A 72089-nucleotide genomic window follows, 5' to 3' on the forward strand; every position below is an offset into this window, starting at 1 on the left:
AGAATATGTTATTTTGCTGACCTTCCACAGTCAGTTCATAGAAAAGGGCAATGGTCATGGGAAGCACACAAAAGATAAGAGGCTATTCTCCATTACTCACATATAAAGATATATAGGAGAGAGAAATAAACCAGCTGGGGTGAGTTGGAGACTATGCAGGAATTAACCAGACATGAAAATTTTGCCAAGACAAATAGGTCAAAGGATATTTATAGCAGGTGGGTGAAAAATCCGTTAAAAACTGTTCCTTTTATGAAAGTATCTACTTCGTCTAAAACACACACAAACACATATACTCCAAACATCTTTAGCAAACGCCATTCCACACAGAACTACTTTATATGAGTCATTAGGAAAGGGCTTAGTTGCATATCTATCTGGTCAGTATGGAGAGTAACAGAAGCAGAAACTTATAGAAAGAGATCACAATAAAATCACAAGCCTCTTGGAATTATAGATATCTTGACATAGGTTTAACCCTCCACTGACTGTGGAATTGAGGGATTCTATCTGATCTTACCTGGATTTTCAGTCAAGAGACCCTCCTTATGCTTAGACTATATAATAACGGTAACCATAGAGTGCTTAACTGTGAAAGGGACCAGACTAGGCACTTTACATATGTGATGATACTGATTCTCTATCAACTCTGATAGAAACACAAATTCATTGTTTCCATATCTCAGATGGGATACATGAGGATCAAAAAGTGTAAATAAATTGTTGAAAATCAAACGTTTCTTAACATCGTTCTGGAGACTGAAATCTGTCCTGTCTGACAATTACGGTTTTTACTCTTTTTTTCTTTAAATTTTTTATTGTTATGTTAATCACCATACATTACATCATTAGTTTTTGATGTAGTGTTCCATGATTCATCGTTTGTGCATAACACCCAGTGCTCCACGCAGAACGTGCCCTCTTTAATACCCATCACCAGGCTAACCCATCCCCCCACCCCCCTCCCCTCTAGAATCCTCAGTTTGTTTCTCAGAGTCCATCATCTCTCATGGTTCGTCTCCCCCTCTGATTTACTCCCCTTCATTCTTCCCCTCCTGCTATCTTCTCCTTCTTCTTTTTTTTTCTTAACATATATTGCATTATTTGTTTCAGAGGTACAGATCTGTGATTCAACATTCTTGCACAATTCACAGCGCTCACCATACCACATACCCTCCCCAATGTCTATCACCCAGCCACCCCATCCCTCCCACCCCCCCCACACTCCAGCAACCCTCAGTTTGTTTCCTGAGATTAAGAATTCCTCATATCAGTGAGGTCATGTGATACATGTCTTTCTCTGATTGACTTATTTCACTCAGCACAACACCCTCCAGTTCTATCCACGTTGTTGCAAATGGCAACATCCCATTCCTTTTGATGGCTGCATAATAGTCCATTGTATATATATATCACTTCTTCTTTATCCATTCATCTGTCGATGGACATCTTGGCTCTTTCCACAGTTTGGCTATTGTGGACATTGCTGCTATAAACATTGGGGTGCACGTACCCCTTTGGATCCCTACATTTGTATCTTTGGGGTAAATACCCAGTAGTGCAATTGCTGGATCGTATGGTAGCTCTATTTTCAACTGTTTGAGGAACCTCCATACTGTTTTCCAGAGTGATTGCACTAGCTTGCACTCCCACCAACAGTGTAGGACGGTTCCCCTTTCTCCGCATCCCCGCCAACATCTGTCGTTTCCTGACTTGTTAATTTTAGCCATTCTGACGGGTGTGAGGTGGTATCTCACTGAGGTTTTGATTTGGATTTCCCTGATGCCGAGCGATGTTGAGCACTTTTTCATGTGCCTGTTGGCCATTTGGATGTCTTCTTCAGAAAAATGTCTGTTCATGTCTTCTGCCCATTTCTTGATTGGATTATTTGTTCTTTGGGTGGTGAGTTTGATAAGTTCTTTATAGATTTTGGATACTAGTCCTTTATCTGATATGTCATTTGCAAATATCTTCTCCCATCCTGTCGGCTGTCTTTTGGTTTTGTTGACTGTTTCTTTTACTCTGCAAAAGCTTTTTATCTTGATGAAATCCCAATAGTTCATTTTTGCCCTTGCTTCCCTTGCCTTTGGCGATGTTTCTAGGAAGAAGTTGCCACGGTTGAGGTCGAAGAGGTTGCTGCCTGTGATCTCCTCTAAGATTCTGATGGACTCCCGTCTCACATTGAGGTCTTTCAACCATTTCGAGTCTATTTTTGTGTGTGGTGTAAGGAAATGGTCCAGTTTCATTCTTCTGCATGTGGCTGTCCAATTTTCCCAACACCATTTGTTGAAGAGACTGTCTTTTTGCCATTGGACATTCTTTCCTGCTTTGTCGAAGATGAGTTGACCATAGAGTTGAGGGTCCATTTCTGGGCTCTCGATTCTGTTCCATTGATCTATGTATCTGTTTTTGTGCCAGTACCATACTGTCTTGATGATGACAGCTTTGTAATAGAGCTGGAAGTCCGGAATTTTGATGCCGCCAGCTTTGCTTTTCTTTTTCAACATTCCTCTATCTATTTGGGGTCTTTTCTGGTTCCATACAAATTTTAGGATTTGTTCCATTTCGCTGAAAAAAGTGGATGGTATTTTGATGGGGATTGCATTGAATGTGTAGATTGCTCTAGGTAGCATTGACATCTTCACAATGTTGGTTCTTCCAATCCATGAGCATGGAATGTTTTTCCATTTCTTTGTGTCTTCTTCAATTTCTTTCCTGAGTATTTTATAGTTTTCTGAGTACAGATCCTTTGCCTCTTTGGTTAAATTTATTCCTAGGTATCTTATGGTTTCGGGTGCAATTGTGAATGGGATCGACTCCTTGATTTGTCTCTCTTCTGTCTTGTTGTTGGTGTATAGGAATGCCACTGATTTCTGTGCATTGATTTTATAGCCTGCTACTTGACTGAATTCCTGTATGAGTTCTAGCAGTTTTGGGGTGGAGTCTTTTGGGTTTTCCACATAAAGTATCATATCATCTGCAAAGAGTGAGAGTTTGACTTCCTCTTTGCCGATTTGGATGCCTTTGATTTCTTTTTGTTGTCTGATTGCCGTGGCTAGGACTTCTAATACTATGTTGAATAGCAGTGGTGAGAGTGGACATCCCTGCCGCGTTCCTGACCTTAGGGGAAAAGCTCTCAGCTTTTCCCCATTGAGAATGATATTCACTGTAGGTTTTGCGTAGATGGCTTTTATGATATTGAGGTATGTACCCTCTATCCCTATACTCTGAAGGTTTTGATCAAGAAAGGATGCTGTACTTTGTCAAATGCTTTTTCTGCATCTATTGAGAGGATCATATGATTCTTGTTCTTTCTTTTGTTAATGTATTGTATCACGTTGATTGATTTGCGGATGTTGAACCAGCCTTGCAGCCCAGGGATAAATCCCACTTGGTCTTGGTGAATAATCCTTTTAATGTACTGTTGGATCCTATTGGCTACTATTTTGGTGAGAATTTTTGCATCCATGTTCATCAAGGATATTGGTCTGTAATTCTCCTTTTTGATGGGATCTTTGTCTGGTGTTGGGATCAAGGTAATGGTGGCCTCATAAAATGAATTTGGAAGTTTTCCTTCCATTTCTATTTTTTGTAACAGTTTCAGGAGAATAGGTATTAATTCCTCTTTAAATGTCTGATAGAATTCCCCTGGGAAGCCATCTGGCCCTGGGCTTTTGTTTCTTGGGAGATTTTTGATGACTGCTTCAATTTCCTTAGTGGTTATAGGTCTGTTCAGGTTTTCTATTTCTTCCTGGTTCAGTTTTGGTAGTTGATACATCTCTAGGAATGCACCCCTTTCTTCCAGGTTATCTAATTTGCTGGCATAGAGTTGCTCATAATATGTTCTTAGAATTGTTTGTATTTCTTTGGTGTTGGTTTTGATCTCTCCTCTTTCATTCATGATTTTGTGGATTTGGGTCAGTTCTCTTTTCTTTTTGATCATTCTGGCCAGGGGTTTATCACTCTTGTTAATTCTTTCAAAGAACCAGCTCCTAGTTTCGTTGGTCTGTTCTACTGTTCTTTTGGTTTCTATTTCATTGATTTCTGCTCTGATCTTTATTATTTCTCCTCTCCTGCTGGGTTTAGGCTTTATTTGCTGTTCTTTCTCTAGCTCCTTTAGGTGTAGGGTTAGGTTGTGTATTTGAGACCTTTCTTGTTTCTTGAGAAAGGCTTGTATTGCTATATACTTTCCTCTTAGGACTGTCTTTGCTGCATCCCAAAGATTTTGAACATGGTTTTTACTCTTAACCCCTATCTTGCCTCCCAAAGAGTACATAAATTTCTCTGACTTATTAATTCTGCCTTCTGCAATTTCTGAAAAAAAATCAATTCTAGGTCAATGAGCTGGAGCCCCTGTTTGGCATTCTTGGAAACAGGAACCCAGAGACAGAGATGACCAAGAGGATGTATACCTCTTAAAAATGTGCAGAAATCTCCAGGATAACTTAAACTTCTCCAGATTGTGGAATTTAGCCACACTAACTTAGACCTCAGGAGGAAGGGAGTCCTTCAGATCCGTGCCTTTAACCATGACCTTATCCCTTACTCTAAGGGTCCAATATGACTGTGAGGAAAACTTTCTCAAACATAGTAATTTTGTCTTAAGTACTTTCAAAAAAGGATCCATACTAAGAAGAGAGGGCTTGTATGGAATTACAGAAGGTAGTTAGGAAATGCCATGCTTCTGAGCACTGCTGAGGAGTAAAGAAGAGGAAATGATGGTTGGTAGTGATGGTTTCATGGGTATATACACATGTCCAAACTCATCAGATTGTGTACATTAAATCTGTGCAGTTTGGGGATATCAATGATACCACAATAAAACTGGGTTTTTATAAATGAGAGGAAGTTTTTAATATTTGAATGCCAAATAAACACCAAGAACTATTGTAGGCACTTTATGCATGTCAATTCTTTCCACCTGAGGGCAAGGAAAAGCTTTGAGGAAGATCTTATTGCCCATGATGTACAGAAGAGAAAATGGGAGAGCAGAGAGGTGAACTGACTTGCCTAAGAACATGCAGCTACTTAATGGCCAGAGCCACCATTTTAAGTTGGCCCAACTCAAAAGCCACATTCTCTTAACTAAACTAGGCTATACCCATTACACCCAACACAGTCAATGCTGTCTGCAAACCTAATGCTCTGTTGATTCAGTCCTCCTCAGAAAAGGTGACAGTTAACCTGAGGGTTGAACGAGGAGACAGAGCCAGCTGCAGAGAACTTGGAGGGAAGGAATGTCATGTGCAAATATCCTGACACGGAAAACCTTGAAATGTTCGAGGAACTGAAAAATAGCCAGCGTGACTGGATTGTAATAAGAGCGTTAGAATGGAGTTGCCTTTTAAAGTCCTGGTAAAGAACTTGCATTTTATTCCAAAGTGTAATGAAAGTTATTTGCTGTGGAAACATGACCTGGTTTACATTGCAGTGCGAATGGTTGAGTTCCTTTCCTGAGAATTGTTGAAAATACTCCATTTTTATACTTTGTTCTCATTGTTTTCCTTCTTTTGGTAGCTAATCTAGGCTGTTGAGATTTTGTTGTTTTTCTTTCTACCTTATTAATGTCTTCCTCAATTGGAGAGCATATATCCAACATTTAAGTCTATTAATTGTTACTCTTAAGTATCAAAGGAATTATATGGTTATTCTGCTTGCAGAGACCAGATAATACAGAACTAGACAATAAATCCAGGGGCGGGAGGACAGTGTAAGCCTTCCCATGACATTTGCAGCAGCAGTTTGTTATCAAATTCATCCTTACAAAAGCCCTATCTTCTTATCTTTGACCCAGGGAAGCCAAATCAGCCTCAGAGGGGTCGTGAATCCCCAGATGTTAAGTGGACCAGGAAATTTTCAGTGCTCTCCTCTTGGTAGGAGATGTTGCCATGCAGCCCAGACCGCCAACCCTCCGGAGAGGCTGTGACTGCAAACTTTTCAATTCTCTCCTTCAGGGACTAATTAACCACTTGGGGTAGTCCCTTGAATGCCAGTGACATGAATTCCATGAGCAAATATGTGTCTCCTCCTGAAAGAGTGTTGAGTGGACCTGTGCCCAAATGCTTCCAGTACCAGTCACTCTGGGACCTCAGCCATTGTGACAGACAACACAGAGCCCTCAGGGCTCAGCAGAGCCTCCTCCTTGGGACACCCACCCACTCTCCAATCAGATAGCCACATAAAGCCATTTTTTTTAATTATGTATTAGAAAATGCAGAATCAGAACTATAAATACACATTGAACACTACATCTGAAACTAATTATATTGGCTAACTGAATTTGAATTATAAAAAAATTCCTTTAAAAAAAGAGAACTATAAATACAGAGAACAAACTGGTGGTTGCCAGAGGGGATGGATTGGGGTATGGGGAAAAATGGGTAAAGGGCAGTGGGAGATCCAGGCTTCTGGCCATGGAAATAAAAGGCAGAGCATAAGGAATATAGTCTGTGATATTTTAATAGTGTTGTGTGGTGACAGATGGTATCTATGCTTGTGGTGAGCACAGGATACATATAGAGTTATTCAATCACTATGTTGTACACCTGAAACTAATGTAAAATTGCATGTCAACTATACTCAAAAATTTTAATTAAACTGATTTTTTTAAATTATGTATCAGAAAACCATTGAGAAACAAGTGAAAAACTCGATTTAAAATAAACCAGCCCCACCCTTAAAAAGGAGTATGACTTCCTACTCTTTTATTTAAATTAAATTAACATATAGTATATTATTAGTTTCAGGGATAGAATTTAGTGATTCATCAGTTGCATATAATACCCAGCGCTCATTATATCCAGTGCCCTCCTTAATGCCCATCACCCAGTTACCCTATCCCTCCACCCACCTCCCCTCTAGCAACCCTCAGTTTGTTTCCTATAGTTAAGAGTCTCTTATGGTTTGCCTCCCTGTCTGTTTTCATTTTATTTTTTCCTTCCCTTTCCCTATGTTCATCTGTTTTGTTTCTTAAATTCCACATATGAGTGAAACCATGCTATTTGTCTTTCTCTCACTGACTTATTTCACTTAGCATAATACCCTCTAGTTCCATCCATGTTGTTGCAAATGGCAATATTTCATTTTTTTGATGGCTGAGTCATATTCCAGTGTGTGTGTGTGTGTGTGTGTGTGTGTGTGTGTGTACCACCTCTTCTTTATCCATTCATCTTTTGATGGACATTGGGGTCTTTCCATAGTTTGGCTATTGTGGACATTGCTGCTATAAACATTGGGGTGCAGGTGCCCCTTCAAATCACTATGTTTGTATCCATTAGATAAATACCTAGTAGTGCAATTGCTGGGTCATTGAGTAGTTCTATTTTTAATTTTCTGAGGAAGCTCCATACTGTTTTCCAAAGTGGTCACACAAGTTTGCATTCCCAAGAAAAGCATAAGAGGGATCCCTTTTCTCTGCATCCTTGCCAACATCTGTTTTCTGAATTGTTAATTTTAGCTCTTCTTTTTTCTAATTCAATTAGCCAACATATAGTACATCATTAGTTTTTGATATAATGTTCAATGATTTATTAGTTGCGTATAAGACCCAGTACTCATCATATCATGTGCCCTCCTTAATCCCCATCACCCAGTTACCCCATGCCCCCATCCATCTCCCTATCCGCAACCCTCAGTTTGTTTACGGGAGTCAAGAGTCTCTCATGGTTTTTCTCCCTCTCTGATTTCTTCCTGTTCAGTTTTCCCTCCCTTCCCCTATTGTCTTCTGCACTATTTCTTATGTTCCACATATGAGTGAAACCATATGATAATTGCCTTTCTCTGCTTGACTTATTTTACTTAGCACAGTAGCCTCCAGTTCTCTTCATGTCAATGCAAATGGTAGGTATTCATCCTTTCTGATGACTGAGTAATATTCCATTTACATATGAACCACAACTTCTTTATCCATTCATCTGTTGAAGGACATCTCGGCTCCTTCCACAGTTTGGCTGTTGTGGACATTGCTGCTGTGAACACTGGGTGCATGTGCCCCTTCTTTTCACTACATCTGTATCTTTGGGGCTATTCTAACTGGTGTGAGGTGGTATCTCATTGTGGTTTCAATTTGTATTTCCCTGATGATGAGTGATGTTGAGCATTTTTTCATGTATCTGTTAGCCATCTGTATATCTTCTTTGGAGAAATGTCTGTTCATGTCTTCTGCCCATTTATTGACTGGCTTATTTGTTTCTTGGGTGTTGAGTTTGATTAAGTTCTTTATAGATTTTGGATACTAGCCTATTATCTGATATGTCATTTGCAAATATCTTCTCCCACTCCATGGGTTGCCTTTTAGTTTTGTTGATTGTTTCCTTTGCTGTACAAGAGCTTTTTATCCTAATGAAGTGCCAATAGTTCATTTTTGCTTTTGTTTCCCTTGCCTCTGGAGACGTGTTTAGCAAGAAGTTGCTTCGGCCGAGGTCAAAGATGTTGCTGTCTGTTTTCTCCTCTAGAATTTTGATGGATTCCCGTCTCACATTTAGATCTTTCATCCATTTTGAATTTATTTTTGTGTATGGTGTAAGAGAATGGTCCAGTTTCCTTCTTCTGCATGTGGCTGCCCAATTATCCCAACACCATTTGTTGAAATTAATGTTGTTAATTTGAATTTTACTGCATGTTATAGTTTTGCTTATATTTAATTTGTAAACTTTGTTTAGTTTTTCCACCTTAACAATTTTGCCTTGGATCATTGCTGGTCAGTGTTCATAGGTTGGTTAGAATAGAGGAACATATCTACTCACCTCAGTGATCAGGCCACTGTTATGGAAGAACAGAAAGTGAGCTAGTTATTTGTGTGCTGGGTACAGTGATATATTAAAACTCCAGGTTCATTGCAGCATTATTCACAATTGCCAAGATATGGAAACAACCTAAATGTCTATCAGTGGATGAATGGATACAGAGAATACAGGTACATGGTATATGTATATATACAATGGAATATTATTCAGCCATATAAAACAAGGAAATCCTGCCTTTAGCAAAACATGGATGAAACTTGAGGGTATTATTCGAAGTGAAATAAGTCAGACAGAGAAAGATAAATACTGTATGATCTCAGTTATACGTAGAAGCTAAAAAAATCAAACTCACAGAGACAGAGAGTAGATTGGTATTTCCAGAGTCTGGGGTAATGGGGGAAATAAAATGTTGGACAAAGAGTACAAACTTCCATTTATATGATGAGTAAGTTCTGAGGATCTAATGCTATGTGATTATCCTTAACAATACTGTATTGTATACTTGAAATTTGCTAAGAAAACAGATCTTAAGTGTTCTCATCACAAAATAAAAATGACAACTCTGTAATGGATGTGTTAACTAATCTTATTGTGGTAACCATCTTGCAATATATACATATATCAAATTACCACAAGAATGTACACCTCAATAAAGCTGGGGGTGGGAAATAAATTAACAGGTACTGTTGCAGGTCATACACTCCAGGACGCAAACTCTGAGTTGGAGATTTGAGTTCAGGAGGTTTCTTTGGGATTACTCTTTGATTAACGCTGGGAAGAGAAAGGACTGCAGGACTGGGTGGAGGGACTGGTTGAATTATGATGCAGTCTCAAAGGAAGTCTCCACTGACCCAGAAACATTCTGAAGTTGGGATGACCTTCAGAGCTGTCCCAAGTTGAGGTAAGAGGGCCAGATCTCTATACCTCTGCTTCAGTCAGTCATTGCATGTAGCTTACCCTAGATAAATGCATGATCCAGGACTAGACAGGTTTCTCCAGCTGAGGCAACCTCCAAAAGGGGCTTACAGGAAAAGACTGTCAGCAGCCTCCCCACAACTGGAACAATAAGCCCTTCATTCGTAAAGGGGGATGTGGAAAGAGCATGACAATATCTAACACATGTACCTAACATTAATAATTGCTAGTAATTGATACATTACTAATTAGCAACTAGTAACTGCTAATAAATGTTAGTTACTATTGTTTCCATCATCATCATGGTCACCATCATCATCACCAATATCATTATCCTTAGGCTCTTTTCTTTGTTCCCTCAAGACACTGAGGATTGCATTTCTCATATGACAAAATCATATATATTGATTTCCATCTTCAATATTAGGTCTATCGTGCTGCTATCATGTGTATTTCAATCAGTTAGGTCATAACAGGTACATATTAAGAAAAATCATTGAGCATCTACTGAATACCAGTCCTTGTCCTAGACATTGGTGACCCAACAATAGAGAAGATAATATATATTTCTTCCCTCATGTGTCTCCTAGACCAGCTGATACAGAAGTAATTATAAGTGTAAGGAATGTTTTAAAAAGAATTAAGGAATTATCTGGGGGGGGGGGGGAATGTCTAAATCAGCAAGGTTTTCCTTTTACCATGTGATCTCTAATGCTCAGAACCCAATTAGGTAGACTTTATTAGTCCTATTTAAAAGATGAATATATTGAGGGGCACCTGGGTGGCTCAGTCAGTTAAGCATCTGACTCTTGACCTCAGCTCAGGTCTTGATCTCAGGGTCATGAGTTCAAGCTCCCCAAGAAGAATATATTGAGACTCAAATAAGAAAAAGTGACTGGGCTGATGTCACTGAGCTTGTGATGTATAGACCAGGGAGTCAAAGACAGATGTGCTACCTCCAAACTCACGACCTCTCCAAGAGACCAGGGAAAGGAAAATACAAGTTGCTGGACCATACTTAAAGCTCCAAGGCATGTTCAGGTTTAGAAACGGAGTAATTTAATTCAAAGTGTCCTTTTTAACATCATCAGAAGAAATACTATTGCAGTACTTTTGCAAAACTGAAAGCTGCTCTGCTCATTTATAATTTTTGGAGAAAGAAATATCCAGAAAAGTAGAAAAACATTTTAAGCCAAAGACTTCCTCTTGGATTTAGATACACAGTCATCAATGAACCCAAAAAATGCACTTTATGAACAATCATTATCTTCTTTCCTAGTCATGTTTTACAGCTTTCTATGGTTATCTAAAACCAATTTTTACTTTAGGTGTCTGACAGAAAACTATTTTTTTAAAGATTTTATTTATTTATTTGACAAAGAGAGACACAATGAGAGAGCGAACACAAGCAGGAGGAGTGGGAGAGGGAGAGGCAGGCTTCCTGCTGAGCAGGGAGCCTGATGCAGGACTTGAACCCAGGACTCTGGGATCATGACCCAAGCCGAAGGCAGACGCCTAACAAATGAGCCACCCAGGCGCCCCACGATAGAAAACAATTTAAGAGCAAAAAGAATAATGTTATTTTTTAAGATAAATAATGTTATTATTTAAAAGCAAAAATAATGTTATTTTTAACATTAGCTGGAATGAAAATGAAACAAAACAAACCTGAATTTACAAGCATATTTAAGTTTAATTTACATTAAGACCTTGTTTTCAATATGGTTAGGTGGTTAGCAAAAGATCTTTGGTTTTTATTTTTTCTTATTGTAGACTAAGATATTTTGCAGTCTAACACCTGAAAAAAGGTTCTTTTAGATTGCAATGATAAGTTTTATTTTCTCCCTCCCTTTGATTAGAGTTGATTATCTCTTTACAGAAAAATTCTTCTGATTTTATTTTTTCATTCTCAAAGAGGAGCCTTAGATAAGTATGATTCCACATTTTACCTTTGATATTTTATTTTGTCTTAATATGACTTGCAATCATTAAGAATTTTTGTGCACTTTTTCCACCTTCTCTTTAAGGGTGCACCTGGGTTGCTCAGTCGGTTTTAAGCATCTGCCTTCGGCTCAGGTCATGAACACAGGGTCCTGGGATCAAGCCCAGAGAGCAGGGAGCCTGCTTCTCCCTCTCCCTCTGCTACTCCCCGTGCTTGTGCTCTCTTGCTCACTCACTCTATCAAAGAAATAAATAAAATCTTTTAAAAAAATCCAATAGATAAGAGTATTGTCCCAGCATTTATATCTTCTTGGGGTATTGACTCTTTTATCATTATATAATGTCCTTCTTTAACTCTTGTAACAACTTTTTTACTTAGTCTGTTTTGTCTGATATTAACACAGCTCTCTCTTGATTACTACTTTCATAGAATATCTTTTCCATTCTTTTACTTTTGTTTGTGTCTTTGTTTTTTTTAATTTTATTTTATTATGTTATGTTAGTCACCATACAATACATCATTAGTTTTTTTTTTTTCTCCATTGCGGCGCTTTTTCTCTTAGAAGAGGTTTCAGCACAGGTTTTCTAGTTCTCACTTCCAGCATTAGTTTATGATGTAGTGATCCACGATTCATGGTTTGCATATAACACCCAGTGCTCCATGCAGTACCCTCCTTAACATGCATCACTGGGCCAACCCAGGCCCCCACTCCCTCCCCTCTAAAACCCTCAGTTTGTTTCTCAGAGTCCATAGTCTCTCGTGGTTCATCTCTCAGTCCGATTTCCCCCCCTTCATTTTTCCCTTCCTTCTCCTAATGTCCTCCCTGCTATTCCTTATGTTCCACAAATAAGTGAAACCATATGATAATTGACTTTCTCTGCTTGACTTTATTCACTTAGCATAATCTCCAGTCTCATCCATGTTGATGTAAAAGTTGGGTATTCAACCTTTCTGATGGCTGAGTAATACGCCCACTCTCGCCACTATTGTTCAACATAGTACTAGAAGTCCTAGCAACAGCAATCAGACAACAAAAAGAAAGAAAAGGTATTCAAATTGGCAAAGAAGAAGTCAAACTCTCTCTCTTCACAGATGACATGATACTTTGTGTGGAAAATCCAAAAGATTCCACTGACAAATTACTAGAACTCGTACAGAAATTCAGTAATGTGGCAAGATACAAAATCAATGCACAGAAATTAGTTCTTTCTTATACACTAACAACGCAACTGTAGAAAGAGAAATTAGAGAAATGATTCCATTTACAATAGCACCAAAAACCGTAAGTTACCTCAGAATAAACCTAACCAAAGAAGTAAAGGATCTATACTCTAGGAACTACAAAACACTCATAAAAGAAACTGAAGAAGAAACAAAACGATGGAAAAACATTCCATGTTCATGGACCGGAAGAATAAACATTGTTAAAATGTCTGTACTACCCAGAGCAATCTATATCTTCAACGCCATACCAATCAAAATTCCAATGATGTTTTTCAAAGTGCTGAAACAAACAATCCTAAAATTTGTATGGAATCAGAAAAGACCCTGAATCACCAAGGAAATGTTGAAAAAGAAAAACAAAGCTGGGGGCATCACGTTGCCTGATTTCAAGCTATATTACAAAGCAGTGATCACCAAGACAGCATGGTACTGGAACAAAAACAAACATATAGACCAATGGAACAGAACAGAGAGCCCAGATACGGACCCTCAACTCTACGGTCAAATAATCTTTGACAAAGTAAGAAAAAATATGCAATGGAAAAAAGACAGTCTCTTCAATAAATGGTGCTGGGAAAATTGGACAGCCACATGCAGAAGAATGAAACTCGACCATTCTCTAACACCATTCACAAAGATAAACTCAAAGTGGATGAAAGACCTCAATGCAACACAGGAATCCATCAAAATCCTAGAGGAGAACATAGGCAGTAACCTCTCTGACATCGGCCACAAAAACTTCTTTCAAGATACATCTCCAAAGACTAGTGAAACAAAAGCAAAAATGAACTTTTGGGACTTCCTTAAGATAAAAAGCTTCTGCACAGCAAAGGCAACAGTCAACAAAACAAAGAGGCAACCCACAGAATGGGAGAGGATATTTGCAAATGACACTACAGATAAAGGGCTGGTATCCAAGATCGATAAAGAACTTCTCAAACTCAATACCCAAAAAACAAATAATCAAGTCAAAAAATGGGTAGAAGACATGAACAGACACTTCTCCGAAGAAGACATACAAATAGCTAACAGACACATGAAAAAATGTTCATCATCATTAGCCATCAGGGAAAGTCAAATCAAAACCACATTGAGATACCCACCTTACACCAGTCAGAATGTCAAAAATTGACAAGGCAAGAAATAATAAATGTTGGAGAGGTTGTGGAGAAAGGGGAACCCTCTTACACTGTTGGTGGGAATGCAAGTTGGTACAGCCACTTTGGAAAACAGTGTGGAAGTGCCTCAAAAAAAATTAAAAATAGAGCTACCCTATGACCCAGCAATTGCACTACTCGGTATTTACCCCAAAGACACAGATGTAGTGAAAAGAAGGGCCATATGCACCCATTGTTCATAGGAGCAATGTCTGCAATAACCAAACTGTGGAAAGAGCTGAGATGCCCTTCAACAGATGACTGGATAAAGAAGATGTGGCCCATATATACAATGGATTATTACTCCACCATCAGAAAGGATGAATACCCAACTTTTACATCAACATGGATGGGACTGGAGGAGATTATGCTAAGTGAAATAAGTCAAGCAGAGAAAGTCAATTATCATATGGTTTCACTTATTTGTGGAACATAAGGAATAGCAGGGAGGACATCAGGAGAAGGAAGGGAAAAATGAAGGGGGGGAATCAGAGGGTGAGACGAACCATGAGACTATGGACTCTGAGTAACAAACAGACGGTTTTAGAAGGAAGGGGGGGTGGGAGGATGCGGTAGCCCAGTGATGGGTATTAAGAAGGGCACGTAGGAGGTGGAGCAAGATGGCGGAGGAGTAGGAGACCTAGATTTCGTCTGGTCTCAGGAATTCAGCTGAATAGGGATCAAACCATTCTGAACACCTACGAACTCAACAGGAGATCGAAGAGGAGAGTAGCAACAACTCTCTGAGCAGAGAAGCGACCACTTTCTGGAAGGTAGGACGTGCGGAGAAGTGAATCCAAGGCGATATTCGGGAGGATAGATGGCAGGGGAGGGGGACTCCATCAGCCGCTTCTGGCAAGTGATAGAGCCGCGGAGCACAAAATCGGAACTTTGAGAAGTCGGTTCCGCTGAGGGACGTCGCTGCAGTGGCTAAGAGGGGGTGGAATCCTCCCGGGACAGTGTGGTCTCAGGACCCTTGGGGTCACAGAAAGACCGGGGGTGCCTGAGTGCGGCAGAGCTCCTAGGTATCGGAGCGGGGAAGCTGGCTGCAGAGACGGAGCCGAGGCGCGGGCTCTCAGCTCGGGGTGGCCATAAACTGTGATCCGCAGCCCAGGCGGGCCACTACTCCTCCAGCAGGGACCCAACAAGCGGCAGAGCCAGGGAGACTCCCCTTCCTCCCCCGGGGAGGAGCGGCGCGGGAGCGCACGGCAGGGATCTGCTGGGTTTGGAGACTCCACACGGGGTCGGGTGCCAGAGATAGCAACACTCAGTCACAGGCTGGGTGAGCACGGAGTGCAGCCGGAGACCAGGGAGACGGGAGTGACTGCTTTTCTCTGGGGGCACACTGAGGAGCGGGGCCCCGAGTTCTCGGCTCCTCCGGGTGGAGATTGGGAGGCCACCATTTTTGCCCTGGTCCTCCAAAGCTGTACCGAGAGCTTGCAGGGAACAAAAGCTCCTGAGAGCAAACCCAAGCAGCTTCCTTAGCCCGGTCAGACAAGGGCGGGCAATTCAGCCTCTGGCAAAGACATTTGGAAACCACAGCAACAGGCCCCTCCCCCAGAAGATCAGCACGAACAGCCAGCAAGCCAAGACCAAGTTTACCGATCAAGGAGAACGGGAGAACTCCAGCGCTAGGGGAATACTGCACATAGAATTCATAGCTTTTTTTTACCATGATTCATTAGTTCATCAAAGTTAATTTTTGTTAACCGGTTTTTTTTTATTTTTCTTTTTCCCTTTTTCAACCAACATCTTATCAATCCCTTTTTTAAAAAAATTTTTTTTTATTTTTCATTTTTAGAGTCATATTTTATCCCTTCATAGTAGTTACCCTTATTTTTGGCATATATATATAAATGTTCTCTCTTTAAAATTTTGAGATACAGTTTCTTCTAACAGATCAAAATATACCCTAAATCACTAGTGTATGGCTTTGTTCTAGTCTCCTGCCTAATCACGTTCTCTCCCTTTTTCCTTTTTTTTTCTTAAATCTTCTTTCTTTTTTCAAACAACTTCTTATCTTTCAAGTCCTTTTATAAAATCTTTTATAATTTTCATCTTTACAGTCATCTTCCATCCCTTCATTGTATCAACCCTTATTTTGTACATATATGTCTTTCTTCCTTTAAAATTTTAGGAGGCACTTTTTTCTAACAGACCAAAATACTCCCAAAATCTAGTGTGTGGCACTAATCTCTGCACTAGCCTGATCATATTTGATCATATTCTGCTTTTTTTGTATTGTTCTTTTTTTGTTGTTATCTTTTTTCTTTTTTTATTCTCTTTTTTTTTCTCTTTCTTTTTTCTTTCTTTCCCTTTCTTTTCCCCTGGTTTCAGGTCTTTTCTAATTTGTATACAATATATTTGCTGGGGATATTCTAAACCTGTTAGCATTTTGTTCTCTCATTCATCTATTCTCCTCTGGACAAAATGACAAGATGAAAAAAATCACCTCAGCAAAAAGAACAAGAGGTAGTACCGTCAGCCAGGGAACTACTCAATACGGACATTAGTACGATGTCGTACCTAGAGTTCAGAATCATGACTACTAGCTGGGCTTGAAAAAAGCGTTGAAGTTATTAGAGAAACCCTTTCTGGAGAAATAAAAGAACTAAAATCTAACCAAGTCGAAATCAAAAAGGCTATTGATGAGGTGCAATCAAAAATGGGGGCACTAAATGCTAGGATAAATGAGGCAGAAGAGAGAATCAGCGATATAGAAGACCAAATGAAGGAAAATAAAGAGGCTGAGAAAAAGAGAGAGAAACAGCTACAGGATCACGAGGGCAGAATTCGAGAGATAAGTGATACGATAAGACGAAACAACATTAGAATAATTGGGATCCCAGAAGAAGAAGAGAGAGAGAGAGGGGCAGAAGGTATATTGGAGCAAATAATAGCAGAGAACTTCCCTAATGTGGGGAAGGAGATAGGCATCAAAATCCAGGAGGCACAGAGAACCCCTCTCAAAATCAATAATAACAGGTCGACACCCCGACATCTAATAGTAAAACTTATGAATCTCAGAGACAAAGAGAAAATGCTGAAAGCAGCTCGGGAGAAGAGATATGTAAGCTACAATGGTAGAAACATGAGATTGGCAACAGACCTATCCACAGAGACCTGGCAGGCCAGAAAGGACTGGCAAGATATCTTCAGAGCACTAAACGAGAAAAATATGCAGCCAAGAATACTATTCCAGCTAGGCTGTCATTGAAAATAGAAGGAGAGATAAAAAGCTTCCAGAACAAACAAAAACTAAAGGAATTTGCAAACACGAAACCAGCCCTCCAAGAAATATTGAAAGGGGTCCTCTAAGCAAAGAGAGAGCCTAAAAGCAGCATAGATCAGAAAGGAACACAGACAACATACAGTTAACAGTCACCTTACAGGCAATACAATGGCACTAAATTCATACCTTTCAATAGTTACCCTGAATGTAAATGGGCTCAATGCCCCAACCAAAAGACACAGGCTAGCAGATTGGATTAAAAAACAAGAACCATCAATATGCTGTCTGCAAGAGACTCATTTTAGACCCAAAGACACCCCCAGATTGAAAGTGAGGGGGTGGAAAACCAATTACCATGCTAATGGACACCAAAAGAAAGCTGGGGTGGCAATCCTTTTATCAGACAAACTAGATTTTAAACCAAAGACTGTAATAAGAGATGAGGAAGGACACTATATCCTACTTAAAGGGTCTATCCAACAAGAAGATCTAACAATTGTAAATATCTATGCCCCGAACATGGGAGCAGCATGTATATGCTGCCATATATAAGGCAATTAATAACAAAAGCAAAGAAACACATTGACAACAATACAATAATAGTGGGGGACTTTAACACCCCCCTGACTGAAATGGACAGATCATCTAAACAAAAGATCAAGAAGGAAATAAAGACTTTAAATGACACACTGGACCAAATGGCCTTCACAGACATATTCAGAACATTCCATCCCAAAGCAACGGAATACACATTCTTCTCTAGTGCCCATGGAATATTCTCCAGAATTGATCACATCCTAGGTCACAAATCAGGTCTCAACCGGTAACAAAAGATTGGGATCATTCCCTGCATATTTTCAGACCAGGATGCTTTGAAACTAGAACTCAATCACAAGAGGAAAGTCGGAAAGAACTCAAATACATGGAGGCTGAAGAGCATCCTACTAAAGAATGAATGGGTCAACCAGGAAATTAAAGAAGAATTAAAAAAATTCAAGGAAACCAAGGAAAATGAAAACACAGCTGTTCAAAATCTTTGGCATACAGCAAAGGCAGTCCTAAGAGGAAAGTATATAGCAATACAAGCCTTTCTCAAGAAACAAGAAAGGTCTCAAATACACAACCTAACCCTACACCCAAAGGAGCTGGAGAAAGAACAGCAAATAAAGCCTAAACCCAGCAGGAGAAGAGAAATAATAAAGATCAGAGCAGAAATCAATGAACTAGAAACCAAAAGAACAGTAGAACAGATCAACAAAACTAGGAGCTGGTTCTTTGAAAGAATTAACAAGATTGATAAACCCCTGGCCAGACTGATCAAAAAGAAAAGAGAAATGACCCAAATCCACAAAATCATGAATGAAAGAGGAGAGATCACAACCAACACCAAAGAAATACAAACAATTCTAAGAACATATTATGAGCAACTCTATGCCAGCAAATTAGATAACCTGGAAGAAAGGGGTGCATTCCTAGAGATGTATCAACTACCAAAATTGAACCAGGAAGAAATAGAAAACCTGAACAGACCTCTAACCACTAAGGAAATTGAAGCAGTCATCAAAAATCTCCCAAGAAACAAAAGCCCAGGGCCAGATGGCTTCCCAGGGGAATTCTATCAGACATTTAAAGAAGAATTAATACCTATTCTCCTGAAACTGTTCCAAAAAATAGAAATGGAAGGAAAACTTCCGAACTCATTTTATGAGGCCAGCATTACCTTGATCCCAAAACCAGACAAAGACCCCATCAAAAAGCAGAATTACAGACCAATATCCTTGATGAACATGGATGCAAAAATTCTCACCAAAATACTAGCCAATAGGATCCAACAGTACATTAAAAGGATTATTCACCAAGACCAAGTGGGATTTATCCCTGGGCTGCAAGGCTGGTTCAACATCCGCAAATCAACGTGATACAATACATTAACAAAAGAAAGAACAAGAATCATATGATCCTCTCAGTAGATGCAGAAAAAGCATTTGACAAAGTACAGCATCCTTTCTTGATCAAAACTCTTCAGAGTATAGGGTTAGAGGGTACATACCTCAGTATCATAAAAGCCATCTATGAAAAACCCACAGCCAATATCATTCTCAATGGGGAAAGGCTGAGAGCTTTTCCCCTAAGATCAGGAACGCGGCAGGGATGTCCACTCTCACCACTGCTATTCAACATAGTATTAGAAGTCCAAGCCATGGCAATCAGACAACAAAAAGAAATCAAAGGCATCCAAATCGGCAAAGAGGAAGTCAAACTCTCACTCTTTGCAGATGATATGATACTGTATGTGGAAAACCCAAAAGACTCCACCCCAAAACTGCTAGAACTCATACAGGAATTCAGTGAAGTGGCAGGATATAAAATCAATGCACAGAAATCAGTGGCATTCCTATACACCGACAACAAGACAGAAGAGAGACAAATCAAGGAGTCGATCCCATTTACAATTGCGCCCAAAACCATTAGATACCTAGGAATAAATTTAACCAAAGAGGCAAAGGATCTGTACTCAGAAAACTATAAAATACTCAGGAAAGAAATTGAAGAAGACACAAAGAAATGGAAAAACGTTCCATGCTCATGGATTGGGAGAATCAACATTGTGAAGATGTCAATGCTACCTAGAGCAATCTACACATTCAATGCAATCCCCATCAAAATACCATCCGCTTTTTTCAAAGAAATGGAACAAATAATCCTAAAATTAATATGGAACCAGAAGAGACCCCGAATAGCCAGAGGAATCTTGAAAAGGAAAAGCAAAGCTGGCGGCATCACAATTCCGGACTTCCAGCTCTATTACAAAGCTGTCATCATCAAGACAGTATAGTACTGGCACAAAAACAGACACATCGATCAATGGAACAGAATCGAGAGCCCAGAAATGGACCCTCAACTCTATGGTCAACTCATCTTTGACAAAGCAGGAAAGAATGTCCAATGGCAAAAAGACAGTCTCTTCAACAAATGGTGTTGGGAAAATTAGACAGCCACATGCAGAAGAATGAAACTGGACCATTTCCTTACACCACACACAAAAATAGACTCCAAATGGTTGAAAGACCTAAACGTGAGACAGGAGTCCATCAAAATCCTAAAGGAGAACACAGGTAGCTACCTCTTCGACCTCAGCCGCAGCAACTTCTTCCTAGAAACATCGCCAAAGGCACGGGAAGCCACGGCAAAAATGAACTATTGGGATTTCATCAAGATAAAAAGCTTTTGCACAGCAAAAGAAACAGTCCACAAAACCAAAAGACAACCGACAGAATGGGAGAAAATATTTGCAAATGACAGATCAGATAAAGGGCTAGTATCCAAAAGCTATAAAGAACTTATCAAACTCAACACCCAAAGAACAAATAATCCAATCCAGAAATGGGCAGAAGACATGAACAGACATTTTTCCAAAGAAGACATCGAAATGGCCAACAGGCACATGAAAAAGTGCTCAACATCGCTCGGCATCAGGGAAATCCAAATCAAAACCTCAATGAGATACCACCTCACACCCATCAGAATGGCTAAAATTAACAAGTCAGGGAACGACAGATGTTGGCAGGGATGTGGAGAAAGGGGAACCCTCCTACACTGTTGGTGGGAATGCAAGCTGGTGCAAGCACTCTGGAAAACAGTATGGAGGTTCCTCAAACAGTTGAAAATAGAGCTACCATTCGATCCAGCAATTGCACTACTGGGTATTTACCACAAAGATACAAATGTAGGGATCCGAAGGGGTACGTGCACCCCAATGTTTATAGCAGCAATGTCCACAATAGCCAAACTGTGGAAAGAGCCAAGATGTCCATCGACAGATGAATGGATAAAGAAGAAGTGGTATATATACACAATGGAATATTATGCAGCCATCAAAAGGAATGAGATCTTGCCATTTGCAACGACGTGGATGGAACTGGAGGGTCTTATGCTGAGTGAAATAAGTCAATCAGAGAAAGACATGTATCATATGACCTCACTGATATGAGGAATTCTTAATCTCAGGAAACAAACTGAGTGTTACTGGAGTGGTTGGGGGTGGGAGGGATGGGGTGGCTGGGTGATAGACATTGGGGAGCGTATGTGCTACGGTGAGCGCTGTGAATTGTGCAAGACTGAGGAATCACGGATCTGTACTTCTGAAACAAATAACGCAACATATTTTAAGAAAAAAGAAAAAGAAGGAGGTAACAGGAGAGGAAGAATGAAGGGGAGTAAGTCAGAGGGGGAGACGAACCATGAGAGATGATGGACTCTGAAAAACACACTGAGGGTTCTAGAGGGGAGGAGGGTAGCGGGATGTGTTAGCCTGGTGATGGGTATTAAGGAGGGTACATTCTGCATGGAGCACTGGGTGTTATGAACAAACAATGAATCATCGAACACTACATCAAAAACTAATGATGTAATATATGGTGATTAACATAACAATAAAAAAAGAAGGCACGTACTGCATGGAGCACTGGGTGTTATAAGAAAACAGTGAATCGTGCACCACTACATCAAAAACTAATCATGTATTGTATGGTGACTAACATAACATAATAAAATTAAATCAAATTTAAAAAATAGCAATGCATTTAGAATGTTATCTTTAATGGCAACAGTAATTAGTTAAAAGGCACATTATTTTGATGAAAGTTAAACCTACTTCCTCCATGGTAGTTGGGTTTCTTCTTCTCTAGAATAGCAAAATATTTTCTTTAGAATTAAAACCAACTAATTATTCCTTCTAATTATAATAGAGTTTCAGGGGAAAGAGTGACTAGCAGAATGAGTGTGAATTACAATAACCTGGTGGTTGTCATTCAGTAGGTCTCCTCTTTGATACAAATAGCATAATTAAAATGAATATTTTATGTTTTTATATTCTAATATCATAAGAATAAGTACTGACATTTCATGATGGGAAAGAACTGAGTAAGAAATAGATGAAATAACTGGAGGAATAATAATTACTGTCTTCTAACATTTGAAAATATATTGCTTAGGTAGTTAGCTTTGTCCATGGTTAGGTCAATTTCATAAATATTTCCTGAGTACCCTCTGCAGTAAAGGCTGGGTGTTAAGTGCTGTGGGAACCTAGTCTGTAAGATACAAAGGGAAAAATAATACTTCTTTTCCTCAGTGCTATATATCTCCAGTGAATAACAAAGTTCAGCTCATGGAAAATGCATAATAAACATTTATAAACTGGGACAAACATAGATTAAGGGAACATTATTCTTGACTTCCTTGATTCCGAATTATTGTATTTAACTGAATCTAAAATACCACTTGTAAGATACATTATTTTAATGTACCGTTGAGAAAAAGAAATGCCACCAATTATTTGCGAGATGCCATAGATTTAGATGCATCCCAATATGAGATGTTAAAATGTAAAAAAAAAAAGAAAAAAAAAGGAAATGGGTCATATAATCCATAAAATATGGTAGCTGGATCATGAACAATTTAGCTCACAGTGTCTAGAAACAGGCCTAGATTTGAATCAGGGCATCAAGGAATAGTAGACTTTATGCTGAAAGTCTCTGCTTTCAAGTTTAATCTGGCAAAGAATAAAATAGGGCAAAATTTTGAATCCATTAGTCATCTGACAGCTGTTTCTTAACATAAAATATATACAATGGAATATTACTCAGCCATCAAAAAGAATGAAATCTTGCCATTTGCAATGATATAGATGGAACCAGAGGGTATTATGCTAAGCGAAATAAGTCAGTCAGAGAAAGATAGGTATCATATGGTTTCATTCATATATGGAATTTAAGAAGCAAAAGAGATGAACATAGGGGAAGGGAAGGAAAAATAAAATAAGATGAATATTGAGAGGGAGGCAAACCATAAGAGCCGCTGAACTCTAGGAAACAAACTAAGGGTTCCTGGAGGAGAAGGGGGTAGGGGAAGGGATAACTGGGTGATGGGCATTAAGGAAGGCACTTGATGTAATGAGCGCTGGGTGTTATATGCAACTGATGAATCACTGAACTCTACTTCTGAAACCAATTTTAAAAATGTTTTTAATTTTGTCAAAGCAAAACAGAGAGGCTTTTTTGTGCAGTGGATTGACTGCATGGTTTGGCTTCAAACAGCCCTTGGTTCAAGTTATATTTTACCAGTTACCTTATTTTTCTAATTCACTATAAAATGAAGGTAATAAGTATACATGTTATGAGGTTGTTTTGTGGTTTACATGAGAAAAGCCTATAAATTACTAAGTACATAAATATAAGTTACCTTCCTTTAACTGGATAATTATATGAAAATGAACATGATTTGTGTTTAATGGAAATTTGGATACTAAGGGAATAGAGAAGTCAGATATTTCATTTCAATCAGATAATCAAGAAATGCTCCCTGTAGGGGGGCTGCATTTGGACCTAGAGACCCAGGAGAAGGGAGATCAAAGATTGAGGTAGTTGAATTGTAAGAGGTGATAATAAACCAGTTAAGTGACAGGAAATGGGCAATATGTGTCTGGCATGTTGGGACTCTGATGTATAAATTCTGTGTGCTTCATGAATTAAGAACAGTAAAAGATCTAAAACTGGTGGCTTTCCTGAGTGGTGGTTACAAAGGATCATAATCAAATATCTGAGCAGCAGACTTGAGAACTGGCTAACAAGGGAAGGGTGACCTAAAGTTGGGTTAAAAGATATTTATGACATTCCCATTATTTACAGGACACAGCTACGAAACTAGCAGTTGTACTTAAACTTGAGAGAAGCAAAGAAGCCCCTGACCCAACCACACATAGTGGGCAGCCTTGGCAGGCAACAGAGCCCAGAGGGCCAGGCTCACACACTAGAGTGCCTACAACAGTCACAGCCAGACCTTGCAGTCAGCTGCAGCAAAGGCCTGCCCCACCTACCATGTACCACAGTAATCATGGCCAGTCCTCTTAGCCACACAAACCAGGAGCCAGCACCATTCACCAGCATGCCTGTAAACATTGCAGCCAAGCCTTACAGACTGCTGTGCCAGGGGATAGCCCCCCACACCAGCAAAACACCAGCAAATACACACCAATCATGACCCAACCACAACAGGAGGATGCATGCATCCTTCATAGGGGATACCCTGAAGGGACCTGGCTCAGGTGACCAAGAGTGTTTGTGCTACTGGGCCCCACAAGACACCTTCTACATAAGGACCGACTCCATTAGGACCAGGAGACATAACTGACATATCTAACGCATAGAAACAAACACAGAGTTAGGCACAATGATGACATAGAGGAATCTGTTCCAAATAGAAGAACAAAAAACCCACAGAAAAAGAACTGAACAAAAGAGATAAGAAATCTACTAGATAAAGAGTTCAAAGCAATGGTAATAATGATGCTTATCAAACTCAGGAGGAAAATGGATGAACACTGTGAGAAATTCAACAGAGAGAAAGAAAACATAAAAAATAACAAATAAAAGCTGAAGAACACAATAATTGAAATGAAAAATACACTAGGAAAAAAATCATAGCAGATTAGATGATGGAGAAGAATGGATCAGCAATCTGGAAGACAGAGCAGTGGAAATCATAGTTGGAACAACAAAAAGAAAAACAATATTAAAAATAATAGTTTAAGGGACCTCTGAGACAACATGAAGCATACTGACATTCATATTATAGGGGTCCCAGAAGGAGAAAAAAGAAAGAAAGGGACAGAAAACCACTTGAAGAAATAATGGCTAAAAACATTCCTAACCTGGTGAAGACATAAGAGTCCAGGGAGCACAGAGAATCACAAATAAGATGAACCCAAAGAGACCAGCACCAAAACTGATTATACTCAAACTGTCAATAGTTAAAGATGAAACAGAAAGAGAAAAAAAAAAAAAACCTAGTTATGTACAAAATAATCCCCATAATAATACGAATGCAGAAAAGAGAATATGCTCATGCACTGTTGGGGGAAATGCAAAAAGGTAAAACCACTATGAAACACAGCTTAGAGATTCCTCCCAAAATTAAAAATAAAACTACCATAAGATTCAGCATTTCTATGTCTGAGTATTTATTAGAAGACAATAAAAACACTAATTTGAAAAAGATATAAGCACCTTTGCAGCATTATTTATAATAGTCAAGATACAGAAGCAACCTAACTCTCCATCAATAGATGAATAAAGAAGATAGATACACAATGAAATATTATTCACCCAGTAAAAAGACTGAAATCTTGCCATTTGCAACAACATGGATAAACCTCGAGGACTGTGCTAAGTGAAATAAGTCAGACACAGACACACAAATACTGTATCATTTCACTTACACATGGAATCTAAAAAACAAAACAAACAACAAAATACAAACAGGATCATAGATACAGAGAACAATCAGGTAGTTCCCAGAGGGGATTAGGGTGGGCAGGGAGGGGGAAAGGCTGAAACAGGAGAAAAAGATTAAAAGGCTCAAACTTCCAGTTATAAAATAAATAATTAAAGGGGATGAAAGTTACAGAATAGGGAATATAGTTAACAATATTGTAACAACTTTGTATGGTGACAGATGGTAGCTAGATTTATCCTGGTGATCACTTTGGAATGCATATAAATGTTCAAAAACCATGTCCATTATATTAACAGTTCACTATATTAGCACTGAAATTAATATATTATTGTATGTCAATATTTTGATAACAAATAAATCAAAATAAACTTGAGGAGGAGAGAGCAGAAGATATTCATGATGTTGGGGTGCTCTGAGATAGTTGTCCTTAAGACAAATGGAGGCACTAAGGGGAAGTCCAAATCAAAGTTTCATAGGTTTAAGAAAGAAACTAGACCCAGATGTCCCTGCCTGGTACTCTATCCTCAGTGCTACATGGGACATACCAAGGTAAGCCCTCAGAGAGGTTGCAAGAGCCAAGGACAGAAAATTATTATCTATTATGGACACCTACACCAGGCTAAGCACATGTTACACTATACCCAGACTGTTGAAGACAGGTATGTGGGGGCACTTGGGGAGGGAGAACCTATGTAATTCCTCTGGATCCTTGGAGACAATCCTGCACAAAGTTAATGTGTGTTTTTCTTCTTATTCTCTCCCCCACCAAACACCAGAGATTTAGTGACACAGCATCAATGGATACTCCCATGAGGGAAGCAAGGGCTGTAAGTATCTATATCTTGGGAAGAATGGTAAGAATCCATGCAAAGGAGCATTCAGATTTAAGAAGCATTAGATTTTCTACAATCAGACACATTTTCTGTATGTGGTCTCTTGGCACAGTTTGTCTTCTTTTTCATTAATCATTCCAGGGAGCTGAATAGATGAGGCAAGACTTTGATGTCCTTCCCAGGTAAGAAGTGAACTTTGAGAATGCCTGATCAGAAGGTGTGAATATCTGACCTCAGACAGATAATTAATCATCACTGGACACTAAGAGAGCTAACTTATCTTTGAGCTAAATATTGAGATTTATATATATATATTCATTCTACAGTTAGAATCTTTCTTTACCCAGTCTACTTCTGAGTCACATTCCCCTGACCTCAGGATATGAAATATCAGCCAAAGAACAAGAAAATTCACTCTCTCTCTCACTTTAGCTTCTCAATCTTTCTTTGCCCTAGAACTATTTACATTCAATTCAACGGTTTTGTATGCCTTCCGTACTTCCACTGCAAATGATGTGGAAAGAAGCACCTTGATTTAAAAGAATGGTTCTTTTTATTTTTTTATTGTTATGTTAATCACCAAACATTACATGATTAGTTTTGGATGTAGTGTTCCATGATTCAACGTTTGTGCATAACACCCAGTGCTCCACGCAGAATGTGCCCTCTTTAATACCCATCACCAGGCTAACCCATCCCCCCACGCCCCTCCCCTCTAGAACCCTCAGTTTGTTTTTCAGAGTCCATCGTTTCTCATGGTTCGTCTCCCCCTCCGATTCCCTCCCCTTCATTCTTCCCCTCCTGCTATCTTCTTCTTTTTTTTTCCTTAATATATATTGCATTATTTGTTTCAGAGGTACAGATCTGTGATTCAACAGTCTTGCACAATTCACAGCACTCGCCATAGCACATACCCTCCCCAATGTCTATCACCCAGCCACCCCATCCCTCTCACCCCCCACCACCACTCCAGCAACCCTCAGTTTGTTTCCTGAGATTAAGAATTCCTCATATCAGTGAGGTCATATGATACATGTCTTTCTCTGATTGACTTATTTCACTCAGCACAACACCCTCCAGTTCCATCCACGTCATTGCAAATGGCAAGATCTCACTCCTCTTGATGGCTGCATAATATTCCATTGTGTATATATACCACTTCTTCTTTATCCATTCATCTGTCGATGGACATCTTGGCTCTTTCCACAGTTTGGCTATTGTGGACATTGCTGCTATAAACATTGGGGTGCACGTACCCCTTCGGATCCCTACATTTGTGTCTTTGTGGTAAATACCCAGTAGTGCAATTGCTGGATCGTATGGTAGCTCTATTTTCAACTGTTTGAGGAACCCCCATACTGTTTTCCAGAGGGGTTGCATCAGCTTGCATTCCCACTAACAGTGTAGGAGGGTTCCCCTTTCTCCGCATCCCCGTCAACATCTGTCGTTTCCTGACTTGTTAATTTTAGCCATTCTGACGGGTGTGAAGTGGTATATTATTGAGGTTTTGATTTGGATTTCCCTGATGCTGAGTGATGCTGAGCACCCTTTCATGTGTCTGTTGGCCATTTGGATGTCTTCTTTGGAAAAATGTCTGTTCATGTCTTCTGCCCATTTATAAAAGAATGGTTCTTTTTTAAATTCTTTATTTAAATTCAATTTAGTTAACATACACTGTATTATTAGATTCAAGGGTAGAATTTAGTGATTCATTAGGTGCATACCATACCCAGTGCTCATTACATCAAGTGCCCTCCTTAATACCCATCTCCCAATTATCCCTTCCCCCACCCACTTCCTCTCCAGCAACACTGTTTGCTTCCTAGAGTTCAGCATCTCTTATGGTTTGCCTCCCTCTCTATTTTCATCTTATTTTTATTTTTTTTAAAGATTTTATTTATTTATTTGGGAGAGAGAGAATGAGAGATAGAGAGCACGAGAGGGAAGAGGGTCAGAGGGAGAAGCAGACTCCCCGCTGAGCAGGGAGCCCAATGCGGGACTCGATCCCAGGACTCCAGGATCATGACCTGAGCCGAAGGCAGTCGCTTAAACAACTGAGCCACCCAGGCGCCCTCATCTTATTTTTAAAAGGATGGTTCTTCATCAACCCCAAACTAGGTGAAATAGCTATTTCATGATTATCTAGATGTGCATTTGCCAAGGATAATCTTTATGAGAAGCTAACCTGAACCTGATTCATAGACTGCATCTGTGGTTCCTGTGATTATCAGCCACAGACCAAGGAGAAGGAAAAGGGAATCAAGCCTTCTATAGGCCTCCTCCTCCTTCTCCCTCTCACCTTCAAACTGTTTTCTTTTTTTTTAAGATTTATTTATTTATTTATTTATTTATTTATTTATTTATTTATTTATTTATTTGAGAGAGAGAGAGCACACGGTGCAGAGAGGCAGAGGGAGAAGAAGAGAGAGTCTTTAGCAACTCCAGGCTGAGTGTGGAGCCCAATGTGGAGCTGGATGTCATGACCCCAAGATCATGACCTGAGCCAAAACTAAGAGTGAGACTCAACCAACTGTGTAATCCAGGTGCCCCCCACCTTCAATCTGTTTTCTATAGATTTCTATCACAAAGATTCTAAAAGAACAAGTGCAAATACACCTTTGGCTCTGATTTGTTCATATTCAGGAAGAAAAACATTAGAGTAAAAGCCCTTTTACAACTGCTTGTTCTCATTGTAAGAACCAGATGGAAAGATGCATGTCCTAGATGACATAAGAACATTAACTGACAGGACCTGTAGGTGCATACAAGTCCATGGGCATGTCCAACCTGACAAGACTCTCTGAATTCATCCTCAAAGGACTGTCCTCTCACCCTGAGGACCAGAAGCCACTCTTTGTCCTCTTTCTTATCATGTACCTGGTCATCTTGGTGGGGAATCTGCTCATCATCTTGGCTATCCACTCTGATCCTAAACTCCAAAACCCCATGTATTTCTTCCTGAGCATCTTGTCCTTTGCTGATATCTGCTACACAACAGTCGTAGTCCCCAAGATGTTAGTGAACTTCTTATCAGAGGCAAAGACCATCTCCTATGCTCAATGTCTGGCACAGATGTATTTCTTCCTGGTCTCTGGAAACATAGACAGTTATCTCCTGGCAGCTATGGCCATTGACCGCTATGTAGCCATTTGTAACCCTTTCCATTATGTCACTGTGATGAACCACAGATGCTGTATGCTGCTAGTGGCCTTCTCCATAGCCTTCTCCTGCCTCCACTCCCTCCTACACGCCCTCCTGGTGAATCGACTCACCTTCTGTGCATCAAACGTTATCCAACATTTTTTCTGTGATGTCAACCCTGTTCTAAAACTGGCCTGTTCTTCCACTTCTGTCAACGAAATCGTGGCCAGGACAGAAGGGATGGCTTCTGTGATGGCCCCGTGTATCTGCATTGTCATCTCTTACCTAAGAATCCTCATTGCTGTCTTCAATATTCACTCAGTGGCTGGAAAATGCAAAGCCTTCTCCACCTGCAGCTCCCATCTCACAGTGGTGACTCTGTTTTACGGGAGTATTGGCTATGTCTATTTCCACCCTTTGTCCAGCTATACCGTCAGAGACCGAGTAGCAACAATCATCTACACTGTACTGACATCTATGTTGAATCCATTTATCTACAGTTTGAGAAACAAAGACATGAAACAGAGCTTAGAGAAACTGGTAAGCAGGATTAAGGCTCAAATGGATATGCTTTCTACTACACAAGCCAACAAAATCCGTGGATCCTGATATCAAAGTGTGGGCGTGGGTACTCATGTACACTCACCTGCACACTCACAGGTGCACACACATGCACACACACACATCAGCATGTGAGAAACATTTTTTTGGAAAAATATACTCTTTGCTCAATTGTAGCTGCACCCCGTAGTTTTCCAACCTGTGGTCTCTGTCATACCATGGTTGACAGTACCTTCCATGTCTTGGTACCTATGCTACAATGTAGATCACCTCAATATCTCTCTATTCCAGAAAATCACATTCCCTTTATTCCTTCCATATTTATATGGAGCCTCCCATATTTCCTTCATTTATAAATTCATCCAAGTTTGGTCACTTGATTACAAAAGAATTTTTGTACATTTATGTAGAAATCTATATATGTGCAAAAATGTTTTGCATTGGGGTGCCTGGGTGGCTCAGTCATTAAGCATTTGCCTTCAGCTCAGGTCATGATCCCAGGGTCCTGGGATCAAGCCCCACATTGGGCTCCCTGCTCAGCAGGGAGCCTGCTCATCCCTCTCCCACTCCCCCTGCTTGTGTTCCTGCTCTCCCTATCTCTCTGTCACATAAACAAAATCTTTAATAAAAAAATGTTTTGCGTTTATAACCACTCTGTTCTAGCTGAAATAGAAGATTTTTTTGCAAGTGGTTTGGTGAATGTGTGTGTGTGTGTTACCTCCTTATTGGACTAGGAGCTTCCCAACTCCAGAGTCTGTGTTTTCTGATCATGCCATGACATAACTAGGGTCTCTTTTATTAATTCTGCCAACAGCTGGATATCCTGGGCTCTGGAGTCATTAGATTCACAAAACCTAACATCAATCACATAACTGACTATTAGTAAGCCAGCTCTATGCCTCTGTAGTGTTCTGTTCTCTACTCTTCCTGCCTTTCATAAGCTCAGGTTGCATTCATCAAACAACGCTTCCTGAAACTCCTTGCCTATGTGCTCCTCTCTCTAAAGATGCCTATATTTCCATGTGTTTTCTATTTGTTACTTTTTTCAGAGTGAAGGAAAATTTGTTCTATGTAATCAGAAATGCTTCCTATGGCCACTGAAGACAGAGTCAAAAAATCAATGGATGTATGTATTATATGTTGGTTAACGGAACATAATAAAAAAAAGAAAAGAAAAATCAATGGATATAAACTATTAGTAAGAAGCTTTTGGTTTACAAAGCCTCATAAAAAAGAGGTTCTTTTTTTAAAAAAATAATGATGTACTATATGTTGACTAACTGAACATAATAAATAAATATAAATACATGTGGTTTTTGATGTAGTGTTCAACAATTCATTAGTTGTGTATTTTTATTTATAATTGAGCTCCATTCATTTCCCACCTTTCATGGATATCATTGCTCCTTCCAAGTCCCATTTCTAAACTCTCAGGACTTACACAACTTCCCCCTGATGTCTTCAAAGACCCAACAGGATTTTTCTTGTTTGTTTTTTGTTTTGTTTTGTTTAGATTAGTCTGTACTTTGGTACTATGCTGATTCAGTTGCTGACATCTGACCTTTTCCCATTCATTTGTCACCATGGGTGGTGACTAGGCCACGCTTATGAGACTGATGACTGGCCCACATGTCTTCTTATGCTCTGTAATGATGATCCAATGGTGATATCAACCTTGGCCAACATGAAGGGTTCTTGCCACAGCCCTTTAATGTTGGTCTAGTCTCGCCACCAACCTGGCTTCTGTTTCTCTCACTCATCTATTTGATTTTTTAATTTACATTCAATTAATTAACATATAGTGTATTTTTAGTTTCAGAGGTAGAATTCAGTGATTCATCAGTTGTATATAAAACCAGTGCTCATTACATCATGTGCCCTCCTTAATGACCATCACTCATCTATTTGAATGAGCCACTCTAGGCCCTTAAAAAACATTTAAATAACTTCCAGGAAAATACTTAGGGCAATATCCGGTCCTCTGATGTCTACAAATACAATGCCACCATTTTCTATTGCTCTTTTTAATCTCAAGAGCAAAAGGAGCACCACTATAGTCCTCATATTGCGCAGGGCACATGTCCAATCTACTGTCAGATTCACAGACTTAAAGGACCCTGCAAGAGACTCTCTACTCTTATCTAAATGTGTCCCATTGCTTTGATTTCTCCTTCATTTCTTCCCTGGGATATATGTGGATTCCAAGTGATGACTCTTAAGAGCTAAGAATCTGGTGTTTAACACGTTGGGGTTTTAGATGGAATTGTGTTTCCCCATGATTTCATAAGTTGACATCCTAACCCCCTCATCTCAGAATGTGACTTATTTGGGGATAGGGTCTTTAAAGAGGTAATTAAGTTAAAATGTCTTTCAGGTGGTCCCCAATCCGAGATGACTGGTGTCCTTATAGGAAGAGAAGATTAAAACACAAACATACACAGACGTGAGATCTTGTGAAGATACTGCAAAGCCAAAAAGAATGTCCTCAGAAGAAACCAACCCTACAAGTACCTTGCCCTCAGACTTCCAGCTTCCAGAATTGTGAGAAAATAAATTTCCATTGCTTAAGTCACCCAATCAATGGCACTTTATTATGGCAGCCCCAGAAAACTAATACAGTATATTTGATAATTCTGCTGCAAAGAACTGAAAAGTACTGGGGCATCTGGGCGACTCAGTTGGTTAAGCATCCAACTCTTGGTTTCAGCTCAGGTCATGATCTCAGGATTGTGGGATTTAGCCCCATATCAGGCTCCTTGCTCAGCATGGGGTCTGCTTACGATTCTCTTCTTTTCCCTCTGCCCATCCCCCTGCTTGCACTCTCTCTCTCTGAAAGAAATAAATTCTTTAAAAAAAAAAGTGAAAAGTAAGCAGGGCTTAATCCCCAAATTTTTAATTCACAATATCTGCTTGCCATAAATCTTCCATTTTGGCAATGAAATCTGTTTTTAAAACCTGAATGTCTCTGATTCATCAATTATCTCCTATATCTATCTTTTATATATCTAATATAAAACTGGGAACTTACCATAACCTCTAGCTCACCTAGAAATTAAGACCCAGATCTCAACTAGTGAGAGATGGGGGTGATGAAGTCAACATTACAACAAAAAGACAAGGGAACACTGATTAAACCAAAGTCTCAAGTAGGTAAAGAATTACTATGACCACGGGACCTTTGAAGATGTCCCTGCCACTGGTCTCATGAGTTATGTGGGAAATCTGAGGCGGTCTTACCTTCCTGTTAAGCTCTGAAAGGGAAGAACCTGTGACAGCTCCTTACCCCGCCTTCTTCTAACACAGGTGAGGTCGAAGCTGAACAGCCAGTTTCTCTCTAGTACGATTTTACTTGACCTGGTTTGAATTTTACTAAACTGTTTTTCCATTTATTTTTTTCTTATTATTTTATTTTATTTTATTGTGTTAATCACCATACATTACACCATTAGTTTTCCATTTATTTCTATCATAAATAACTAGAAGCCAACTCTCAACTCTAGAGAACTGATGGTTACCAGAGGAGAGGTGGGTGGGGTCATGGTTTCAACAGGTGATAGGGATTAAAGAGTGCACTTGTGATGAGGACCAGGTGTTGTATGGAAGTGTTGAATCACTATATTGTATACCTGAAACTAATATTACACTGTATGTTAACTAACTGGAATTTCAATAAAAACTCTCAAAAAAGAAAAAAATTAGTCCACCACCTTAATTTATAAGAAAAACAAAGAAAGATAAGGACTTAGATGCACTGCTAGGTCCACAAAAAAAGGAGCCCAGTACAACCAAGACTGAAAAAGATAAAGAAATAGCAAATCATTCTTCAAACAGTTTAACTACTGTACTGGTATCTTGATGTCATACAAAGGGAATATAAGTGCTATGTATGAGTATCTGCTTAGGGTTCCTCTCTCTATAGGAGATTTCAGACAAGATCATTTTGCTCAAAGGAAAAACTGTAGGTGTTTCAGGGGCCCCAAGGTTTCCCCAATACATTCTTGATGAGTTTGAAAGGAAGAAGTCATGAGATGAGATGAGGCTGAGGACTGTGAAGCTGAAGTGCCCATTGGAATTCTTCCATACTAGGCTGGCCAAAGTGCACCTAGAAACAGGACTTCCACTGGGAAGTTAATCTGTTGTGCCAGAATAGCAACTAAGGTCCAAAGCCAAGGATGAAGGCTCTAATTCCTACATTCTAAAGAATGTTCTGGCACTGGTAGTCTAACCCCCACCCATCAGAGCTTTTGGAAAGCAACTAGCACAAGCTCTACTACCACCAACTACCACTCAAGCCTCCTACTCCCATTTTACCATTTTTCCTTGGGCAGCATTTTCATTAATAACCTCACAGAAAGAGGCAGCTGAGTCTTAGAGGGGGACACAAATTTTCTTGAGTTCCCTGGCCATAATGCCTTCATAATTTCCATCATCTTGTGAGCTAACATTGACCTTTTATCATACATTTTTAATAAACTGAAAAATGTCAGCCAATGTACACCAAGTTACCATGGTAATCTGAAGATAACTAGCATAAATCAATCACCTATAATTCTGACTGATGGAAATTAATGACCTCATTTTAAAGAAGAGGAAACTGAAGTTCAAAGAGGTGAAGTGACTTGCCCAAAGTCACCAGCAACTAAGTGGTAAACAGAATTCAAACTCAGAATTGACTAACTCTGCATCCCAAGTGCCTACCCAAACACCATGGGTAGAAATGGGAGCTATCTGTGACCCCACCTTAACTTGTGTGAGGATATCCTCAAGAACAGCCACAACTTTCCCCAGAATCCTTTCTTGGCTCTTATTCCAGAAGAGTTCTGACCCCGATGACTAATGTTCTGACCAGGACATCAACACTTTTTATTCTCCATGTACAGCATGCTTCTCTGACTACACAATGAAATGGGTGTCCCTGGGTAGTCTGTTTCTTTGACTAGGGACAGTGTTGTGATCAGTTGTGGACATGGTTACATTGAGAATGATTTGATGTACTGAGAGGCTCCAGGCTTAATTCCCAAGTAACCATTCAAAAGAAGACAAACCTTTACCCCAGAACTCGATTTAATTGGGCTATAAAAGGAGCTATCCTCAGTGGTTAATTAGCATCAAAGTAAAGGATCCTAGAGGCTCACCAGCAAGATCTCCCCAGAGCCTCATTAAGAAAGCTGAGATTGTATCTCATCCCTCTGAGGGAGCTTCTACCATGAGAGTTGTTCAGAAACTTTTCTGGCACAATGTCATTAGTGAGTTCTCCTGCTTTCCCCTGGGCTCCCATCAAGGGGCCACATTCTGCTCTGATTCTAGAAAGGTGATTGAGGATGCCATAATTCTAAGGCTTTGCTTCCTCCCACCTGAGCCCATTTATGCAAGGGCAGCATTGGAGGGAGCTACTGAGTAACCAATTTTAGAGGAAAACAATGTTTAAACCAATTCTAGCCAGAACCTTTTCCCTTATATGCTTTGAAGAGCATTATCCTTGAGGAATAGAAATCAACTCCCCCATTCCTTTTGGTCTCCTAATTAAAGACCTTTGCAATAGCGTCTATTTTATCTAAAGCAGTGGTTCTCAGCCTCCTCTGCACATGTAGCATCACCTGGGGAGCTTACAAAAAGATCCTGATGCCCAGGACCACACCCCAGACCAATTAAATCAGTCTCTAACATGTAACCCAGGTATCAGTAGTTTTAAAGCTCCCAGGTAATTCCAATGAACAGCCAAGGTTGTGAACCACTGATCTCTTTGGGGGACCGCAGTTGGCTTGTGAAATTTGGTAGTGCCATTGTGATTTTAAGGTTTAGCAAATTAATAGCCTTCTTCCCCTGTCTCCTAGGTACGTTTTTATGTATCATGAAGTATTTATTTAAGGTTTTTATATGTCAATATTTGATGCTAAGAGAGGACACAAAGAAGTCACTGTGTTAAAAAATATTTTACTTCAGGGCGCCTGGGTGGCTCAGTCGCTAGGTGTCTGCCTTTGGCTCAGGTCATGGTCCCAGAGTCCTGGGATCGAGCCCCACATCAGGCTCCCTGCTTGGCAGGAAGCCTGTTTCTCCCTCTCCCACTCCCCCTGCTTTGTGGTCCCTCTCTTGCTGTCTCTCTCTCTGTCAGATAAATAAATAAAATCTTTAAAAAATGTTTTAATTCTATTTTTCTCACCTTCCACATTTCTTTCCTTTTTTTACTTTCTGAGGATATAGATAACACATGAATACAGTCTAGTTGCGAAATTTAAACATTAGTTATAATGTACAAACTGAAAATCCCTCCTGAGTTTCACCCACAAACCTGTTACATAGAGAAAGATATCTTTACACATGCAAATACTAAGATTAAGAGCACTTGTTGTGACGAGCACCGGGTGTTGTATGGAACTACTGAATCACTGTATTGTACACTCGAACCTAAAATTACACTAACATTAACTCAAATTTATTTTTTTATTTTATTTAAGTCTTTTTATTATTATTATGTTCAGTTAGCCAACAAATAGTACATCATTAGTTTTTGATGTAGTGTTCAACGATTCATTAGTTGCGTATAACTAACTCGAATTTAAACTAAAACTTATTTTAAAAATTTTTTAAAGGCTCTTTAAGACTTTTATAGACCAATCCACAACCCTGACAATTTCATTCGAATATAATTATGTGTAGAAAGTCTAAAAGATTGGCCTATAAAAGTCTTCAAAAAAAACGGAAAGATGAAGAACTTTGGACATTAAGGATGAAGTAAAATAGGAAAATATTAACCATGTTGGTTTTGGTTGCTAAAATTCTTTAAGGAAATTTGTGTTTTATAGTGGAAGACATGTTTATTCTAATGTCTAAATGTATTGCAATTCTTCCTTGAATTGTGATTGGAAAAGATTGCAAAATCTCTTGGTGTATCAATTTTCCTAAAATAAATTATTTGAAGCAGAAAAAAAAATAAAGGCTCTTTAAATAGAAAAAAAAGTTAAGAGGATTGAATTCACACTACATAGATATATTACCTTTGAACTTGACTTTTCATCTAAAAAGATGTCTTAAGGATGGTTCCAAGTCACTACTATCTACAATATACTATTGTTTTTAACTTGTTCATATTATTTTAATAATATTAATAATAATTCATAATATGAAGCTACCATAATTTAACCATGTCTTCATTCCTGAGCATTTAAACTGTTTCTATTTTCTCTTGTATCTACTATAAACAATACTTCTATAAATACCTTGTATACATACATTGTTCAAATGTGTACACATACATCGTTCAAATACCTTATATACATAAAAGTGGAATTTGAGAGATACTGACAAGTTGTTCTCCAAAATGGCTGTGCCAAATGCACAGAAAGTGCATTTCTGTGCCAATCTGTAGTACATGAAGCACCTTTCTCCTCACACGTTCAATACCATGTAGTATCACCATCATCTATGGTGATACTTCTACTGGTCAAAATAAATAATACTTTATGTCTTTTATATGTTTATTGGTCCTTTCTATTTCTTCCACTGTGAATAACCTGTTTATATCCTTTTCTCATTTTTCTATTGAAGTATTAGCCAGAAAGGATTTCTACATTGCAACAGTAAATTAATCCCCAAATCCCAAAAGCTTCACACAGCAAAACTTTATTTCTTGCTCACACAATATATCCATTACAGGTCACCAGGGCTGTTCGATGGATAGTGATTCAGAGAAAACCGCACTGATAGAGGTCCACCATAACTTATTAGAAACCTATGGCTTCCTTGGCAGGGAAAGACAGATTGGAGAATTTCATGTGGTTTTCCATTGCCTTAATCCAGAAATAACACACATCACTTAAACTCATATTTCTTTGGAAAGAAGTTGTCATGTGTTCATAAGAAACTGCAAGGGGTGAGACATCTAAGTTTTTGTATAGAATATTTGGTAAATATCACTGTTCCTATCAAAATTAGAAAATGTGTCATTTTCTTATTGATTTTTTGGAATCCTTTCTACTATATGAACATTAATCCTTTCTATTATATGAATACATATATATATGTGTGTGTATATATGTATGTCTATATATATATATATATATATACACATCATCAGTATTTTCTCCAAATCCTTTGACTCTTTTATTTTTTAATGATTTTTTATTGTTATGTTAACCACCATACATTACATCATTAGTTTTTGATGTAGTGTTCCATGATTCATCCTTTGTGCATAACACCCAGTGCTCCACACAGAACGTGCCCTCTTTAATACCCATCACCAGGCTAATCCATCCCCCTGCCCCGCTCCCCTCTAGAACCCTCACTTGTTTTTCAGAGTCCATCAGCTCTAATGGTTCATCTACCCTCCGACTTACTCTCCTTCATTCTTCCTCTCCTGCTATTTTCTTCTTTTTTTTTTCTTAACATATATTGCATTATTTTTTTCAGAAGTACAGATCTGTGATTCATCAGTCTTGTAAATTCACAGCACTCACAATAGCACATACCCTCCCCAATGTCTATCACCCAGCCACCCAATCCCTCCCACCCCCCACCACTCCAGCAACACTCAGTTTGTTTCCTGAGATTAAGAATTCCTCATATCAGTGAGGTCATATGATACATGTCTTTCTCTGATTGACTTATTTCACTCAGCATAACACCCTACAGTTCCATCCACATCGTTGCAACTGGCAAGATCTCATTCCTTTTGATGGCTGCATAAGATTCCATTGTGTAAATACACCACTTCTTCTTTAACCATTCATCTGTCGATACACATCTTGGCTCTTTCCACAGTTTGGCTGTTGTGGACATTGCTGCTATAAACACTGGGGTGCACGTACCTCTTCGGATCCCTACATTTGTATCTTTATGGTAAATACCCAGTAGTGTAATTCCTGGATCGTTTGGTAGCTCTATTTTCAACTTTTTGAGGAACCTCCATACTGTTTTCCAGAGTGGTTGCACCAGCTTGCATTCCCACCAACAGTGTAGGACGGTTCCCCTTTCTCCGCATTCCCGCCAACATCTGTCGTTTCCTGACTTGTTAATTTTAGCCATTCTGACTGGTGGGAGGGGGTAACTCATGGAGGTTTTGATTTGGATTTCCCTGATGCCGAGCGATGTTGAGCACTTTTTCATGTGTCTGTTGGCCATTTGGAAGTCTTCTTTGGAAAAATGTCTGTTCATGTCTTCTGCCCATTTCTTGATTGGATCATTTGTTCTTTGGGTGTTGAGTTTGATAAGTTCTTTATAGATTTTGGATACTAGCCCTTTATCTGATATGTCATTTGCAAATATTTTCTCCCATTCTGTCGGTTGTCTTTTGGTTTTGTGGACTGTTTCATTTGCTGTGCAAAAGCTTTTTATCTTGATGAAATCTCAATAGTTCATTTTTGCCCTTTTTTCCCTTGCCTTTGGCTATGTTTCTAGGAAGACGTTCTTGCGGCTGAGATCAAAGAGGTTCCGACTTCGTTCTCCTTTAGGATTTTGATGGACTCCTGTCTCACGTTTAGGTCTTTCAACCATTTGGAGTCTATTATTGTGTGTGGTGTAAGGAAATGGTCCAGTTTCATTCCTCTGCATGTGGCTGTCCAATTTTCCCAACACCATTTGTGGAAGAGACTGTCTTTTTTCCATTGGACATTCTTTCCTACTTTGTCAAAGATGAGTTGACCATAGAGTTGAGGGTCCATTTCTGGGCTCTCGATTCTGTTCCATTGACCGATGTGTCTGTTTTTGTGCCAGTACCATACTGTCTTGATTTCCTTGTTGAAATTTTGCTTAGATGATCTGTCCATTTCAGTTAGGGGGGTGTTAAAGTCCCCCACTATTATTGTATTGTTGTCAATGTGTTTCTTTCCTTTTGTTATTAATTGCCTTATATGATTGGCTGCTCCCAGGTTAGGGGCATAGATATTTACAATTGTTAGATCTTCTTGTTGGATAGACCCTTTAAGTAGGATATAGCGTCCTTCTTCATCTCTTATTACAGTCTTTGTTTTAAAATCTAATTTGTCTGATAGAAGGATTGCCACCCCAGCTTTCTTTTGGTGTCCATTAGCATGGTAATTGGTTTTCCACCCCCTCACTTTCAATCTGGGGGTGTCTTTGGGTCTAAAATGAGTCTCTTGCAGACAGCATATGGATGGGTCTTGTTTTTTAATCCAATCTGCTAGCCTGTGTCTTTTTTTGGGGCATTGAGCCCATTTACATTCAGGGTAAGTATTGAAAGGTATGAATTTAGTGCCATTGTATTGCCTGTAAGGTGACTGTTACTGTATATTGTCTGTGTTCCTTTCTGATCTATGCTGCTTTTAGGCTCTCTATTTGCTTAGAGGACCCCTTTCAATATTTCTTGGAGGGCTGGTTTCGTGTTTGCAATTTCCTTTAGTTTTTGTTTGTCCTGGAAGCTTTTTATCTCTCCTTCTATTTTCAGTGACAGCCTAGCTGGATATAGTATTCTTGGCTGCATATTTTTCTCGTTTAGTGCTCTGAAGATATCATGCCAGTCCTTTCTCGCCTGCCAGGTCTCTGTGGATAGGTCTGTTGCCAATCTAATGTTTCTACCATTGTAGCTTACATATCTCTTCTCCCGAGCTGCTTTCAGCATTTTCTCTTTGTCTCTGAGACTCGTAAGTTTTACTCTTAGATGTCGGGGTGTTGACCTATTTTTATTGATTTTGAGAGAGGTTCTCTGTGCCTCCTGGATTTTGATGCCTATCTCCTTCCCCACATTAGGGAAGTTCTCTGCTATAATTTGCTCCAATATACCTTCTGCCCCTCTCTCTCTTTCTTCTTCTTCTGGGATCCCAATTATTCTAATGTTGTTTCGTCTTATCGTATCGCTTATCTCTCGAATTCTGCCCTCGTGATCCTGTAGTTGTTTCTCTCTCTTTTTCTCAGCGTCTTTATTTTCCATCATTTTGTCTTCTATATCACTGATTCTCTCTTCTGCCTCATTTATCCTAGCAGTTAGTGCCCCCATTTTTGATTGCACCTCATCAATAGCCTTTTTGATTTCGACTTGGTTAGATTTTAGTTCTTTTATTTCTCCAGAAAGGGTTTCTCTAATAACTTCCACGCTTTTTTCAAGCCCAGCTAGTATCTTTAGAGTCATGATTCTGAACTCTAGGTCCGACATCGTACTAATGTCAGTATTGAGTAGGTCCCCGGCAGACGGTACTACCTCTTGTTCTTTTTGCTGAGGTGATTTTTTTCGTCTTGCCATTTTGTCCAGAGGAGAATAGATGAATGAGAGAACAGAATGCTAACAGGTTAACAACGTCTCCAACAAATATATTCTATACAAATCAGAAAAAACTTGAAACCAGGGGACAAGAAAGGGAAAGAAAGAAGAAAGAGGAAAAAAAACGGAAAAAGAAAAAGATAAAAACAAACAAAAACCAAACAACAAAAAAAAAACAGAATATGATCAAATATGATCAGGCTAGTGCATAGATCAGTGCCACACACTAGCTTTTAGGCATATTTTGGTCTGTTAGAAGAAAGTGCTTGCTAAAATTTTAAAGGAAGAAAGACTTATATATGTACAAAATAAGGGTTGATAAAATGAAGGGATGGCAAATGACTGTAAAGGTGAAAAGTATAAAAGATTTTATAAAAGGAATTGGTAAGAGAAGAAGTTGTTTTTAAAAAAGAATGAAGAAGATTTTAAAAAATCAAAAGAGAAAAGAAAAAAAAGGAAAAAAAAAGGAGAGAATGTGATCAGGCAGGAGACTAGAACAAAGCCGTACACTAGTGATTTAGGGTATATTTTGATCTCTTAGAAGAAACTGTATCTCAAAATTTTAAAGAGAGAACAACTTATATTAATATGCCAAAAATAAGGGTAACTACTATGAAGGGATAAAAATATGACTCTTAAAAATTAAAAATAAAAAATGTTTTTTTTAAAAAGGGATTGATAAGATGTTGGTTGAAAAAGAGAAAAAGAAAAATTCAAAAAAAACAGTTAAAAAAATTAACTTTGAAAAACTAATGAATTATGGTAAAAAAAAGCCATGAATTCTATGTGCAGTATTCCCGTAGCGCTGGAGTTCTCCCGTTCTCCTTGATCGGTAAACTTGGTCTTGGCTTGCTGGCTGTTCGAGTTGATCTTCTGGGGGAGGGGCCCATTGCCGTGGTTCCCAAATGTCTTTGCCGAAGGCGGAATTGCCCCGCCCTTGTGAGTCCGGGCTAAGCAAGCTGCTCGGGTTTGCTCTCAGGAGCTTTTGTTCCCTGCAAGCTCCGGTACAGCTTTGGAGGACCAGGGTGAAATTGGTGGCCTCCCAATCTCTGCCCGGAGGAGCTGAGAACTCGGGGCCCCGCCCCTCAGTGCGCCCCCAGAGAAAAGCAGTTACTCCCGTGTCCCCGATCTCCGGCCGCACTCCGTGGTCACCCGGCCTGTGACCGAGCGTTTCTATCTTTGGCACCCAACCCTGCGTGGAGTCTCCAAACCCAGCAGATCCCTGCGGGGCGCTCCTACGCCACTCCTCCCGGGGGAGGAAGGGGAGTCTCCCCGGCTCTGCCGCTTGTTGGGTCCCTGCTGGAGGAGGAGTAGCCCGAGTGGGCCGCGGGTCACAGTTTATGGCAACCCCGAGCTGAGAGCCCGCGCCTCCGCTCCGTCTCTGCAGCCGGCTTCCCCGCTTCGATATGTGGGAGCTGTGCCGCACTCAGGCACCCCCGGTCTTTCTGTGACCCCAAGGGTTCTGAGACCACACTGTCCCGCGAGGGTTCCACCCCCCGCTTAGCCCCTGGAGCGACGTCCCTCAGCGGAGCCGACTCCTAAAAGTTCTGATTTTGTGCTCTGCGGCTCTATCACTTGCCAGAAGCGGCCAACGGAGGCCCCCTCCCCCGCCGTCTATCCTCCCGACTATCGCCTCGGATTCACTTCTCCGCACGTCCTACCTTCCAGTAAGTGGTCACTTTTCTGTTCAGAGAGTTGTTGCTACTCTCTTCTTCGATCTCCTGTTGAGTTCGTAGGTGTTCAGAATGGTCTGATCCCTATTCAGCTGAATTCCTGAGACCAGACGAAATCCAGGTCTCCTACTCCTCTGCCATCTTGCTCCGCCCCCCTTTGACTCTCTTTTAACTTCATTCATGACATCACTGGTCACACACACGTTTTCACTTTTATATAGTCAAATCTGCCCATCTTTTCCTTTACAACTTCAGGGTTTACATTTTGCTGAGAAGGATTATTCTATCCACAAAATTATAAAAATATTCTCCTGTATTTCCATGTTATAGTTTTAGGGATTTTTACTTTTAAATCTTCAAATACATCTGGAATTTATTTTCTTCTTTTTTTAATTTTATTTTATATGTCATGTTAGTCACCATACATCACTAGTTTTTGATGTAGTGATCCATGATTCATTGTTTTTGTATAACACCCAGTTCACCATGCAGTACGTGCCCTCCTTATACCTATCACCAGGCTAACCGATGCCCCCACCCCCCTCCCCTCTAACACCCTCAGTTTGTTTCTCAGAGTCCATAGTCTCTCATGGTTCATCTCTCCCTCTGATTTCCCCCCCTTCACTTTTCCCCTTCCTTCTCCTAACGTCCTCCCTGCTATTCCTTATGTTCCACAAATAAGTGAAACCATATGATAATTGACTTTCTCTGCTTGACTTATTTCACTTAGCATAATCTCCTCCAGGCCCATCCATGTTGATGTAAAAGCTGGGTGTTCGTCCTTTCTGATGGCTGAGTAATAGTCCATTGTATATATGGGCCACACCTTCTTTATCCAGTCATCTGTTGAAGGGCATCTCGGCTCTTTCCACAGTTTGGCTATTGCGGACATTGCTGCTACGAAGAATGGGTACATATGGCCCTTCTTTTCACTACATCTGTGTCTTTGGGGTAAATACCTAGGAATGCAATTGCTGGGTCATAGGGTAGCTCTACTTTTAATTTTTGAGGCACCTCCACACTGTTTTCCAAAGGGGCTGTACCAACTTACATTCCCACCAACAGTGTAAGAGGGTTCCCCTTTCTCCACAACCTCTCCAACATTTGTTATTTCTTGCCTTGTCAATTTTTGCCATTCCGACTGGTGTAAGGTGGTATCTCAATGTGGTTTTGATTTGACTTTCCCTGATGGTTAATGATAATGAATATTTTTTCATGTGTCTGTTAGCCATTTGTATGTCTTCTTTGGAGAAGTGTCTGTTCATGTCTTCTGCACATTTTTTGACTTGATTATTTGTTTTTGGGTGTTGAGTTTGAGAAGTTCTTTATAGATCTTGGATACCAGCCCTTTATCTGTAGTGTCATTTGCAAATATCTTCTCCCACTCTGTGGGTTGCCTCTTTGTTTGGAATTTATTTTCACATGTGGTATAATGTCAAGATCTAAACTTATTAAATTTATCTTTTAATTGAATACACATTTGTCCCACAATTTTCTTTCCTGCCACATCCAGAAAGGCTACGTGGCCTTTTTAGTTAGGTCTATTTCTGGAATCTACTCTGCTCCATCAGCTGGATTTTACATTCTTACACCAATACTATGCTGTTGTAACTAGCAAAGCTTTGTTGTATGGTTTTCTAACTGGGAAGACAAACCCATCATCATTATTTTGCTTTGTTTTCAAAATTATATTGTTACTTTTACACATTTTCTTTCATTAACAAGTTTTAGAGTAGACTTGACATATTCTATAAAGAACCATTTTAGAATTTTGTGAGTCTACTGAATATATGTATTAATTTGGGGAAACTGACATTTTTCCTACATTATTTTACCACCCAGGAATATGGATTATGTGACTGGTCACCCTCTACTACCTACTCCTTAAGGTTTTTTGCTGTCAGTTTTCTTTGGGGAGAGATCATTCCTAGTGAGATTTTTTTGTATCACAAAATTGTAAACAGAATACCTTTTCACTGTTCTGGAGGAGGCCCTAAGCCAGGATATTATCATTGCAGAGTTTCAGATTGGTATAGCATGCATTTTGTTACAAGGGTAAATGACTGTCTTCATTGGATGGTATCATCTCTGGGGAGATTACTGATATTAGTTCCTCATAGAGTTGCTAAGTCTGGCAGCCCTACAGTCCTCTGGTGTGTCCAGAAGTATGTTGTTAGGGACTTGAACTTGGGAAAATGAGAACATAGAAAGGGGGACTTTCTTCTGGGAGAGATAAATTTGCCATAAGATTATGCTGCCAGGATAAGGAAAGAAAAGATCAGAAGGGGAGCCCCTTAAAAAAGAGTACACAGCCAACAGCATCTAGGGACAGTAAAATCAGCCATCTAATTTTATAGTTCCCTCCACTGTTATGTCTTTGTGTTAGCTTCAAGCCTTGGCAGACACAGCCTTGAGCATTGTGTGTTTTGAGAAATAATGAGAGAGAATCTAATCAAATTTTGCAGTGAAACAAATCAGAGGGAACAGCAGTAGCAGAGATAAGCTCACAGGAGGACAAGCAAGGATAGTCCGTCTTGAGCACGGGGGCATGGCCCAGGACAGCTGACTTTTCCTTTTAAGTTTTTATCTTGATTCCAGTTAGTTAACATACAGTGTTATATTAGCTTCAGGTGTACAATAGACTAATTCAACACTTCCATATATCACCCTGTGAAAGCCAAGTTTTCAAAGGAGAAGCAACTCTCCTGAAGGATGAAGAAGAACTTGTACACATTCAGGTTATATATGTTCTATCCCTAAGATTCAAGCAAAGCTCTCATTCCATGCCACAAATATAGAACAATGCTGTTCTTCTCCCTCTTAAAAAATGAGTAAAATTGACATTACTCCATGTTAATTCTGTATAATTACATATCATGACAAACCACTTAGAAAACACGGGCTGTCACCAAGGGGACACTTTGAAGGATATAGATCAGAGAAGTAACCAAATAATTACAAAGTTGTTCCTGATTTATATAGATCATTCTGGTCGCCAGATGGGGTTGTGATGGAAAGCTTCCATTTGTCCATTTACCCGTCTCTCCACCATTGGCCACCCTGCTCTGTGCTCCCTGGGGCTGAGATATGTATCAAAAGATTCTTTTTCAAAAACTTAGCAGTAAGAAAATAAACAACCCTAATAAAGTTAGACAAGGACTTTAAAGGCACCTCACCAAAGAAGATACAGATAGAAAATAAGCAAAGGAAACATGTCATCAGGGAAATGCAAAATAAAACCACAGTATGATACCACAACACATCCATTAGAATGGCCAAAATTCAAAACACTGATAATACCAAATGGTGACAAAAATGTAGACCAACAAGAATTCTCATTCATTACTGGTGGAAGTTCAAAATGTACAGTCTGGCAGTTTCTTACAGAACTAAACATACTCTTACTCTATGATCCAGCAAACACACTCTTTGGTATTAACCTAAAGGAGTTGAACACTTATATCCACACAAAACCCTACATATGGATGTTGGTAGTACCTTTATTCACAACTGCCAAACTTGGAAGCACCAAGTATGATGTTGCTACTGTTCTTCTTTCAGTAAGTGAGTGGATAAATAAACAGTGATATATCCAGACATTTAAATATTACTCAGTACAAAAAAAAGAGCTATTAAGACTGGAAAATACATGGAGAAAACTTAAATGCATATTACTAAATGAAAGAAGCCAATCTGATATGGTATATATACACAATGGAATATTATGCAGCCCTCAAAAGGAATGAGATCTTGCCATTTGCAATGATGTGGATGGAAGTGGAGGGTGTTATGCTGAGTGAAATAAGTCAATCAGAGAAAGATATGTATCATATGACCTCACAGATATGAGGAATTCTTAATCTCAGGAAACAAACTGAGGGTTGCTGGAGTGGTGGGGGGTGGGAGGGATGGGGCGGCTGGGTGATAGACATTGGGGAGGGTATGTGCTATGGTGAGCGCTGTGAATTGTGCAAGACTGTTGAATCACAGATCTGTACCTCTGAAACAAATAATGCAATATATGTTAAGAAAAAAAAGAAGAAGATAGCAGGACGGGAAGAATGAAGGGGAGTAAATCGGAGGGGGAGATGAACCATTAGAGACGATGGACTCTGAAAAACAAACTGAGGGTTCTAGAGGGGAGGGGGTGGGAGGATGGGTTAGCCTGGTGATGGGTATTAAAGACGGCGCGTTCTGAGTGGAGCACTGGGTGTTATGCACAAACAATGACTCAAGGAACACTACATCAAAAACTACTGATGTAATGTATGGTGATTAACATAATTTTAAAAATTTAAAGAAAAAAAAAGAAGCCAATCTGAAAAAGCTACATGCTATAGGATTCCAATATATGGCATTCTGGAAAAGGAAAAACTATGGAGACAGTAAAAGATCGGTGGATGCCAGGGCGTAGATGGGAGGGAGGGATGAACAGGTGGAACACCAAGGACTTTAGGGCCAGTGAAATTATTCTCTATGATACTATAATGTTGTCAATAGACATTTGTCAAAATGTACAACACCAAGAGTGAACCCTAATGTAAACTATGGATTTGAGTGATGATGATGTGTCAGTGGGGTTCATCAATTATGACAAGTGTAGCATTCTAGTGGGGATGTTGATAATCGGGGGGTTTGGTGCATGTGTGGGGGCTGTGGCTATGTGGGAACTCTCTGGACCATGTGATCACTTTTGCTGTGAACTTATAACTGCTCTAAAAAAATCAAGACTATTAAAGGGAAAAAATAGAAAATAAAGAAAATAAAGTTGTGATTGCTAAGCATTTATAGATGAGGACAATGTGCTTTAGTGAAGCTAAACAACTTGCCCAAGTTCCCCCATTTAGTAATTAGTGAAACTGGGATGTCTGCTTTAAGAAACTGAAGCAATAAAATGTTTAAGAAAGGCAAACAAAAACCACATACACACACACACACACACACACACAAAATGAAGCTCAAAAAAGTTAAGTATTGCAAAAGCTCACACAGCCTGTAGGAGGCAGAGCCAGCAACTGAATCTATTCCAACTGGCTCCAGAACCTGTATCTTAATCCCTTCCCTGGAACACTACACCTGCACCTAGATGGAGTCATGCCTGCAGACACAGAACTTCAGACATGTCAGACGCCATCACCTCTCCTTCCGGGTAGGCACACATAAGCCGACACACAGACATGCACAAGGAGCACATGCAAAAACAGAGAGCATGCATGTGTGTGTGAACTCACATGTTCATGTACATACTTCACATACATGTGCATGAAAACCTCCACCCCTGTTGCTGCATGGCCCTAATTCCCTTCCTGGGGATATGAGGCTACACCTCTAGAGCCCAGTTTCCCCAAGGCTCAGAGCATAGAGCTCAGTGAGGACATCAGTAATGATGTTCTCTCCTGGGAAGACCACAGGGCCAATGCCCCCAGGGCTCTGGCATTCACAGAGGACAGGCCCCTGGGTCTCCCTTTCCATCACCAACACCCATTGTAGGTAAAGAGAAGAGATAGCACTTTTCTGAAAGTAGATCTGCACTTGCCCTGGCCTGCTCCCTCACAGATTCAGAGCCTGATCTCAACTCCCTGGCAGGCCCCCTAGCCTGGTCAGGATCCTGAATCTCCTCTGTCAGGCCCACAGGTAGGCAGGCTGAGGGCTCTTTGGGAACAGAGACTGGGGATCAACCTCTTCATATGATCTTCTTCCCTTTCCCTTATCCTATCTTCTCTCTATCTCAAAGATAGGAGACAAAGGAACGAGAAAGCTAGCATAATGCAGGGGATAAGAGCACATATTCTCAAGCTGGACTCTACCTTCTAGCTGTGTGGACTTAGGCAAGTCACTTCAGTTCCTTGTGCCTTGCTTTCATTATCTGTAAAATGGGGTGTTGTGAAGAACTAACTGACTTAATGTATGTAGAATTCCTAGAGCAGTATCTGGTACACATAAGCACTGTGTCATTGCTATTGTATTACCCTGACTGAGGATATCCCCGGGAAGGGCTGCAATGAAGTAGGTGTCTCCCATAGGAGACATCTGGGTGAGGCACTACCAGCTCAGCAAAGGGACACAAGAGACTGGGTTTCTACAAAAGTCCCACTCTAAGCATTTCTGGTCCATCATATGGATACCAAAGACAATTATTTACAAAATAGGAATGAAATGGACAGAAGACAATTATTTACAAAAAAGGAATTCCAGGGGGCATATTTCCAATGTCCATTTGCCTTGGAATCTAGAATTTAACAGCTGGAAATGGCTGGGTAAAATTCTAATCTGACATAGGAGTGAACACTAGGCATGAAGGAGAGATTTTGGAGAACTGAAAAGAGAAGACCCATGCCTGGAAAGAGCCCTGTGGGATCCCTAAGCAGACATATCTGTATACAAAGTTAAATATGGAAGGAATTCCTCACTCCATCCCTATAATCTTGCTTCAGAAGGCAACTACATACACATAAACACACACACACCCCCCCAACAAACACAAATATAAAGGAGATATACTTCTTTGCAGAAAATGGAATTATTCTATATGCACTGCTCTGCAACTTGCTTTTATCACTTAACAAAATGTCATGGACAGAGTATCACCTTGAAAATACAGCTTAGCAATCAGTCCCTTCTGCTCTGCCATCAGACTGCTTGAATTAAAATCCCAACTCTACCACTTACTAACTGTGGGATCTGGTAAATTACTTTGCTAAATTCTATTTTTTTTATTGAAAATAAGGGTATTATGCTAAGCAAAATAACTCAGTGAGAGAAAGACAAATACAATATGATTTCACTCATATGTGGAATTTAAGAAACAAAACAGCTGAACATAGGGGAAGGGAAGGAAAAAGAAAATAAGACTAAAATTGAGAGGAAGGCAAACCATAAGAGATGCTGAACTCTAGGAAACAAACTGAGGGTTGCTGGAGGGGAGGTAGATAGGGTATGGGGTAACTGAGTGATGGGCAGTAAGGAGGACACTTGATGTAACGAGTGCTGGGTGTTAATATGCAACTGATGAATCACTAAATTCTACCTCTGAAACTAATAAAAAATGAAAAGAAAAGAAGGATAATAATGGTACCTATCTAGGATTTGGGGAAAATAAAATCATAAAATACATGAAAAGCACCTACCTCAGGGTGGAATATACTGAGTACTAATAAACATTGACTATCATTAGCCATTTTATTTCGTTAGAGGATGGGTGCTATTGAGTAATGAGAAAGCACTATTACTTGTTTTAATAATTTGTGGATATTTAGGTTGTTTCCTCTGTTGGTTTTGTTTGTTCTTTTCTTTTAATCTGGTATTACAAGCAATGCTACAAATATGTGTGTATGTATCTTTGTGCTACACATAAATATTTTTAAAGGATGGATTTTTATGAGTGGAATTACTGGACAAAGAGATGCAGATTTTTTATTCTGACAGAGACTGCCAAAAAGCCTATACTGATTATCCTCTCATCACCAGTGTATATGAGGGTTTTTTTCCTTTTGAATATTGCCAAAAAAATTTGACAATCCAATGAGTAAAAATTGTGTTTCAGTCTAATTTACATTTTTTGATTACCAACTAGTTTGGTACGTTTTCTTTGGTATATGTACTGTAGATATTTTGAGTCAATAGTTAATATTTTAGTTTTACTTATGATCTCTTTTGGTGTCATTTGCACATTTTTGAGTACAGTGTTTTGTCATTCTTGCCTCTACATTTTTTTCTCAATCGGAGTGGCATCCACATCTTGAGACCATATAAATATGCCCTTTATTTTTGGCTAATACTTTATGATTTGGATTTTTTACTTCTAGTTTGTTCATATGGATTTTGTTTCTGTGTGGGTTAGAAAAAAATCTAGCCTTATTTTTTACAAAGGTTTTGCATGTCTATTAAGATCCATATACATGTATAAATATAGGCATATAGCATTCTTTATGTTGGTTCATTAATTGGTTTTTCTCTCTGTGTACGATTATCGTATTTTTTTTCATTATTACATACTTTGCTTTTGGGTTAGGAAAACTCTGTTGGGGCGCCTGGGTGGCTCAGTCAGTTGAGCATCCAACTCTTGATTTAGGCTCATGTCATGATCTCAGGGTCGTGAGATGAGCCCTACATCAGGCTTAGTGCTGGGCATGGAGCCTGCTTAAGATTCTCTTTCTCCCTCTCCCTCTGCCCCTCCCCCACTCTCTCTCACTCTCTAAAGAAAAGAAAAACGCTGTCATTCTAATTTTTTTTTCAAAATTGTCTTTCCCAGGCTATTTACTCCTCTAGATGAATTTTAGAATGACCTTCTCAAGTCCTATTAAAAATGTCCTTGGGAGGGCACCTGGGTGGCTCAGTCGGTTAAGCGTCTGCCTTTGGCTCGGGTCATGATCCCAGAGTCCTGGGATTGAGCCCCGCATCGGGCTCCCTCCTCAGCAGGTAGCCTGTTTCTCCCTTTCCTCCCTGGCTCGTGCTCTTGCTATCTCTGTCACTATCTCTGCCTCCCTCTCTCAAATAAATAAATAAAATCTTTTTAAAAAATGCCCTTGAGTAAAGAAATGCTCTTGGGGTATTATCATAGGTGCACTAAATTTTATTAATTCTAGAAGAATTTTCTTACAGCCTTATTGAGATATAATTGACATATATAGCACTGTGTTAGTTAAAGGTCTACAACATGATGATTTGATACATGTTGTGCAATGATTCCCACAGTATGGTTAGTTAATATCTCCTTCACCTCACATAATTACCATGTCTGGTTCTTTTACAAGAACATTTAAGAACGACTCTCTCAAACTGAATGTGGGTCAGGAGGGGCTGGGAGAGTGGGGGAATCGGGGAGATGCTTAAAGGTACAAACTCGCAACCAGTAAATGAATAAATCCTGGAGATTTAACATGCAGCATAATGATTACAGACAACAATAATGAATTATATATAAACCTCTCAGTTTCTAAGAGTGGTAGATTTTAATTGTTCCCGTCACAAAAAAGAAATGACAATTACGTGGTGTGATAGAGGTGATGGCTAATGCTATGCTGGCAATCATACTGCAACTTATATGCATCAAATGAACACATTTTACAGCTTAAGTTTACACAATGTCATATATCAATTATATCTCAATTAAAATAAATAATAAATATCTACTGTCTCAGCAAATATCAAGTATATAAAACAATATTACTAACTTTTGTCACCACACTTTACATTAGATTTCCAGAACTTACTGACCTCACAAATGGAAATTTGTACCTTCTGTTCGACATGTCCCCATTTCTCCCATCCTAGCCTCTGGCAACCACCACTGTACTACTCTCTGTTTCTATGAATTCATCTTTTTTAGATTCAGCAATAAAAAGAAGGAAATCCTGCCAATTGCAACTTGGATGGAACTTGTGGGCATCAAGCTAAACAGAGAAAGACAGCTACTGTCTAATATCACTTACATGTGCAATCTGAGAATTGGCACTTTAAATTGAATCTTCCCTTTATAGAAGTACAGTATCTCCATTTATTCAGACATCCTTTTGTGTTCTGTTACACTTTCTTCAGAGAGATCGTTCTCATCTCTTTTTACTTTTTTCTATCAGATTTATTGCTAAATAGTTTTTACACCTTTTTTGGAAGAAACAATGGTTTGATTGTTTAAGATTTTTATTTATTTGAGAGAGAGAGAGAATGTGCGAGTGGGGAGGGGCAGAGGGGGAAGGAGGAAGAATCTAGCAGATGAATCCTGTTTTTCATCACAACAACTGCTGGCATTGTTTCATCAAAAGTCCACCCATCAGGATTTCTCTATCCTGATTGGCCAAGGGGTCCTGCTTTGGTTGCCAGGGCCTCCTTCAGCTAAATATGATATTCCTGAAATCTCATGGATATACTTTGTGTCATTTTTAAATATTTCTGTTAGCCATGTTCTGAACAGGTGGTCTCCTCAGGTTTTACTTCTCTTGTTGTGAAGTCTTAAACAGAGTTCAAATAGCAGGTTTCTGTAAGTTGACTGTAGGTTCCAAGAAATTCCTTAAACTGTTTGGTCTGATCAGATTCTGGTATTTGTGCTGCCATATGCTTTTGATATGATTATACCTTTCCTGATGCATGACTTTCCTTGTTGTTCTGGAAAATTAGTTCTCCAACCTCTGCTTGAATGTCTCCACTGAGGCCTGATTTCTTACTGGAGCATAAACTCTCACATCCTACACCAGTGTGAGGCAGGGGGGCTGCACTACCAGTAGATGTAGGGACAGAGGGTCTGGATCAGGGCAGGCACTGCAGTAACTGGAGGGTTAGACCTTCTTGCCATTGCCAATTGAAACCTTTTACTCCATTACATTTTTCTACTATAGGATAATATTTATATTTGCATGGTATCTTATATCTGGCCACTGTGATAAATCTTTATAGGTTTAAAAATTCTCAGATGAGTACCTTGGATTTTTTTTAGATAGCCAAACAAGCCAACTAAAAATAATGACAAAGTAAATGTTATGCCTATTTCATTAATTTTGTTTTTTCACTGGCTTACACTACCATCTGAGCACTATAGTTTAATAGTGGTAACAGAAGCCATCCTTGCCTTGTCTTTTCCCTAACTGGTGGAATGGGATGTTTACATTCAAAGTTTTCTATTCTGGTAAGTATAAATGTTTAGAATGAGAGCTTCATAGTTTTTTAGTCAAAATAGCTCATGTATATAAAGCCATCCCCTGGACGAAGAAGAAAAAAAAAAATCTAAGGAGTTGCTCAAGGAATGACCTAAAAAGAATATTTAGAAAGAGAACTGAGAAAACTCAAACAAATCACACTAACAGAATTTCAAAAAAAAAAAAAAAAAAAAAGAAAAGAATTACCTAAGGACACATGGGAAAATATTAGTTTCTCATGTAGAAAGCATCTTGGAATTTTCTTATTTTTCTCTTACTAGATCTTACTCCCTCTTTTTCTAGAATGCCTTGAAGTAAATACTCTTTAAAATGAGAAGAAATATCAATGGGCTTTTTTATAACCTGGAGATTAGGGAAGAAGCTGACTTGATGAAATTGCCCTTCACATCTCTCCAACTGCTTCTCCACACCCTGCCCACAAAGGCACAGACATGGAGACAAAGAACTACAGCAGCAACTCAGGCTTTATCCTCCTGGGCATCTCTTCCAACCCTCAGCTACAGAAACCACTCTTTGCCATCTTCCTCATCATGTACATGGTCACTGTCACGGGCAATGTACTCATCACCCTGGCCATCCACTCTGACTCCCGACTCCATACCCCTATGTACTTTTTCCTCAGCAACCTGTCCTTCATGGATATCTGCTTCACAACAGTCATCGCGCCCAAGATGCTGGCAAATTTACTATCAGAGACCAAGGCTATCTCCTTTGTGGGATGCCTGGTCCAGATGTACTTCTTCATGGCCTTTGCAAATACTGACAGTTACCTGCTGGCCTCTATGGCCATAGACCGGCTGGTAGCCATCTGCAACCCTTTCCACTATGATATGGTCATGAATCCACGGCGTTGCCTCCTCATGCTGCTGGGTTCCTGCACCATCTCCCACCTGCACTCCCTGCTCCGGGTGCTACTCATGTCCCGCCTACCCTTCTGTGCCTCCCATGTCATTAAGCACTTCTTTTGTGATACCCAGCCTGTGCTAAAGCTATCTTGCTCTGACACATCCTCCAGCCAGATAGTAGTCATGACCGAGACCCTGGCTGTCATCGTGACCCCCTTCCTGTGCATCCTCTTCTCCTACCTGCGAATCATCATCACTGTGCTCAGAATTCCCTCTGCAGCTGGCAAGTGGAAGGCCTTCTCTACCTGTGGCTCCCACCTCACTGTAGTGGCCTTGTTCTATGGGAGTGTCATCTATGTCTATTTTAGGCCCCTGTCCATGTACTCAGTGGTGAAGGACCGGGTAGCCACAGTCACGTACACAGTAGTGACACCCATGCTGAACCCCTTTATCTATAGCCTGAGGAACAAAGATATGAAGAGGGGTTTGAGAAAATTAAGGGATGGAATTCACTCATAGAAAGAACATATAGATGGAACACCTTAATTGGGAGATGACCTAAGAGGTGATCACATTATCTTTCCCTCCTACCCACTTTTCACATGGCACCCAAACAGGTTGAAGAAGGTAGTGATGGAAAGCAATAAGAGCCCTAACCTAGAAGCTAGAACACTTGGTTTCTATCAGACCTTGACGGATTACATGTACAATCCCAGGCCAAGTGCTGCTAGGAATCCACATTTCAGGAAAACTCTTTCTGCCACCTATATAAATAAAGTTATCTTGAAGTGGAATAAAGCTATCTCCAAATACCTCCTCCATGGGTTTGACTTTGGGTAATACTCAAGAAAGTACAAAGTCCTTTCTTGGTTTTGAGTGTAAGAAGTTACATGACTTCAGTAGGGAATTGGGAAAGACTTCTTGGAATAATGACCTAAGGTTATCCTAAAGGATGGATTGATTTTGACAGATCAAAGTTCAGTACAGCAGGAAATAGGCAGAACATTCCAAATAGTGGGACCCACACAAAGAGGAAGAAGCAAGAAACACTGGAATGTGTTTGAGGGACAGTGGAGAGCCCTGTGAGGCTTGTTCAGTTTGAGAACAGAGACAATAAGGCTGGAAAGATGGAAGAATCTACAAAGCAGATGCGGTGTCCGCCCCAACACCAAGGTGTCATCACAGTGAATTCTCAGCACTTGACTTCTTTTCCCTTCCCCCTTCCTTCTGCCTTTGTCCACATGGCCATGATCCTCACTGAAATGCCCTTTATATCCTGGAAAAAAGCAATGCATGTCAGTCAAGATAAGCTAGGTTATGCTGAGGAAACAAAAAATGTTAAAATCATTGGACCTTGAAACCAAAGATTTATTTCATATTGACACTGCATGTTCACCATTGAAAAGCATAGAGTGCGGGGCGGGGGGGGCAGGAGCAAGATGGCGGAGGAATAGGAGACCTGGATGTCGTCTGGTCTCAGGAATTCAGCTGAATAGGGATCAAACCATTCTGAACACCTATGAACTCAACAGGAGATCGAAGATAAGAAGAGTAACAACACTCTGAACAGAAAACCGACCACTTTCTGGAAGGTAGGACGTGCAGAGAAGTGAATCCAAGGCGATATTCGGGAGGATAGACGGCGAGGGAGGAGGCCTCCGTTGGCCGCTTCTGGCAAGTGCTAGAGCCGCGGAGCACAAAATCGGAACTTTTAGAAGTCGGCTCCGCTGAGGGACGTCGCTCGCTCCAGTCGCTAAGTGGGGGGTGGGACCCTCGCAGGACAGTGTGGTCTCAGGACCCTCGGGGTCACAGAAAGACCGGGGGTGCCTGAGTGCGGCACAGCTCCCACATATCGAAGCGGGGAAGCCGGCTGCAGAGACGGAGCCGAGGCGCGGGCTCTCACCTCGGGGTTGCCATAAACTGTGATCCGCGGCCCACTCGGGCCACTGCTCCTCCAGCAGGGACCCAACAAGCGGCAGAGCCGGGGAGACTCCCCTTCCTCCCCTGGGAGGAGCGGCGCGGGAGCGCACCGCAGGGATCTGCTGGGTTTGGAGACTCCACACGGGGTCGGGTGCCAGAGATAGAAACGCTCGGTCACAGGCCGGGTGAGCGCGGAGTGCGGCCGGAGACCGGGGAGACGGGAGTGACTGCTTTTCTCTGGGGGCGCACTGAGGAGCGGGGCCCCGAGTTCTCAACTCCTCCAGGTGGAGATAGGGAGGCCGCCATTTTCGCCCTGGTCCTCCAAAGCTGTACCAGAGCTTGCAGGGAACAAAAGCTCCTGAGAGCAAACCCGAGCAGCTTGCTTAGCCCGGACTCACAAGGGCGGGGCAATTCCACCTCCGGCAAAGACATTTGGGAACCACGGCAACGGGCTCCTCCCCCAGAAGATCAACTCGAACAACCAGCAAGCCAAGACCAAGTTTACTGATCAAGGAGAACGGGAGAACTCCAGCGCTACGGGAATACTGCACATAGAATTCATGGCTTTTTTACCATAATTCATTAGTTTTTCAAAGTTAATTTTTTTAACTTTTTTTTGAATTTTTCTTTTTCCCTTTTTCAAACAAGATCTTATCAATCCCTTTTTTAAAAAAATTTTTTTATTTTTCATTTCTAGAGTCATATTTTTGTCCCTTCATACTAGTTACCCTTATTTTTGGCTAATATATATAAGTTGTTCTCTCTTTAAAATTTTGAGATACAACTTCTTCTAACAGATCAAAATATACCCTAAATCACTAGTGTACGGCGTTGTTCTATTCTCCTGCCTGATCACATTCTTTCCCATTTTTTTCTTTTTTTTCTTTTTTCTTTTATTTAAATCTTCTTGTTTCTTTTTAAAAACAACTTATCTTATCAATTCCTTTTATAAAATCTTTTATAATTTTCATCTTTACAGTCATCTGCCATCCCTTCATTGTATCAACCCTTATTTTGTACATACATAAGTCTTTCTTCCTTTAAAATTTTAGCAGGCACTTTCTTCTAACAGACCAAAATATGCCCTAAAGCTAGTGTGTGGCACTGATCTATGCACTACCCTGATCATATTTGATCATATTCTGTTTTGTTTTGTTCTGTTTTTGTTTGTTTTTATCTTTTTCTTTCTCTTTTTTTTTTTTTTTTCTCTTCTTTCTTTCCCTTTCTTGTCCCCTGGTTTCAGGTCTTTTCTGATTGGTATAGAGTATATTTGCTGGAGACGTTGTTAACCTGTTAACATTCCGTTCTCTCATTCATCTGTTCTCCTCTGGACAAAATGACAAGACGAAAAAAATCACCTCAGCAAAAAGAACAAGAGGTAGTACCGTCTGCCAGGGACCTACTCAATAGGGACATTAGTACGATGTTGGACCTAGAGTTCAGAATCATGACTCTAAAGATCCTGGCTGGGCTTGAAAAAAGCGTGGAAGTTATTAGAGAAACCCTTTCTGGAGAAATAAAAGAACTAAAATCTAACCAAGTCGAAATCAAAAAGGCTATTGATGAGGTGCAATCAAAAATGGGGGCACTAACTGCTGGGATAAATGAGGCAGAAGAGAGGATCAGCGATATAGAAGACCAAATGATGGAAAATAAAGACGCTGAGAAAAAGAGAGAGAAACAGCTACAGGATCACGAGGGCAGAATTCGAGAGATAAGCGATACGATAAGACGAAACAACATTAGAATAATTGGGATCCCAGAAGAAGAAGAAAGAGAGAGAGGGGCAGAAGGTATATTGGAGCAAATTATAGCAGAGAACTTCCCTAATGTGGGGAAGGAAACAGGCATCAAAATCCAGGAGGCACAGAGAACCCCTCTCAAAATCAATAAAAATAAGTCACCACCCCAACATCTAAGAGTAAAACTTACAAGTCTCAGAGACAAAGAGAAAATGCTGAAAGCAGCTCGGGAGAAGAGATATGTAAGCTACAATGGTAGAAACATTAGATTGGCAACAGACCTATCCACACAGACCTGGCAGGCCAGAAAGGACTGGCAAGATATCTTCAGAGCACTAAACGAGAAAAATATGTAGCCAAGAATACTATATCCAGCTAGGCTGTCACTGAAAATAGAAGGAGAGATAAAAAGCTTCCAGGACAAACAAAAACTAAAGGAACTTGCAAACACGAAACCAGCCCTCCAAGAAATATTGAAAGGGGTCCTCTAAGCAAAAAGAGGGCCTAAAAGCAGCATCGATCAGAAAGGAACACAGACAATATACAGTAACAGTCACCTTACAGGCAATACAATGGCACTAAATTCATACCTTTCAATAGTTACCCTGAATGTAAATGGGCTCAATGCCCCAATCAAAAGACACAGGCTATCAGACTGGATTAAAAAACAAGACCCATCCATATGCTGTCTGCAAGAGACTCATTTTAGACCCAAAGACACCCCCAGATTGAAAGTGAGGGGGTGGAAAACCATTTACCATGCTAATGGGACACCAAAAGAAAGCTGGGGTGGCAATCCTTCTATCAGACAAATTAAATTTTAAAAGAAAGACTGTAATAAGAGATGAAGAAGGACACTATATCCTACTTAAAGGGTCTATCCAACAAGAAGATCTAACAATTGTAAATATCTATGCCCCTAACCTGGGAGCAGCCAATCATATAAGGCAATTAATGACAAAAGGAAAGAAACACATTGACAACAATACAATAATAGTGGGGGACTTTAACACCCCCCTAACTGAAATGGACAGATCATCTAAGCAAAAGATCAACAAGGAAATAAAGACTTTAAATGAAACACTGGACCAAAAGGACTTTATAGACATATTCAGAACATCCCATCCCAAAGCAACGGAATGCACATTCTTCTCTAGTGTCCATGGAACATTCTCCAGAATTGATCAAATCCTAGGTCACAAATCAGGTCTCAACCGGTACTAAAAGATTGGGATCATTCCCTGCATATTTTCAGACCACAGTGCTTTGAAACTAGAACTCAATCACAAGAGGAAAGTCAGAAAGAACTCAAATACATGGAGGCTGAAGAGCATCCTACTAAAGAATGAATGGGTCAACCAGGAAATTAAAGAAGAATTAAAAAAATTCAAGGAAACCAATGAAAATGAAAACACAACTGTTCAAAATCTTTGGGATACAGCAAAGGCAGTCCTAAGAGGAAAGTATATAGCAATACAAGCCTTTCTCAAGAAACAAGAAAGGTCTCAAATACACAACCTAACCCTACACCTAAAGGAGCTAGAGAAAGAACAGCAAATAAAGCCTAAACCCATCAGGAGAAGAGAAATAATAAAGTTCAGAGCAGAAATCAATGAAATAGAAACCAAAAGAACAGTAGAAGAGATCAACGAAAGTAGGAGCTGGTTCTTTGAAAGAATTAACAAGATTGATAAACCCCTGGCCAGACTTATCAAAAAGAAGAGAAATGACCCAAATCAACAAAATCATGAATTAAAGAGGAGAGATCACAACCAAACCAAAGAAATACAAACAATTCTAAGAACATATTATGAGCAACTCTATGCCAGCAAATTAGATAACCTGGAAGAAAGGGGTGCATTTAGAGATGTATCAACTACCAAAATTAAACCAGGAAGAAATAGAAAACCTGAACAGACCTCTAACCACTAAGGAAATTGAAGCAATCAAAAATCTCCCAAGAAACAAAAGCCCAGGGCCAGATGGCTTCCCAGGGGAATTCTATCAGACATTTAAAGAGGAATTAATACCTATTCTCCTGAAACTGTTCCAAAAAATAGAAACGGAAGGAAAACTTCCAAACTCATTTTATGAGGCCACCATTACCTTGATCCCAAAACCAGACAAAGACCCCATCAAAAAGGAGAATTATAGACCAATATCCTTGATGAACATGGATGCAAAAATTCTCACCAAAATAGTAGCCAATAGGATCCAACAGTACATTAAAGGGATTATTCGCCATGACCAAATGGGATTTATCCCTGGGCTGCAAGGCTGGTTCAACATCGGCAAATCAATCAACGTGATACAATACATTAACAAAAGAAAGAACAAGAATCATATGATCCTCTCAACAGATGCAGAGAAAGCATTTGACAAAGTACAGCATCCTTTCTTGATCAAAACTGTTCAGAGTACAGGGATAGAGGGTACATACCTCAATGTCATAAAAGCCATCTGTGAAGAACCTACAGCGAATATCATTCTCAATGGGGAAAAGCTGAGAGCTTTTCCCCTAAGGTCAGGAACACGGCAGGGATGTCCACTCTCACCACTGCTATTCAACCTAGTATTAGAAGTCCTAGCCACAGCAATCAGACGACAAAAAGAAATCAAAGGCATCCAAATCGGCAAAGAGGAAGTCAAACTCTCACTCTTTGCATATGATATGATACTGTATGTGGAAAACCAAAAGACTCCACCCCAAAACTGCTAGAACTCATACAGGAATTCAGTAAAGTAGCAGGATATAAAATCAAAGCACAGAAATCAGTGGCATTCCTATACACCAACAACAAGACAGAAGAGAGACAAATCAAGGAGTCGATCCCATTTACAATTGCACCCAAAACCATAAGATACCTAGGAATAAATTTAACCAAAGAGGCAAAGGATCTGTACTCAGACAACTATAAAATACTCAGGAAAGAAATTGAAGAAGACACAAAGAAATGGAAAAACGTTCCATGCTCACGGATTGGAAGAACAAACATTGTGAAGATGTCAGTGCTACCTAGAGCAATCTACACATTCAATGCAATCTCCATCAAAATGCCATCCACCTTTTTCAAAGAAATGGAACAAATCATCCTAAAATTTGTATGGAACCAGAAGAGACCCCGAATAGCCAGAGGAATATTGAAAAAGAAAAGCAAAGCTGGCGGCATCACAATTCCGGACTTCCAGCTCTATTACAAAGCTGTCATCATCAAGACAGTATGGTACTAGCACAAAAACAGACACATCGATCAATGAACAGAATAGAGAGCCCAGAAATGGACCCTCAACTCTATGGTCAGCTCATCTTCGACAAAGCAGGAAAGAATGTCCAATGGCAAAAAGACAGTCTCTTCAACAAATGGTGTTGAGAAAATTGGACAGCCACATGCAGAAGAATGAAACTGGATCATTTCCTTATACCACACACAAAAATAGACTCCAAATGGTTGAAAGACCTAAACGTGAGACAGGAGTCCATCAAAATCCTAAAGGAGAACACAGGCAGCAACCTCTTCGACCTCAGCCACAGCAACTTCTTCCTAGAAACATCGCCAAAGGCAAGGGAAGCCAAGGCAAAAATGAACTATTGGGATTTCATCAAGATAAAAAGTTTTTGCACAGCAGAAGAAACAGTCCACAAAACCAAAAGACAACCAACAGAATGGGAGAAAATATTTGCAAATGACATATCAGATAAAGGGCTAGTATCCAAAATCTATAAAGAACTTGTCAAACTCAACACCCAAAGAACAAATAATCCAATCAAGAAATGGGCAGAAGACATGAACAGACATTTTTCCAAAGAAGACATCCAAATGGCCAACAGACACATGAAAAAGTGCTCAACATCACTCAGCATCAGGGAAATCCAAATCAAAACCTCAATGAGATACCACCTCACACCCGTCAGAATGGCTAAAATTAACAAGTCAGGAAACGACAGATGTTGGCAGGGATGTGGAGAAAGGGGAACCCTCCTACACTCTTGGTGGGAATGCAAGCTGGTGCAACCCCTCTGGAAAACAGTATGGAGGTTCCTCAAACAGTTGAAAATAGAGCTACCATACGATCCAAGAATTGTACTACTGGGTATTTACCACAAAGATACAAATGTAGGGATCCGAAGGGGTACATGCACCCCAATGTTTATAGCAGCAATGTCCACAATAGCCAAACTGTGGAAAGAGCCAAGATGTCCATCAACAGATGAATGGATAAGGAAGAAGTGGTATATATACACAATGGAACATTATGCAGCCATCAAAAGGAATGAGATCTTGCCATTTGCAACGACGTGGATGGAACTGGTGGGTGTTATGCTGAGTGAAATAAGTCAATCAGAGAAAGACATGTATCATATGAGCTCACTGATATGAGGAAATCTTAATCTCAGGAAACAAACTGAGGGTGGCTGGAGTGGTGGGGGTGAGAGGGATTGGGTGGCTGGGTGATAGACATTGGGGAGGGAATGTGCTATGGTGAGCACTGAGAATTGTACAAGACTGATGAATCACGGATCTGTACTTCTGAAACAAATAATGCAATTTATGTTAAGAAAAAAAAAAGAAGAAGAAGATAGCAGGAGGGGAAGAATGAAGGGGGGGAAATCTGAGGGGGAGATGAACCATGAGAGATGATGGACTCTGAAAAACAAACTGAGGGTTCTTGAGGGTGGGGGGTGGGGGATGGGTTATCCTGGTGATGGGTATTAAAGAGGGCACATTCTGCATGGAGCACTGGTGTTATGCACAAACAATGAATCATGGAACACTACATCAAAAACTAATGATGTAATGTATGGTGATTAACATAACAATAAAAAATTATTTAAAAAAAGAAAAAAAAGAAAAGCATAGAGTGCTACTCATTTTAAACACTCAGGGACCAAAGCTGATGGAGCAGACACCACTGTAAACATTAATCATCACTCTCTCAGAAGCTGATGGAACCTCTTGAAGATTTTGCACTGGCATTTAATACAGTGGTCTAGATGTGACTCACAGCACTTGTGACCCCAACTTATTGTCAACAAGTAACCTCCCTAAAGTTCACACTAAAGGGAATTCTAGAGAACAAGAGACAATGAGGGGCACTTGGGTGGCTCAGTCGGTTAAGTGTCTGCCTTCAGCTCAGGTCATGATCTCCGAGTCCAGGGATCAAGACCCACATTGGGCTCCCTGCTCAGCGGGGAGTCTTCTTCTCCCTCTCCCTCTGCCCCTCCACCTGCTTGTGCTCTCTATTTCTCAAATAAATAAACAAAATCTTTTAAAAAAGAAAAAAGAGGGACCATGAGATATACGTTGTAGTGAAAGTGTTACATATCTGTCCCCCAGGTTAGTCCTAACCTTCTCAGCCACAGCTCGAGTGCTGTCTCTGTCAGAATAGGAAGCCCTTTCCACAAGATAGCCTGCCACCCTTCAGAAGGGTGAACTGATGTTGGCAGGTAGTATTGAAAAACTAATCAAAGTTTTGCTATCCAAACAAAGGAGCCTAGCATGAACTTGGAAATTTACTAATGAACAACAGTGAGAATGAAATAAATCCCTTCTGAAAGTACATATAGTCAGAGCAGAGGTCTAAGCAGACCTTCTGTACACCTTGCCCAGTCAGGTGAAGAGCTTCTACGTGGCCCTTGGGAACAGACGAGGAAACCCCTTGGCAGCTCCTCCTCCCACCATATAGACAGATAACCTGTGAGGCTGGTGATACAACAGTGGAATAATTCTAGAAGCATGTCGTGTGATGAGGAAACTGTGAAGGGAAATGTATTGGGTCCTTCTACTGCAAGCTCATTACATATATGAAAATGCTGGAGATTTTACACAATCCTGAGCTAAGAAAAATTACTTCTTGGACATATTTTGCCTGTTGATCAGAGTAAGTAACATACACTAGGAGGGGTGTGAAACATGAATGCTGAGGAGAAGAGTGCTGAGTATTTCTGATACTGAGGAGTCCAACAGAGAAGGTATTAGCAACGAGGACAGAAAAGGAGTACTTGTATCGTCCAAGAATCGAAGTTTCAAAAGGCTGTGACTATTAACCAACATTAAAATATGAACAGTTTAAGCGAAATAAGCCTGGAAGACTGTCCATTGACTTTAATGACATGAAGGCCTTTGGTGACATTGTTAATGAAGCTGCACTGGAGGAATGGAAAGAAGACTGGTGTGGGTTAAGGATTCAGTTGTGAATAGGTACATTCACGATGAACAGTGTGAAAGGAAATAAGTAAACTACCTCACCAGTAGCATCAGAAAGAATAAATTACTTACGAATAAATTCAATTAAGAAGGTGAAAGACTTAAATAATGGAAACAAAAACATTTGATGAAGTTAAAGAAGGTCCCAAATATATGGCAAAATATCACCTGTTTATGGATTGGAAGGATAAGTATTGTTAAAATACCATTCTTTTTTTTAATTTTTATTTATTTATTTGACAGGGAGAGAGAGAGCGTGCACGCATGAGCAAGGGGGCGAGACACAGAGAAGCAGACTCCCCATCGGGCAGGGAGCCTAATGAGGGGCTTGATCCTAGGACCCTGAGATCATGACCCAAGCTAAAGGCAGATATTTAACTGACTGAGCCATTCAGGTGCCCCATTAAAATACCATTCTAACCAAAGTGATCTACAGGTTCAATTCAATCCCTATTAAAATCCTAAAATCCCAATGGCATATACAACAATAAATAAAGGAATCCTAAAATTCATATGAAAGTACAAAGGGGAGGAAAATAAAACAAGATGAAATCAGAGAGGGAGACAAACCACAAAAGACTCTTAACTATAGGAAAAAAACTGAGGATTGCTGGAGGGGAGGTGGGTGGGGGGATGGGGTAACTGGGTGATGGGCATTAAGAAGGGCACATGATGTGGGCGCCTGGGTGGCTCAGTTGGTTGGGCGACTGCCTTCGGCTCAGGTCATGATCCTGGAGTCCCAGGATCGAGTCCCACATTGGGCTCCCTGCTTGGCAGGGAGTCTGCTTCTCCCTCTGACCCTCTTCCCTCTCGTGCTCTCTATCTCTCATTCTCTCTCTCTCAAATAAATAAATAAAAAATCTTAAAAAAGAAAAAGGGCACATGATGTAATGAGCACAGGGTGTTATGTGCAACCGATGAATAACTGAACTCTACCTCTGAAACTAATGATACACTATATGCTAATTAATTGAATTTAAATAAAATAAAATTTTAAAAAAAGAAAGTACAGGGGTGCCTGGCTGGCTCAGGCGGTTAAACATCTGCCTTCAGCTCAGGTCATGATCCCAGGGTCCTGGGATCCAGCCCCACATTCTGCTTCCTGCTCAGTGGGGAGTCTGCTTCTTCCTCTCCCTCTGCCCCTCCCCCCGCTTATGCTCTCTATCTCTTGCGCATGCATGCTCTCTCTGTCTCTCTCTCTTAAATAAATAAATAAAATCTTAAAAAAAAAGGTACAAAGAATCCCAAATGGCAAAACAATCTTGAGAATATAAAACAAAATAGAATGCTCACATGTCATGATTTTGAAATATATTACAAAGCAACAATATCAAAACAGTATGGTCCTGGCATAAAGACTAATGAAACAGAACAGAAAGCCCAGATATAAACTCAAGTCCATACAATCAACTAATTTTAAACAAAGGTATCAAGAATATACAATGAGGAAAGGGTAGTCTCTTCAACAAGCAATGTTACAAAAACTAGATATCCACATGCAAAAGAATGAAATTGGACCCTTATACTATTCACTGAAACCAACTTGAAATTGGTTAAAGACTTAACTGTAGGTCCTGAAACCATAAAACTCTTACATAAAACTTACGGAAAAAGCTCTTTGACGTTGGTGTTGGCAGTGATTTCTTGGATATGACACCAAAAGCACAGGCAACAACAACAAAAACTAGAGAAGTTGGAATATGTCAAACTAAAAAGCTTCTACAAAGCAAACAAAACAAACAGAGTGAAAAAAAAAGCAACCTAGGAAATAGCAGAAAATATTTGCAAAACATATCTGATAATCTATTAGGTTAAAAGATAAGCCCATTATAAGATATATTGTGGGGAAATTGTATTTTCCTACAATTCATTAGAAGAAAAAAATAATAATAACCTAATTTTAAAATGGGCTATGGATTTGAATAGCATTTCTCCAAAGAAGACATACAAATGGCCAACAAGTATATGAAAAGATGCTCAAGATCGTTAACTTAATGCCACTGAACTATACATTTTAAAATGGTTAAAATGATAAGTTTTATGTTATGTATAGTTTACAACTAAAAAGGGGGGGTGGTTAATCAATGGATTGATAGGTGTGGCTGTATCAGCACCAGCTCATCAGCAAAGAGGGGTTTTTATGTGAAGACCTGGACTCTTCCCTTGACTCTATGCATTCTCCCACATCGTGGAAGAAGCCCCAGGCTTTATCTATGCATTTGCCTCTGTCTCTATGCCAGGACCATACTGTTTTGATATTGTTGCTTTGTAATATATTTCAAAATCATGACATGTGAGCATTCTATTTTGTTTTATATTCTCAAGATTGTTTTGCCATTTGGGATTCTTTGTACCTTTTTTTTTAAGATTTTATTTATTTATTTAAGAGAGAGAGACAGAAATCACTAGAATAACAAGTGACTAATTATCTGGAGATCCAAGAAAAACACTGCTACGGCAGCCTGAGTTTCCTTGGTCTCTACTGAGAGGTCTCTACTTCTCTCCCAGACACAGTGTTTAATGAGTTCCCTGGGGTTGGTGCCTGGGGAGGCTGCCTACCTCCTTGGGGTGAGGTCACGTACAGGACAGTCAGATAGTTCTAAGCGCACACCCTATTCCTCAACATCTGATTTAACCTGAAGCAGTAAGGTGGTGGATGGCTGGGGAGGAAAGAAAGGCTCATGATTCCAGTTCCTGGGGCTACACTGAGAGGTCACCCCTCTGGAGAAAGCAGAAAAGTGGCCACATCAGTTGCTGATAACCTTATCTCTAGACTGAAGCAACAATTACACATGCCCCACACACCCAACATTGCAGGTCTTGACACCTCTCACCAGAAGCTGGGGCTTTTTCCTTTTCTTGACTTGATATCAACATTCTTTCTATGTTCCAAACCCTCTATTCCTCCTCTAGACATCAAGATCAACAAGGCTAAGGAGAAGGGCTTGGGTCCTCCAAAGGCCATGTGAGGTCACCATCCCTTACCTGAGTAATTAACTGGTATCCCCAACCATACCCAACCTAGATGCTTCTAACCTAGAGTGTCAGAAACTTACGAATACATTCATTTTTAGAGAAGAAAATCTTTTTTTGCATGCAACATGTTAATGCCAGGGTCATGTGACCCTTACCACCCTGACGCCAATATTTTTTTGTCTCAGACTCCTCCATGTGCCTCTGTTTCCCTTCTCCATCCACAAAAAAAAATGGAAGGATTTGCGATGAATGTGTGAGACTCCAAGCAAAGAGATCAACACTTTCGGAGGACTAGTGTAGCTGCTTGGATGCTGAAGGGTAAAAGTCCAGCCTCTGTCATCCCAGCCTGGCTTCACAGTGTCCCCAAAGCCAGTCCTGCACTAAAGAGAACCCACATCAGTGGCCTTAGCCCAACTTCAGAACAGCATGGGACACGGGCTTTGGGAAAGGCTGAAACAAGAGAAGGGTAAGGGAGGAGAAAATTCCGAAGACTCACAGTGCAGTATTAAATGACCGTTTCCATGTGCTATATATATACATATACACACACACATACATACACACACACAATGAAATATTACTCAGCCATAAAAAAGAATGAGATCTTGCCATTTGTGACATGGATGGACCTACAGGGTAGTAATGCTAAGTGAAATAAATCAGACAAAGACAAATGCCATATGATTTCACTTACATGTGGAATCTAAAAAGCAAAACAAAAAAAAGCAGAAAAAGACTTACAAATGCAGAGAACAAAGTGATGACTACCAGAGGGGAGGGGAGTGGGGGAAGAACCAAATGGGTGAAAGGGAGTGGGAGATACAGGTTTCCAGTTATGGAATAAACAAGTCATGAGGATGAAAACTACAGCACAGGGAACACAGTCAGTGGTACTGTAATAGCAGCGTAACTGGTGACAGATGGCAGCTACACTCACTGTGAGCATAGTGTGGTGTACAGGGTTTTCGAATCACTATGTTGTGCACCTGAAATTACTGTAACATTGTGCGTCAACTATACTTCAATATAATAAACACAAAAATAACCAACTTCCTTCTTTGGGTTTCAATTGTCCCTCTGCAAATTGATCGTGTAGATTAGAATTTCAGTTTTGATATCTTTCTTTAGCAGTGAGAGCTTGTCTTCAAAATTATCCTTTTTTAAAAAAAAATCTGTAAAACACATGAAAGCAGATTTTTTCTGGGTAAAGAGGAAGATCCTGGGACTCCTGAGTCCCTATTCACACTCTACCTCGCTGATGGTGGGTCTGTCACATGGCAGTGTCAGTCATGGGATGGAGGAAGAGGGTGACTGGAGATAGGGGAGACCTAGAAGCTGTGTCCTGAAGGGGTCAGGCCAGAGCAGGCAGGAGACAGTGGACGTGGAAAAGTGAAGACGTAGGCAGAAATGGCCACTGTCTTCAAACACCTGTCGGGTGACTTACTGTCTGTTCACCTCTGTGTCCCCAGGACCTACCGTGACTGTCGGCACTCAGAAAGTGCTTACTGACTGCTGAACAAATCAGTAACTCCACAAGTAAAAGAAGAACAAAATTGTCATCACTTGTAACTGAAATCAGTTAAGAAAGGATATTGGAAGTGTGAGGTTTAGAATTCTTGACTCTTGGATTTAATATCAAAAATATCCACAGATAAAAAATTGGAAGGCAATTCAAAAAATTGGAAGGAAACTCACTAGTTCCCTGTCACCAGATATATTCAAGCTGGATGACCACCCTCAGGGCTTCTGCAAGTTTCCTGCTCTGGGTGGTGGTTTGGAAGGGATGATTTCTGAGTGTTATTCTGACTCAGATTATTTAAATCTCTGTATATTTCTTCAGGTACTTATTAAACATCGATTATGTGCCAGTTTCCTAAGGTTTACATATACAAATCCATTCAATAAGGTTGAACAGAAATAATTACTGCTGGGGGGCGCCTGGGTGGCTCAGTCATTAGGCGTCTGCCTTCAGCTCAGGTCATGATCCCAGGGTCCTGGGATCGAGCCCCACATCGGGCTCCCTGCTCTGCAGGAGGACTGCTTCTCCCTCTCCCACTCCCCCTGCTTATGTTCCTGCTCTCGCTCGCTGTCAAATAAATAAATGGAATCTTTAAATAAATAAATAAATAAATAAATTAGAAATAATTACAGCTGGGACTTATCAGGAGTTTATTCTGTCCCACTTAAATTACTAACTGATTTGTAATGCATATTATGAGAATCCTCATAACTGCCTAGAGGCAAATCCTATTATATAATTCTTGTTTTCTAAACCAGAAAACTAAGGCTTAAGGTTAAGCAGCTTGCCCAAGTCACTCTGCCAAAATCTGGTGAGGCTAGGACTTGAGCCCAGGACTGTCTGATCTCAGAGCCCTCAATCCTAGCCAGGAGGCTACTAAGTGGAGTTTGCAGTTCAACCCAATCCAGTCCACACCCGACATGGTCCTGAGATTGAGACGTCCTGTAATACTCTCCTCAACCCCTCTCTGCTGTCATTATTTTGCTTCCTTATTTAAAAATTTTTATTTTATTTTGGTAAGAACACTTAAATGAGATTTACCCTCAACAAATATTTAAGTGTACAATACATTATTATTGACTATAAATCCCATGTTGTATAACAGATCTCTAGAGCTTATTCATCCTGCTTAACTGAAACTTTATGCCCATTGATTAGTAACTCCTCACTGCCCCCTCCCCCTGCCTCTGGAAACCACCATTCCACTTTCTGATTCTATGGATTTGACTATTTTAGATATATCATACAGGGGTAATTATGAAGTATTTTTTTCCTGTGGCTGCCTTATTTTGCTTTGCATAAGGTCCTTAAAATTCATCCACATTGTCACATCTGGCAGAATTTTCCTTCGATTTTATCTTTGTAGATATATAACACATTCCACTCATCTGTCAATAGACAGTCAAGTTGTTTCCACACCTTGGCCATTATGAATAATGCTGTAATGAACATAACAGTGCTAATATCTCTTCAAAAATAGTTATTTGCTTTGGATATATACCCAGAAGTGGAATTGTTGTAGCATATGGTAATTCTATATTTTATTTCTTGAACAACCTCCATACAGGTTTTCCATAATGGCTGTACTAATTTATATTTCCACCAAAAATGTAGAAGGATTGCTTTTCTCCACATCACTGCCAATACTCATTGTCTTTTGTTTCTTTGATGATAGGCATCATAACAGGTGTGAGGCAATACCTCATTCTGGTTCTGGTTTCCCTGATGATGAGTGATGTTGAGCATCTTTTCATATACTTGTTGGCCATTTGCGTGTCTTCTTTGGAGAAATGTCCATTCAAGTCCTTAACCCATTTTTTAACTGGGTTATTAGGTTTCTTACTATTGAGTTGTAGGAGTTCAATCATTTGCTTCTTAACTGGAAACTTCTTGGACAAGGCCCTTGACACTACCTCACACATGAACCTACCCCATCATCATGCTCCCTTGCCTCTTGCTGTCCTCTTCATTTCTCCCACTGTCTCAGCTCAGAAGCATCCTGCCTTGGAACCAAGGAGGATGCAGAGATAATCATAGGAATGAGGGTGCTGTAGCAAACCAGTCTCTTGTCTCACATCAAAAGACTTGAGTAAATACAAAATACTGGATGAAGAAAGGTCATCTGGCTTTGCTGAGCTATTTGAAACCATAAGTGAAATAAGTCAATCAGAGAAAGACAAATGTCAGATGATCTCACTCATATGTGGAATTTAAGAAGCAAAGCAGAGGATCATAGGGGAAGGGAGGGAAAAATAAAATAAGACAAAATCAGAGAGGGAGACAAACCATAAGAGACTCTTAACTCTAGGAAACAAACTGAGGGTTCCTGTAGGGGAGGTGGGGGGAACAGGGTAACTGGGTGATGGGCATTAAGGAGGGCATGTGATGTGATGAGCCCTGGGTGTTGTATGCAACTGATGAATCACTGAATTCTACCTCTGAAACTAATCATACACTATATGTTAATTAATTGAATTTAAATAAAATTTTTAAAAAAAGAATATTCACCTTAAAAAAATAAAAACTCTCAGTGACCTGGTTGTGGGAAGACTGTCAGCATTGGCCCCTTAACTTATCCATCACTACTGCAGAAAAGACCCACAAAGCAGGAAACCCACTGGAATCTCTGTCCCTTCCCCTTCTCTGACCAGGAAATTCTAATACTGCCTGTCCTGCACCTCTCCAGAAGCTATGACCTTGCTCTCCTTTCAGTGATCACCCCGACCATTTCACACACACTTACTTCCTTACTTTCTTTTGTCTTAACTAGCTAAACCAGGTACTATATATTAAATATGAAGATTATTATTTTCCATTATCATATATTACTTTAATTATATATTATTTATACAATGTCCACTGATATAGCACCTGCTCATTTACAAACCACTTTTCAGATATGTTCTTTCATTTGATGCCCACAACATTCTGATGGAAATGGTGTTGTACTTCTCTCATTTTTCCATGAGAAAAATAAACAAGGCACAAAGATCTTCCAAGGGAAACAGGTGGTAAGTAACTACACCAGGACTAAAACCAAATCCTGGACTGTTTCCATTAATTCTCCTGATCCAAAGAAGCTAATTCTGGCCACATATGCAACACGCCCCCATCATTCAAGTTGCTGTCAAAGTTGTCCCTTCTGAGTTTATACTGTGAGCAAATATATAACAGGCAGAGGAGTAATATAGCATAAGAGCAAAGAACAAGACCCTAAGGACCAAACTGCTTGGGTTGGAAATAGAGCCACTTACTAACACTATGATCTTGAGCAAGTTACTGAGCAGTAACTGGGTCCTGCTTTGT

The 72089-nt window shown here is 40.0% G+C and overlaps 2 protein-coding genes and 1 pseudogene across 2 annotated transcripts; 2 read left to right on the forward strand and 1 right to left on the reverse strand.

Annotated features, from left to right (window-relative positions):
• Window positions 1-29111: 29111 nt before the first annotated feature.
• Window positions 29112-30089, forward strand: LOC114212907 (olfactory receptor 1L3-like). The gene has a single exon (XM_028107928.1). The coding sequence runs from the start codon at window positions 29112-29114 to the stop codon at window positions 30087-30089; it is 978 nt and encodes a 325-aa protein (XP_027963729.1).
• Window positions 30090-52706: 22617 nt separating this feature from the next.
• Window positions 52707-52976, reverse strand: LOC114212908 (mitochondrial import inner membrane translocase subunit Tim9-like; annotated as a pseudogene).
• Window positions 52977-53914: 938 nt separating this feature from the next.
• LOC114212860 (olfactory receptor 1L4) lies at window positions 53915-54939 on the forward strand. Its single transcript, XM_028107875.1, has one exon. It carries the CDS (start codon window positions 54007-54009, stop codon window positions 54937-54939), a length of 933 nt encoding a protein of 310 aa, XP_027963676.1. The 5' UTR covers window positions 53915-54006.
• The last annotated feature ends 17150 nt before the right edge of the window (window positions 54940-72089 follow it).

The sequence above is a fragment of the Eumetopias jubatus genome, unplaced genomic scaffold, assembly GCF_037043125.1.
Source record: "Eumetopias jubatus isolate StellerSeaLion01/CBP00866 unplaced genomic scaffold, mEumJub1_p1.0 scaffold_15, whole genome shotgun sequence".
Classification (NCBI taxonomy): Eukaryota; Metazoa; Chordata; class Mammalia; order Carnivora; family Otariidae; genus Eumetopias; species Eumetopias jubatus.

What these genes read in the sequence shown, in the direction of transcription:
- LOC114212907 (XM_028107928.1), top strand. Translation starts at nt 29,112, where the DNA reads ATGGGCATGTCCAACCTGACAAGACTCTCTGAATTCATCCTCAAAGGA.
- LOC114212860 (XM_028107875.1), top strand. Translation starts at nt 54,007, where the DNA reads ATGGAGACAAAGAACTACAGCAGCAACTCAGGCTTTATCCTCCTGGGC.